This window comes from Salmo trutta, unplaced genomic scaffold (assembly GCF_901001165.1).
Source record: "Salmo trutta unplaced genomic scaffold, fSalTru1.1, whole genome shotgun sequence".
Classification (NCBI taxonomy): domain Eukaryota; kingdom Metazoa; phylum Chordata; class Actinopteri; order Salmoniformes; family Salmonidae; genus Salmo; species Salmo trutta.
Genome location: NW_021822911.1, coordinates 7,263,899 through 7,335,987, shown reverse-complemented (window position 1 = coordinate 7,335,987; position 72,089 = coordinate 7,263,899). Strand labels below are relative to the sequence as shown.

General features: G+C 41.8%; 1 long non-coding RNA gene across 1 annotated transcript; it reads right to left on the bottom strand.

Moving 5' to 3' along the window:
* Window positions 1-45,217: 45,217 nt before the first annotated feature.
* On the bottom strand, window positions 45,218-56,897 carry LOC115186377 (uncharacterized). The gene is made up of 2 exons (XR_003875729.1): window positions 56,856-56,897; window positions 45,218-45,440 (listed from the first exon to the last, which is right to left on the bottom strand). It is a non-coding gene; the product is annotated as an uncharacterized LOC115186377 (long non-coding RNA).
* Window positions 56,898-72,089: the final 15,192 nt, after the last annotated feature.

Sequence of the window (72,089 nt, the reverse complement as noted above, 5' to 3'; positions counted from 1 at the left end):
TATATAGGTGTGTGTGTTTTTCTTTGGGGTTGTGGGTGGTTGTTTTTTGCACTGCTTTTATAGCCTGCAGAACTGTCACTGGTGTCACCCTTTTGTGTTGTTCCTGTGGATGCTCTACTCCTTTTGTTGGGTAATAAAAAATGAGTATTCACATACCTGCTGCGCCTTGGTTCATTTCAGAAGACAGACGTTACAGAACCACCCACCAAACCAGGACCAAGCAGCAGAAGAGGAGGAAGCCACAGGAGAGAAAAAAGGAGGAATGGACATGGGAGGACGTCCTGGATGGCAAGGGAGCCTACACCTGGGAAGAGATCCTGGCCGGAAGGGATCGCCTCCCATGGGAACAGGTGGAGGCACTCAGGAGAGTGGAGGCAGCTGGACAGAGGAACCAACGGGAATGTTTTGCTGGAACACGGTTGGGTAGGAAACCCGAGAGGCAGCCCCAAGATTTTTTTGGGGGGGGGCACACGGGTAGCTTGGCCAGGCCAGGGAAGAGCCGTAAGCCAGCTACCCGTGATTACAAGGAGGTGCGTATGAGGTGGAGGGCGCCATGTTACGCTGTGGTACGCACCATCTCGCCTATACGGACGCACAGCCCAGTTCGCCCAGTACCAGCGCCCCGCAGGTGCCAGGGCAAGGGGAGCATCGAGCCGGAAGGGGTGATGCCAACCCTGCACTCAAGACCGCCAGTGCGCCCTTTCGGTCCGGTGTTTCCCGCTAGACGCACTAGCATGGAGGTGCGTGTCTCCAGGCTGGCAAGTCCAATACCAGCCCCACGCATCAGGAGTCTAGTGCGTCAGCCCAGCCTCGCCAGTCAACAGTCACCAGAGCTGCCCGCCAGTCAACAGTCACCAGAGCTGCCCGCCAGTCAACAGTCACCAGAGCTGCCCGCCAGTCAACAGTCAGAGCTGCCCGCCAGTCAACCATCACCAGAGCTGCCCGCCAGTCAACAGTCGTCAGAGCTGTCCGCCAGTCAACAGTCGTCAGAGCTGTCCGCCAGTCAACAGTCGTCAGAGCTGCCCGCCAGTCAACAGTCGTCAGAGCTGCCCGCCAGTCAACAGTCGTCAGAGCTGCCCGCCAGTCAACAGTCGCCAGAGAGGTCAGACTGCGCTGAACTGCCGGAGTGGCCAGACTGCGCTGAACTGCCGGAGTGGCCAGACTGCGCTGAACTGCCGGAGTGGCCAGACTGCCCTGTACTGCAGGAGTGGCCAGACTGCCCTGTACTGCCGGAGTGGCCAGACTGCCCTGTACTGCCGGAGTGGCCAGACTGCCCTATTCTGCCAGAGTGGCCAGACTGCCCTGTTCTGCCAGAGTGGCCAGACTGCCCTGTTCTGCCAGAGTGGCCAGACTGCCCTGTTCTGCCAGAGGTGCCCGCCTGCCCTGATCTGCCAGGGTGCCTGGCCTGTCAGGATCTGCCAGAGTGGCCCTCCTGCCCTCCGGTCCAGCCCGAGTGGCCCTCCTGCCCTCCGGTCCAGCCCGAGTGGCCCTTCTGCCCTCCGGTCCAGCCCGAGTGGCCCTCCTGCCTTCCGGCCCAGCCCGAGTGGCCCTCCTGCCCTCCGGTCCAGCCCGAGTGGCCCTCCTGCCCTCCGGTCCAGCCCGAGTGGCCCTCCTGCCCTCCGGCCCAGCCCGAGTGGCCCGCATGCCTTCCGGCCCAGCCCGAGTGGCCCGCATGCCTTCCGGCCCAGCCCGAGTGGCCCGCATGCCTTCCGGCCCAGCCCGAGTGGCCCGCATGCCTTCCGGCCCAGCCCGAGTGGCCCGCATGCCTTCCGGCCCAGCCCGAGTGGCCCGCATGCCTTCCGGCCCAGCCCGAGTGGCCCGCATGTCTTCCGACCCAGCCAGAGTGGTCCGTCTGCCAGGGTCAGCCCGAGTGGCCCGTCTGCCCGGCGCAGCTATTGGCGCCAACAAAGTGGGCGACGCCGAAGGTGGAGCGAGGTCCACGTCCTGCACCTGAGCCACCTCCAGGATAGGTGGGTTGGGGAGGGAGGGTGTAGCACACTGCCGTCGGTGACGGCAGCCACCCTCCCTTCCCTCCCTTATTGTTTAGGTGTTAAATTTTGTTGGGGATTTTCTTGTTTTCCTTTTTTAGGTGCATCCCGGCGTCTGCACCTTGAGGGGGGGGTACTGTCACGTCCTGACCAGTAGAGGGGGTAGTGGGGTCAGGACGTGACAGTTTTTGTGTATGTGAATGTTTGATTGTTGATTTGGGACTTCCAATTGAAGGCAGGTGTGTTGAGTTGCCTTTGATTGGACGTCCTATATAGGTGTGTGTGTTTTTCTTTGGGGTTGTGGGTGGTTGTTTTTTGCACTGCTTTTATAGCCTGCAGAACTGTCACTGGTGTCACCCTTTTGTGTTGTTCCTGTGGATGCTCTACTCCTTTTGTTGGGTAATAAAAAATGAGTATTCACATACCTGCTGCGCCTTGGTTCATTTCAGAAGACAGACGTTACAATATCATTAATGTATAAGTCCCAAAATGGATGTAACAACTGCAGATTGTCCCTTTAAGAGAACATATTGGGCTAATCTAATAGGAGATATTGAGGACTACAGTATTTCAGGCATTGTCATTGGATGCATTTGATCAATTGTTAACGTTTTGTTGATGGTCCACTCTTGATGTTCTACACGTTACAGTGTAGCTTCAGCCATTCCTACAGAACAACATTAAAGTGTAGAACCCCTTTACTGCATATTGGTTCAACGACTGCAGAGACGGTACTTACTGGTGTTAAACAGATCTCCAACATCCTCTTCTTCCTCCAATGTGACAGTCATCTCCTCCTCTTTCACTCCAAAAACTACATCCTCCTCTTTCTCTTCCTCCTCTTCTTTCACAGTAACATCCTCCTCCTCTTTCACTCTGAACGCATCTTCCTCTTCTTTCACTGAAACGTCTTTCTCTTCTTCTTTCACGGTAACAGCTTCACCCTTTACTTGTTTTTGTATTGTAACATCCTTCTCTTCCTCCTCCTCTTTGACTAGAGCTTCTTTCTCCGTCCAGCAGACCTCTTCTTCTTTAGCAGGAGGAGAGTAACTTAGTGAACTCATGGTCGGAGATGTTAGCTAGTTAGCGTTAGCGACTAGCCTAGTTCTAAGCTAACTTAGCAAACCAGCTAGCTGACAAACAACGTAAATATATAATTAAATGGGCCAACAGGTACATACGACAGAAGTGTGTTTAATATACAGCGACTAATATACACCAAAACAGTGTAAAGAGCGTGAATGTTGTAGCTATGTTTGCTAGAAAGCTACCGAGGTGTCTGACTAGCTGTTGTTGTTGAAGGAGCGTCCGTCCACTAGATTATACGTCACACTGGCAGCATCGCCTGAACCTAAAAGACGCACATCGCCATCTGCTGACTGGAGGGCAACGCAGTTGAGGAACCAAACGTTTATTTTTCATTTATTTCAGAAAAGTGTAATATTATATTAAGTCGTTCAAAGAGAAGCATGTGTTGATTGATTCGTTTTTAATGAGTGAGAATTTAAAACAAACTTTACACCCACTACATATTTGCATTGAACCATACTTCTGACATGGATCATTTTGACCCCAGAGGCATATCTTTTATCATAGCCAAAATGTGGTTTATTCAATTCTTCCAAATTTTCATGACTTTGTCAATCAACTTGTTCTTAATAAATCTAAATCATGGTTTAGTGTTTCTATAGCAATATGGACTTTTAACAAATTCAAATCCTTTGGAGTCATTTTGACTCCAGCCAAAAGCACCTTTGATAAATAGGACATTTATTTCAAATCAAAATCAAATCACATTGTATTGGTCACATACACGTGTTTAGCAGATGTTATTGCGGGTGTAGCAAAATGCTTCTGGTTCCGACAGTGCAGTAATATCTAACAAGTAATATTCTGCCAGAGGTAAAAAACTCTGGCAGAAGTATTAAGTATTCAGACCCCTTCACTTTTTCCCCATTTTGTTTCATTACAGCCTTATTCTAAAATTGAATAATTATTCCCCCTCATCAATCTACACACAATACCCCATAATGACAAACCAAAAACGTTTTTTTTTCTTCATTTGTACTTAAGTATTCAGACCCTTTGCTATGAGACTCGAAATTGAGCTCAGATGCATCCTGATTCCATTGATCATCCTTGAGATGTTTCTACAACTTGATTGGAGTCCACTTGTGGTAAATTCAATTGATTGGACATGATTTGGAGAGGCACACACCTGTCTATATAAGATCCCACAGTTTACAGTGCATGTCAGAGCAAAAACCAAGCCATGAGGTCAAAGGAATTGTCCATATTGCTCTGAGACAGGATTGTGTCGAGGCACAGATCTGGGGAAGGGTACCAAAAAATGTCTTCAGCATTGAAGGTCCCCAAGAACAAAGAGGCCTCCATCATTCTTAAATGGAAGAAGTTTGGAACCACCAAGACTCTTCCTAGAGCCGGCCGCCCGGCCAAACTGAGAAATCGTGGGAGAAGGGCCTTGGTCAGGGAGGTGAACAAGAACCTGATGTTCACTCTGACAAAGCTCCAGAGTTCCTCTGTGGAGATGGGAGAACCTTCCAGAAGGACCATCATCTCTGCAGCACTCCAGCAATCAGGCCTTAATGTAGCAATGATTAAATTGTCAAAATTTATTTCAATGGACAATTCAGTGAACTGTTCTGTGAAAGGTGTTGGCTAGAGATGACATGCAGGAGCTTGCAGGGATTTGTAGTCTTGCATGTCGTCTACTTTGATGTTAATTAGCATTTTAGAATCCAAGAGTAAAGAGACACAAAAATATTGATTCAAGTATTTGTATTTATTATGGATCCCCATTAGTTCCTGCCAAGGCAGCAGCTACTCTTCCTGGGGTTTATTATGGATCCCCATTAGTTCCTGCCAAGGCAGCAGCTACTCTTCCTGGGGTTTATTATGGATCCCCATTATTTCCTGTCAAGGCAGCAGCTACTCTTCCTGGGGTTTATTATGGATCCCCATTAGTTCCTGCCAAGGCAGCAGCTACTCTTTCTGGGGTCTATTATGGATCCCCATTAGTTCCTGTCAAGGCAGCAGCTACTCTTCCTGGGGTTTATTATGGGTGCCCATGAGTTCCTGCCAAGTAAGGTCAGGGAGCGTGCCAGCCAGCCTGAACCGCCACTGAATGAACAGGTATAAATGATGGTTTATGAATTAACAGGTATCAATGATGGGTTATGAATTAACAGGTATAAATGATGGGTTATGAATTAACAGGTATAAATGATGGGTTATGAACTAACAGGTATAAATGATGGGTTATGAATTAACAGGTATATATGATGGGTTATGAATTAACAGGCATAAATGATGGGTTATAAATTAACAGGTATAAATGATGGGTTATGAATTAACAGGTATATATGATGGGTTATGAATTAACAGGTATATATGATGGGTTATGAATTAACAGGCATAAATGATGGGTTATAAATTAACAGGTATAAATGATGGGTTATGAATTAACAGGTATAAATGATGGGTTATGAATTAACAGGTATAAATGATGGGTTATGAATTAACAGGTATAAATGATGGGTTATGAATTAACACATCCCCTGCGAGCCCAGGCATTTCAATACCTTCAGGACTTCTTACGGTCCATGTGCAATGTATATGGTTATCTCTGTCTCTCTCTCCATCTCTTCTTTAACAAGCAGCCATGTTGTTGTCATTCCGCTAGGGACCTGTTTTCAGCATTTTAAGTCTCCAGTCAACAACCACTGGAATTATCCCTCTACACCCTTTACACATGTACTGCACTGGGATTATCCCTCTAAACCATCTACACATGTACTGCTCTGGGATTATCCCTCTACACCCTTTACACATGTACTGCACTGGGATTATCCCTCTAAACCATCTACACATGTACTGTACTGAAATTATCCCTCTACACATGTACAGTACTGGAATTATCCTTCTACACATGTACAGTACTGGAATTATCACATTGGCTGGCAGAAACTTACTGTTTTTTTTATTGGGCCATCAAAGCTGTCTCTGTGAGAGACTAGTTGATTATGGACTAACAGTCTAACAGCTTGAAGGTCACAACTCACGTTATTCTGGTTAAACAGAGAGAGACCAGTTGATTAAGGAGTGGGGATTTTTTGACAATTATGAAATAATATGTCATGTTTTACTCGTACCTCAGCCAGCATTGTGAATGGTTAGGAAATAATATGTCATGTTTTACTCGTACCTCAGCCAGCATTGTGAATTGTTAGGAAATAATATGCCATGTTTTACTAGTACCTCAGCCAGCATTGTGAATGGTTCGGTAATAATATGTCATGTTTTACTCGTACCTCAGCCAGCATTGTGAATGGTTAGGAAATAATATGTCACGTTTTACTCGTACCTCAGCCAGCATTGTGAATGGTTAGGAAATAATATGTCATGTTTTACTCGTACCTCAGCCAGCATTGTGAATGGTTAGGAAATAATATGTCATGTTTTACTCGTACCCCAGCCAGCATTGTGAATGGTTAGGAAATAATATGTCATGTTTTACTCGTACCTCAGCCAGCATTGTGAATGGTTAGGAAATAACATGTCATGTTTTACTCGTATTCTTGGCTGAGTGTCTGAACATCATGGGTTCATTCTACACACCCAGAACAGTTAGAACATCATGGGTTCATTCTACACACCCAGAACAGTTAGAACATCATGGGTTCATTCTACACACCCAGAACAGTTAGAACATCATGGGTTCATTCTACACACCCAGAACAGTTAGAAAAGTGTGTTGATAGAGACCTGTTCTATGTTATAGGAGTTAGGTTCTTTAACAATCTCAAGCCCAATGCCTCAGCTTAAATAATTATATTTTACTGCACCAGCATTAGTAAGGTTTAATAGAAATTTCCCTCACAGTGCTAACGAGCTAGACGTGCTAAGGAGCTATACGTGCTAAAGTCCAACCTCAAAACATAAATGGAAAACCCAAAGCCTGTAACACCTTCCCCCTTAAGACAACAAATATATCCTATATTTTTGTTGGACAAGTTCTCACCACCAACAGAAAACAACATCCATTTCATATTAAACTCAACTAAAATGCTTCACCTCCTGTCAACAATTAAAAAAACAATAAAAAACACATTTCTAAATGATACAATTTTATTAGTTTTCTGCTTTTTCTTTCTAAAACTAATTTTGAAATAATAATAATCTACAATGCTTCACCTTCACCAATATAAATATGGTGTCTACTGGCTGTCAACAATTAAAAACAAAAAATATATATTTTCCCCCACTAGCTTCTAGAACTCTCGTCCCCTTGGAACGAGCCTAAACAAAATTAACCTCCAATACGGAAAAACATGCAGTCAAAATAAATAGTGATCCATGGCAACTCACTGGATAAACGCAAAACACAAAACGTTTTGACTGCCCACCCTTGAGACAATCAGAAACCAAATTGTCCTTGCCACGGACATGTCTGATTTCAAGAGGAAACTCCTGCAATATCCGTAGTAACTTTGCACCTCACTGCAGAGCTTCTCTCTCTTTTCAGGGTTCACTAGATTGGCAGGTTGTTGGATCTGGGCCCAGTCCCCAATGTCATGTTCTAGTACATTTGGGTTGGCACATCTGAGAATGAACCCTGATATTATAAAAGCAGGGCAACAATGTCAATATAACTGTACCCAAAAATTGTCAGTTGGTTGCATAAATAATTATGATTACTAAATGTTACATGAAATGTAAATATGAAATATTTGGTTGCATAGTCTTATTTTCAAAGTCTTTTCAATTACATTTTGCTAGGTGGGATAGCCCAATGTCAAAACACAGTTTTAACATGTCCAAATCAATAACCAATATGCAGAAACAGTTTGGGATAAATCAAAAACCTAAACATAAAATGTGCTATGTACACAAACATCTGCCATAATAATCATATTACTTGTATTTTTTTAAACAAGCACCTTATAAACTGCACAAGCAGCAATTGTAACGCCCTGGCCATAGAGAGGGGTTTTTTGTTCTTAATTTTGGTTAGGCCAGGGTGTTACATTGGGTGGGCGTTCTATGTTCCTTTTTCTATGTTTTGGTATTTCTTTGTTTTGGGCCGTGTGTGGCTCCCAATCAGGCACAGCTGAAGCTCGTTGCTGCTGATTGGGAGTCACACATAAGGAGCATGTTTTTCCTTTGGGTTTTGTGGGTAATTGTTTCTGTTTGAGTATTTGCCTAACAGGACTGTTTGCTGTCGTTTTGTTCATTTTGTAGTGTTCTCTTGTTTGTTTGAATTAAAATTCTAATGATGAGCACATCCTCTGCTGCACCTTGGTTCCCTCTTACAGACAGCCGTGACAGAATTACCCACCAACAACGGACCAAGCAGCAGAGGAAGGAGCAGCACAAGGAGAGGCACCAGGAGAAAAGCTATCTGGAGTCATGGACTTGGGAGGAAATCCTGGATGGGAAAGGACCATGGGCTCAAGCTGGGGAGTATCGCCGCCCGCAGTGGGAGATCGAGGCGGCGAGAGCTGAGAGGCGCTGGTACGAGGCAAGGGAGCTCAACGGACACGGGAGGCAGCCCCACAATTTTTTTGGGGGGGGGCACACGGGGAGATTGGCAGAGTCAGGTGGTAGACCTAAGCCAACTCCCCGTGCTTACCGGAAGCAGCGTGGTACTGGTAGGACACCGTGTTATGCTGTGGAGCGCACGGTGTCCCCAGTGCGCGTTCAAAGCCCGGTGCGCTACATACCAGCCCCCCGCAAGTGCCATGCGAGTGCAGGCATCGAGCCAGGGCGGATGGTGCCAGCTCAGCGCGTCTGGTCTCCAGTGCGCCTCCTCGGTCCAGGTTATCCTGCGCCGGCGTTGCGCACTGTGTCTCCAGAGCGCTGGGAGGGTCCAGTTCGCCCAATGCCTGCTCTCCGCCTGTGCCGGGCCAAAGTGGGCTTTCAGCCTGGAGTGTGGGTAAAGAGTGTCTGTACCAGAACTCCATGGCTCCCCCACAGCCCGGTTTATCCTGTGCCTCCTCCTCGGACCAGGCCTCCAGTGGGTCTCCCCATCCTGGTCCATCCTGTGCCACCTCCCAGGACCAGGCCTCCAGTAGGTCTCCCCATCCTGGTCCATCCTGTGCCACCTCCCAGGACTAAGCCTCCAGTGGGTCTCCCCATCCTGGTCCGTCCTGTGCCACCTCCCAGGACTAGGCCTCCAGTGGGTCTCAACTGTCCTGAACTGCCAGAGTGGCCAGGGACGCCCGCCAGCCCGGTGAGTCATGTGCCTACGCCTAGGGCCAGGCCTCTGTCATGTCTCCCCAGCCTGGTGAATCCTGGGTCAGTGCCGTCAGAGCAGCCAGGGTCGCCCGCCAGCCGGGCGCAACCATCGCCGCCCGCCAGCCGGGCGCAGCCAGGGTCGCCCGCCAGCCGGGCGCAGCCAGGGTCGCCCGCCAGCCGGGCGCAGCCAGGGTCGCCCGCCAGCCGGGCGCAACAAGGGTCGGCCGCCAGCCGGGCGCAACAAGGGTCGCCCGCCAGCCGGGCGCAACCATCGCCGGCCGCCAGCCGGGCGCAACAAGGGTCGCCCGCCAGCCGGGCGCAACCATTGCCGCCCGCCAGCCGGGCGCAGTCAGCGTCGCCCACCAGACCTTCGGCGCGGCCAGGTGCGCCACCTAAGAGGGCGACGTCAAGGGTGGAGCAGAGGCCACGTCCCGCACCTGAGCCGCCGCCGTAAGAAGGCCCACCCGGACCCTCCCCTTCAGAGTCAGGTTTTGCGGCCGGAGTCCGCACCTTTGGGGGGGGGTACTGTAACGCCCTGGCCATAGAGAGGGGTTTTTTGTTCTTAATTTTGGTTAGGCCAGGGTGTTACATTGGGTGGGCGTTCTATGTTCCTTTTTCTATGTTTTGGTATTTCTTTGTTTTGGGCCGTGTGTGGCTCCCAATCAGGCACAGCTGAAGCTCGTTGCTGCTGATTGGGAGTCACACATAAGGAGCATGTTTTTCCTTTGGGTTTTGTGGGTAATTGTTTCTGTTTGAGTATTTGCCTAACAGGACTGTTTGCTGTCGTTTTGTTCATTTTGTAGTGTTCTCTTGTTTGTTTGAATTAAAATTCTAATGATGAGCACATCCTCTGCTGCACCTTGGTTCCCTCTTACAGACAGCCGTGACAGCAATAAATCACTGATATCCATTAGGGGTTAAATCAGGTTGTACGTGCTGTTGAAACTAACAACTAAAAAAACACATGGAAATGGGAGATATATTTTACCTCACTGGTTAGAGGACAACCTGCAGAAGACAGTCAGCTACATCTTGGAGTGATGCATTTAAATGTAGGGGTCGCTAAACAAAGGAACACACCTTTAGTTGCTCCACCTTTTTGGTTTGTTTCCTGTCTTTAAGTTTGGTGTGGGTTTTTCTTTTTTTTTGTCTCTTCTTGGTCAGATTTAGTGGGTCTCATGGTGGGTGTCTTTTAGGTCCCAGTTGTTGTTACTAGTCAACTTTCAGTGGACACCCCCATAGTGTCTTTCAGAACCCCTCCTAAAACTCCACCTGTTTAGTTGTGGTTGTTGTTAGTTCCCTCTTCTGTTTGAGCAACATTTTAGATTTTTCTTGATGGGGAATGTAACAACAAACAATGTAGTAAAACAAGCTGATATTTTGGTTGGATGTTGCATCCAATTGTTAATATTTTAATCAATGGCATTTCCTTAGAATGATCACTAGTCTTTGAATTGTTAGTCTTCTGTTTTTTTATCATATATTTGTTTATTTTCATTTATTTGGTTTTTCCTGTGAAGCCATTGTGTTGCATCCATGTCTGAAATGTGCTGTATTAATAAAGCTTGATTTGATTTCAACATATTGTAAAACAAATGAACCCAATGACTGACAATCAACAGACTCTTGTCAAACCAATGAACAAATCTGTGCGAAAGCAACAAGTATCTTGGTCCATCTTAGTATAAATTCAGTATTTCTTCCACTATCTCAAAATAGTGCATGATATGTACGTTTAGTATCACTTTTCAACCAACCCAGTTAATTTGTTGAAAATGAAATGTTTACATCAAAGGATTCAACTACTGGAATCGGAAACAAAAAAATGGATCAACCAGATCAATCCAACTTTTCCAGCCTGCTGAAGGCGTGGTGGAGTGGTAAACACCACCCCCGGCTCTACCAGGGGCTTGAGGTGGTCTCCTACAGCTCTGCTTGTCATGTTCTGTGGCCTTGCTGTTCCATTTATTGACTGTCCCTGCAACACAGAAACACATTTAGTCATATTATATATAACACTCAAAGTAATGGATATGGAGCATCTATGGCCTCAGTTACACCTGGCACCAAAATGTGACTTCTGTCATCTGATCACTCCAAGCTGCATTAGGTTCAGATCTACCAGGATGGGCGTTTGACATCGTCTGGATGCAGCCAGGCCACCAAATATGCATCAGCAATGTAAAGAGATGGGGTGAATGAGTGGGGAAAGGTACATTTGACACAAATGACCTTCATAATATCAATGAACAAATGTGTGTGTCTGAGGGGAAATTAACTTTCATACAGCCAGAAGGGGTGAGAAATTACACCAATATCAGTGGACAATTTGCACTAATGTAGATAAACATAGATGGAACATATTCCCTTTTGCTGACGTGATGAACCGCTAAGGGGACATAAATATTTACCATCTAAACCATGTGTGACCTCTCACCTCTCTGGCTGTAGAAGTGTTCTTCCTAACCAGTCCCTCAACAGCTCTCTGACTGAGCTCCACCCTCACTGGGTCTTCAGAGGAGAGGAAGGCTGAGGAGGGATGGAAGGATGAATGGATCAGTCAGTCAATAAAGTGTAGAGCCGCTGTCTATGCTGTCTGACAAAATCACTATTTTAGTAGTTCATTAAAGTAAATAAGGCTTTATGACTGCTGAATACCAACTATCAATCACTTAGATCATGTATTTTCAGGTAGAGATACATCCTTGGGACGTCCCTAGCCGGTTGAAGTTGACATTTAAAATGGTTAAGGTAGGGGGTTAAGGTTAGGGGTTAAGGTAGGGATGTCCCAAGGGTCCCAGATGGCATTGACCATTGTGCATTCTTCTGTCTCTTTTAGATAGCAGGTGTAAAAGAAACACAGACAAGACAAGTAGGCATGCAGTGCATTATGGTCATTGTAGTTTAAAAAATAGCATCTAATTATGCCAATCTGTATGTGGGGTTGTTAGAGAAGAATGTGATTGTCAGTCCTAACAATCCATCTAGCACCTCATCAGGCTCTGAAAAAGTCTTCATTGATGACGTGTTCCTTCTATTCCAGGGGACAGCAGAGAAACTTCATCGATTCCACTCCTTCATCAATACAAGCAGTGAACATCTGAAATTCACCCTCACCTTTGATACGCATGAAGCAAGTTATCTGGACATTTTGATTAAGAGGGAGGGGGTGGTTTTAGCACAGACCTATACAGGAAGACGACGGACAGGAATTCCCTGTTACACGGAGACAGCTTCCACCCGACACCCCTAAAAAAACAATTGTAATACTTGAGTAAAGAAAACATTTAAAATGTAAATTTGTCATTTTAATTTAGTAAATTTAAAACAGAAACATAACTGTTTGTACTTATAGGGAACTAGATCGTGACTACAACTAAGTTACTAAGTCTTTAACCACACTGTGTTGATACACTGCTGAGTAAAAACTCATGCTTCCTACACATTTAACTTGTTGTCTGAAATAAAATATACATTTTACTGAACTGCGTCCAGTCAGCAGATGGACTAGATGCCTCTTAGGCCGCCCATTGTGACTCCGTCAAGAATTCAGCAGAGCAAGTTTGTATGAAGGTCTGGTTATTAAATGGGTACATAGTTCAATAGTAATATCCTCTAAAACGCTCTGGTGCAAACTTTACTGCCCTGTTTCCAGTTGTCCACATGGCTGGAATAACCTATTCAAGTAAGTAAATAATGTATTATTAGCTAACTAGCTACAGTGCAGGCTAACTCAAATGAGCTGCTAAATGAGCTATCTAGACAACTTCACATTCTGTATAGATAGATAGATAGCTAAGTGAATGAAACATCACCAGCTACCTAACTTCATATTAGCTAGCTATCTTGATGTATTTATCACTGTAAAAAACAAACTCCAAATACATTTGTAGGTAGCTAGCTAACAGCCATGGAGGAGGGTGAAAGGAAAGCAGCCCCAACTGTCAGTGAGAGAGGAGGCTATTCTGGATAGGTCAGGTACTTTTGTGTAGTTCCTGTCCCTAGAAGTGAGGACGGAGATAATAGTAACATAATATTCAGTGTGGTGTAATTTGACTATAATGAAGTCTGTTTCTTGTGCGGTTTTCTGTCCTCAGATAAAGCGCTCTATGAAAGCCAGTCTACATACGAAGAGGTCCCAATGAAGAGCAGTGGTTCTCAGTCCTGGGGACTCAAAGAGGGGCACATTTTTGTTTTTGCCTTCACACTGCACAGCTGAATCAAATAATCAACTCATTATCAAGCTTCAAGTGGTATTTATGTATTCATTTGTGATGCCATCCTTGATATGATCCTGTTATTGTCACATGCTACACATGTACATATGTGTGCCCATGCATCTATCGATCCAATGTTATCATGATTTGTAATCAGGGATATTATACTTTAGTAATCCACAATGACCTGGTCATGTAACAGTCTAATAATTACATTGTCTTACATATTCCTACAGAGACCCTGTAACTGGAGATTCCTTCAAAACGATTGCCTACAGTTACCGTGTTGGGCACTGCAAGGTTGGGTGACCAGGGTCATCTAGGACTGCCTCCTGGAGGAATTCAGGTGTGTGAAGGCTACCTGTGTCCTGCGTAACTTCATGAGGATGGACACGAGGACCAGGGGATCTGCAGCTCGCCGTCGTGTGCCAGAGGAGGAGTCTGCTGCTCTGCAGGATGTTTCAAGGATGGGGTCCAACAATGCAGCAAGAGAGGCAATCCGTGTGCAGGAGATCTTCACCTCCTACTTCTTCAAAGAGGGTGCTCTTCCCTGGCAACACCATAGACGTCACTATGCACAACAAAGGCTCTTTTAAGAGCCATTCACATTGCAATAAGTGTATTCTTCCATTTACTTAACTATGTCAACTGCAGTTATTCAATTCCCAGTTTCTCTCCCTTTGATTTCTACTTCTCAGGTGAGGGTGCTGTTTAGGTAAGGGTGTGATGTCTGTGCAAAAACAAAACAGGCTATTTTAAATCATCCATATTGAAAACATTTTTTACAATTAGACACCCTATGACCCACACCTACACACTCATGTATCAATCTGATTGATCGATTGTGTTGTGCAGTAAACAGGTTCAGGTGTATAACTGTGGCTCCTTCCACCTTCAAAGAACAGGCAAGAGGGCCAACCATGGAGAATAGTAAGACACTTCATTATTTCTATAACTATGCTGTATTGTTTGTCCTTGTGGGTCCGTTCATGTTTTTCAACATAAAGTACTCTGCAGCCACTTAGTGTGGTGTGGACACCAGGTGAGGCCACACACAGATTCCTGTTGAACACTGTCGCTTTAACTACCTTATTTTCTCAATAACAGTCTCTCTCCTTCACTTCATCCCTCTCTCCCCTTCTCCCTAAATCCTCTAGGTTATATCAGCTGTGTCAGTGAACCCCTCCTGCATCTGAACTGGCTACATAGAGGGCACAGCATGATCAGAGGTGAGAGGTCACTTGGTCAGGTCAACAGGAAGTATTATTTAAGAGATGCTTTACATTGAAATACAGATAGAGATGCAGTAGTCCCAGAGTTAATGATCCAAGGTCAGTTTTGCATTTCACCTCCTGATTGATGACTAACAAAGTTAAAATAAAAACACAAGGCTTAAACATGCTCTCTCTCTCCATCTGTCTCTCCTCTGCAGGTATGTTTTGATGTGAGAGGAGGCCATCCCGCAGTCCCATCATCGCCACCTCACCTGCTTTTAAGGTAACCTTTGGGCTGACGATGTTAGAATAAAAAATATAAACACAAGGCTTAAACATGCTCTCTCTCTCCATCTGTCTCTCGTCTGCAGATATGTTTTGATGTGAGAGGATGCCAACCCCCAGTCCCATCATCGCCACCTCACCTGCTTTTAAGAACCTTTGGGCCAACGAGAGACACTATTATGTAATTGTGATGAACTGAGAGAATATTTATGTAGCACTGTGATTCATTAATCATGTGCTGCCTTCCCTGCTCCTATGTGCTTACCTCTTTCCCTTTCTGTCTTTTACACCTCTCTCACCACCTCCTCTTTCTTCCTCTGTTTTTATAATGCACAACAGATGTGCATTGAAGTACAGATTAAACTTGTATTTATAACACTTGGATAATGAGCTTTTCAATAAAGCGTTTCACATTCGCTACCGGTTGAAATGAAGTGTAATGTGATGAAATACTCCACCTATCCTGTGTTTACCAGATCAATGCAGATGAAGGGCATCAGATGTTGAGATGAACCAGTGTTAGAGTATTTACATGATGCATAGGAAGTGTAGTGTTCTGTTTTTTAACATTATATTTCTGTATATATGAATTAACTAGTTAAATCCTGTTTCTAGTCTATTAGTTACAAAGTGTAACCATTGATGTCCCAGGACCAAGATTGGTAAACACTGTTGAAGTGTATAATTGTAATACATACATGCAGACACAGCGTCATTCAAAGACTGGAATTTGATACTCCTGGTATTGGATATGACTGAAAAATAATCTCAAAGACATTCATACCTAAACTGTCCCTTTATTTGCCAAGGTAGAGTACATGATCAGTGAATATATTAAATGTACAGGCTACAATGTGGGGATCTCATGCATGGTAATAACTACATGTATATACGACTTGAATCCTTGGTACAACATGATATTATATTCTACTCAATCCATAGGCTTCATTAATGTCATTCAGGCTGTTTTGAAGTTGATACAACTGGCTATGATAGCTGAGGTTCATAGGTTCTGAACTAATATGTATACCAAACGTTTGGGTCCATACACAGATCGGCTAGATAGCTAGCTACACATCCATAGGCATACAGGTATTTTAATCATCCACTGCACAATAAGCAAGAACATAGCTAGCTACGTTATTTCATCTATCTGCATGGCAAATATCAGCAAGGCAAGCTTACGAAATTGTACATTCAATTTACAGTAAATTCTTCAGCTAGCTAGATTCTATACATCCACTGTTTCACAAATTGACAGCCTGGTTTGCTGGTTGTTTCAGGTGTCCCTAAAACAACCAGAATGACAATTTCATACTCATGTCACAACACCCATAAAGCTAGTCAGCTAGCTGGCTAATGTTAGCTAGTCAGCTAGCTGGTTAATGTTAGCTAGTCAGCTAGCTGGTTAATGTTAGCTAGTCAGCTAGCTGGCTAATGTTAGCTAGTGAGCTAGCTGGCTAATGTTAGCTAGTCAGCTAGCTGGTTAATGTTAGCTAGTCAGCTAGCTGGCTAATGTTAGCTAGTCAGCTAGCTGGCTAATGTTAGTTAGTCAGCTAGTTGGTTAATGTTAGCTAGTCAGCTAGCTCGTTAATGTTAGCCAGTCAGCTAGCTGGCTAATGTTAGTCAGCTAGTTGGTTAATGTTAGCTAGTCAGCTAGTTGGTTAATCTTAGCTAGTCAGCTAGCTGGTTAATGTTAGCTAGTCAGCTAGCTGGCTAATATTAGCTAGTCAGCTAGTTGGTTAATGTTAGCTAGTCAGCTAGCTCGTTAATGTTAGCTAGTCAGCTAGCTTGTTGAATCGCGATTTTCGTAAATCAACTTCATGATAAAAAAATGCATAATCGTTTGTCTCTACATTAACTAACATTCCTGTCAACTGTACATGTTTCTGCATGATTCGTTATAATCCCTTACATTTGCTTCCATCCTAGTATTTCTGTCCGCCATCTTTGATCCAGTTCAGTTCTGTGTAGGGGTACCCCTCTCTCCTAGTATTTCTGTCCGCCATCTTTTATCCAGATCAGTTCTGTGTAGGGGTACCCCTCCCTCCTAGTATTTCTGTCCGCCATCTTTGATCCAGTTCAGTTCTGTGTAGGGTTACCCCTCTCTCCTAGTATTTCTGTCCGCCATCTTTTATCCAGATCAGTTCTGTGTAGGGGTACCCCTCTCTCCTAGTATTTCTGTCCTCCATCTTTGATCCAGTTCAGTTCTGTGTAGGGGTACCCCTCTCTCCTAGTATTTCTGTCCTCCATCTTTGATCCAGTTCAGTTCTGTGTAGGGGTACCCCTCTCTCCTAGTGTTTCTGTCAGCCATCTTTGATCCAGTTCAGTTCTGTGTAGGGGTACCCCTCTCTCCTAGTGTTTCTGTCCGCCATCTTTGATCCAGTTCAGTTCTGTGTTGGGGTACCACTCTCTCCTAGTATTTCTGTCCACCATCTTTGATCCAGTTCAGTTCTGTGTAGGGGTACCCGTCTCTCCTAGTGTTTCTGTCCGCCATCTTTGATCCAGATCAGTTCTGTGTTGGGGTACCCCTCTCTCCTAGTATTTCTGTCCGCCATCTTTGAACCAGTTCAGTTCTGTGTAGGGGTACCCCTCTCTCCTAGTATTTCTGTCCACCATCTTTGATCCAGATCAGTTCTGTGTAGGGGTATCCCTCTCTCCTAGTATTTCTGTCCGCCATCTTTGATCCAGTTCAGTTCTGTGTAGGGGTACCCCTCTCTCCTAGTATTTCTGTCCGCCATCTTTGATCCAGATCAGTTCTGTGTAGGGGTATCCCTCTCTCCTAGTATTTCTGTCCGCCATCTTTGATCCAGTTCAGTTCTGTGTAGGGGTATCCCTCTCTCCTAGTATTTCTGTCCGCCATCTTAGATCCAGTTCAGTTCTGTGTAGGGGTACCCCTCTCTCCTAGTATTGCTGAAGAAAGTCTAAAAGTCACTAGTGCAGCAGCAGCCTCCCCTGGTCCTGGTGCCGCCCAGTAAGAAGTTTAAGATGCGATGGAACGGTTGACGAAAAAAATAAATCACAGAAAATATATATTGACTGATATTGATTTATTTAGGGGGGGGGGGCTAATGAATATTTTAGGACCAGCGATGTCCCTTATTCCTACCCTTTAACTTTTTGTCTGACAAAATAAACATTTTACTCAACTGCGTTACCCACTCCAGTCAGCAGATGGCGGTCTGGGAATTTAACGCAATGCTGTTGGTGTGACGTATAATCTAGTGGACGGAACTCTTCTTTCAACAGTAGCAACAGTTAGTCAGCCACCTCGGTAGTTTGCTAGACAAAATAGCCGAACAAAGCTCTTTAGACGCGTTAGTGTATATTAGCCACTGTGTTTTAAACCCACTTCTGTCGTCTAGTTAGTTATCCGTTTTAATGTAATATTTACGGTGTTGTTGTTATTAGTCAGCTAGCGGGCTGGTTAAGTTAGCATTAGCATAGCTAGCTAGCATTCACAACCATGCGGTTACTGAGCTACTCTCCTCCTGCTAAAGAAGAGAACATCACAGTAAAACAAGAAGTAGAGGGTGAGGCCGTTACTGTGAAAGAAGAAAAAGACGCGTTCAGAGTGAAAGAAGATGAGGATGTCACAGTAAAAGGAGAGGCGGAAGAGCAAGAGGAGGATGTGAAAGAAGAAAAAGACGCGTTCAGAGTGAAAGAGGAGGAGGATGTTACAGTAAAAGAAGAGGAGGATGCAGTTTATGGAGTGAAAGAGGAAGAGGGGGAGATGGCTGTTAGATCGATAAAGGAGGAGGAAGAAGAGGAGGAAACTGGACATCTGGGCCCGGTTTCCCAAACGCATCTTAAGGCGTCCAATGGTTCTAACGGTGAACTTAGCCATAAGATGGTTTTCAGAAACCGTTCCCTGATTAACACTAGTAAGTACTGTCTTAAATACAGAGGCACAAACTCTGCAGTTGTTGAACTAATGTGTGGTGTTAAAGCGGAAATATGCAATAGCTACATCCATATTGTGACTTTTAAATTATTAATTTATAGCCATTGATTCTTGAAGAATATAACGCATGCCTCATGAGCTTAGTTCAACTGTTGTACCCCATCAGAACCCCAAATAAGCTTTTTTTTACTCCAATGTTTAGAAATGTAAACCAACACTGTATAGCCTCAACATGGTTAAAACTATAATGTTGATATCATGGATGGTCAGTCCTTGCATCCATAGGTCTGTCTATGCATTTGAAAGTAGTTACATTTCTCCAACCCCCTAATCATCTTATAACCAAAACAGTGGTGGAATGACTACTTTGTTATTGTATGAACTGCAGATTGCTGGGTTGTGTGGGTTTTTTCAACAGTAACAAAATGGCTGCCCAGAGGCTTGGTTTGGTAAACAACTGAGGGATGGGGGAAGGAGGAGTGTAACCACCAAAATGTATTCATCCATGATGTCATAATGATAGTTTAACCAGGTTTCTAGGATATATAGTATATTATAGAATTCATCCATGATGTCATAATGATAGTTTAACCAGGTTTCTAGGCTATATAGTATATTCTAGAATTCATCGATGATGTCATAATGATAGTTTAACCAGGTTTCTAGGATATATAATATATTCTAGAATTCATCCATGATGTCATAATGATAGTTTAACCAGGTTTCTAGGCTATATAGTATATTCTAGAATTCATCCGTGATGTCATAATGATAGTTTAACCAGGTTTCTAGGATATATAGTATATTCTAGAATTCATCAATGAGGTCATAATGATAGTTTAACCAGGTTTCTAGGCTATATAGTATATTCTAGAATTCATCCATGATGTCATAATGATAGTTTAACCAGGTTTCTAGGATTTATAGTATATTCTATAACTGCCAGTGTAGATTTCCTGTGGAGGCAAATTATTAGAGCTGTTGATAAGTCATTGTATAATATTCAGCCAATTGTTTTTCATGCCATTACATTAAAGGCAAGACATACCTAGATTGAATTACATTCATGAATTGGTTTGAAACCTTTGTTTTAAACCCGTCTCAAAATTGGTGCCTTGCCGGATTTGTAAAAAATGGTTTGTCATGAAACTATTTTTTAAATGTACTTAAATGTAACCTTTATTTAACTAGGCAAGTCAGTTAAGAATAAATTCTTATTTACAATGACTGCCTACCCCGGACAACGCTGGGCCAATTGTGCACCGCCCGATGGGACTCCAAATCACGGCCGGTTGTGATACAGCCTGGATTTGAACCAGGGTGTCTGTAGTGAAGCCTCAAGCGCTGAGATGCAGTGTCCGCTGCGCTACTCGGGAGCCCCAGAATCATGTCCTAGTTCTGTCCCCAACTAAAATACATCTTGGTCAACCAAGAGTCATCTGTTCTTTCTACAAATCGCCCCATGTGTTTTTATAAAATCAACTATATGTACTGAACTTGTCTGATGCTTTAAGCATGCTATTTGATTAAATAATTAAAACACACAAATGACTGGAGGGAGCCAGTCGTCAACATAACCTGACCGGAGGGAGCCGACCAGTTCTGAAAGCCTTTAGCCGTACCCTCATCCTACTCCTCTGGTGATGTAGACGTTATCCCAGGCCCTGTGTGTCCCCAGGCGCTCTCATTTGTTGACTTCTGTAACCGTAAAAGCCTTAGTTTCATGCATGTTAACATCAGAAGCCTCCTCCCTAAGTTTGTTTTACTCACTGCTTTAGCACACTCCGCCAACCTTGATGTCCTTGCCGTGTCTGAATCCTGGTTTAGGAAATTTCCATCCCCAACTACAACATGTTCCATCAAAATGAGAGGAGTTGCAATCTACTGCAGAGATGGCCTGCAAAGTTCTATCATACTTTCCAGGTCAAAAAAGTTTGAGCTTCTATTTTAGAAAATGAATCTCTCCAGAAATAAGTCTCTCACTGTTGCCGCCTGTTATAGACCCCCCTCAGCTCCCAGCTGTGCCCTGGACACCATATGTGAATTGATTTCCCCCCATCTATCTTCAGAGTTCGTTCTGTTAGGTGACCTAAACTGGGATATGCTTAACCTCTCTAGGGGGTGTGGGACGCTACCGTCCCACATGGCAAACATCCAGTGAAATTGCAGAGCGCCAAATTCAAAAACAGAAATACTCATTATAAGAATTCATAAAACATACAAGTGTTATACATCGGTTTAAAGATTAACCTCTTACATCTAGACATTCCGCTAGCGGAACACCTGCTCCAATATCCAATGATAGGCGTGGCGCGAAATACAAACTCCTCTAAAATCCGAAAACTTCCATTTTTCAAACATATGACTATTTTACACCATTTTATAGACAAGACTCTCCTTTATCTAACCACACTGTCCGATTTCAAAAAGGCTTTTCAGTGAAAGCAAAACATTAGATTATGTCAGCAGAGTACCCAGCCAGAAATAATCAGACACCCATTTTTCAAGCTAGCATATAATGTCACAAAAAACAAAACCACAGCTAAATGCAGCACTAACCTTTGATGATCTTCATCAGATGACAACCCTAGGACATTATGTTATACAATGCATGCATGTTTTGTTCAATCAAGTTCATATTTATATCAAAAACCAGCTTTTTTACATTAGCATGTGACGTTCAGAACTAGCATACTCACCAAAAACTTCCGGTGAATTTACTAAATTACTCACGATAAACGTTCACAAAAAACATAACAATTATTTTAAGAATTATAGATACAGAACTTCTTTATGCAATCGCCATGTCCGATTTTAAAATAGCTTTTCGGTGAAAGCACATTTTGCAATATTCTGAGTACATAGCCCGGCATCACAGGGCTAGCTATTTAGACACCCAGCAAGTTTAGCCTTCACCAAAATCAGATTTACTATTAGAAAAGTTTGATTACCTTTGGTGTTCTTCGTCAGGATGCGCTCCCAGGTCTTCTACTTCAATAACAAATGTTGGTTTGGTCCCAAATAATCCATCTTTATATCCAAACAGAGGCGTTTTGTTCGTGCGTTCTTGACACTATCCGAAATGGTAAATAAGGGTTACGAGCATGGCGCATAACGTGACAATTTGTTTTCTAAATATTCCATTACCGTACTTCAAAGCATGTCAACCGCTGTTTAAAATCAATATTTATGCCATTTTTCTCGTAAAAAAGCGATAACATTCCGACCGGGAAACACTGTTTACATAAAAAGAGATAGTAAGTCATAATGGCGTCCGGCCGCCCACGTCCGTGCACGCGCCTCCATTCTCAAAGTACACTGATCGACCACTTAGCACTTGAGCTCTTGTGTTTCAGCCTGGGGCTCCAAAGCCACGATTCAAATTTCTGGCGCCTTCTGAGGGCCTATGGGAGCGTTAGAAAATGTCACGTTACCGCAGAGATCCACAGGTTTTGTTAGAGATGTCAAAGAACTCCAATAAATGGTCAGAGAGGGCACTTCCTATAAAGGAATCTCTCAGGTTTTTGCCTGCCAAATGAGTTCTGTTATACTCAGACACCATTCAAACAGTTTTAGAAAATTTGGAGTGTTTTCTATCCAAAGCTAATAATTATATGCATATTCTAGTTTCTGGGCAGGAGTAATAATCAGATTAAATCGGGTACTTTTTTTATCCGGCTGTGAAAATACTGCCCCCTAGCCATAACAGGTTAACTTCTTGTTAATCAAACCACGGTGTCAGATTTCAAAAAGGCTTTACCGTGAAAGCATACCATGCGATTATCTGAGAACAGCGCCCAGCAGACAAATCATTACAAACAGTTACCAGCCAAGTAGAGGAGTTACACAAGTCAGAAATAGCGATAAAATGAATCACTTACTTTTGATGATCTTCATATCGTTGCACTCGCAAGACTCCCATTTACTCAATAAATGTTTTTTGTGTTCGGTAAAGTCTCTCTTTATATCCAAAAACCTCAGTTTTGTTCATGCGTTTTGTTCAGTAATCCACAGGCTCAAAGGCAATCACAACAGCCAGACGAAAAATCAGAAAAGTATCAGTAAAGTTCGTAGAAACATGTCAAACGATGTTGATAATCAATCCTCAGGTTGTTTTTAGCCTAAATAATAGATAACATTTCAACCGGACAATAACGTCTTCAATATAAAAGGTAAACAAGAAAGGCGCGCTCTCGGTCTCGCGCATGAAAAATCTCTGAGATACTGAATGGTCTACTCATTCAGAGTGGTCTTACACTCTCATTTTTCAGAATACAAGCCTGAACCAATTTCTAAAGACTGTTGACATCTAGTGGAAGCCATAGGAAATGCAATTTGAGACCGAAGTCAATGGAATCTGTATAGGCAGTCAATGGAAAACTACAAAAATAAAAAAATCCCACTTCCTGGATGGATTTTTCTCAGGTTTTTGCCTGTCATATCAGTTCTGTTATTTACATTTTAGTCATTTGGCAGACGCTCTTATCCAGAGCGACTTACAGTAGTGAATGCATACATTTCATTTCATGCATTTTTTTGTGCTGGCCCCCCGAGGGAATCAAACCCACAACGCTGGCGTTGCACACACCATGCTGGCGTTGCAAACACCATGCTCTACCAACTGAGCCACAGGGAAGGCCTGTTATACTCACAGACATTATTTAAACAGTTTTGGAAACTTTAGAGTGTTTTCTATCCAAATCTACCAAGTTTACTTTGGCACGCTTTTCATCCGGAGGTGAAAATAGTGCCCCCTACCCTAGTGAGGTTAACACCCCGGCTGTCCTACAATCCAAGCTAGATGCCCTCAATCTCACACAAATTATCAAGGAACCCACCAGGTACAACCCCTAAATCTGTAAACATGGGTACCCTCATAGATATTATCCTGACCAACTTGCCCTCCAAATACACCTCTGCTGTTTTCAATCAGGATCTCAGCGATTACTGCCTCATTGGCTGCATCCGTTATGGGTTTGCGGTCAAACGACCACCCCTCATCACTGTCAAACACTTCTGCGAGCAGGCCTTTCTAATCGACCTGGCCCGGGTATCCTGGAAGGATATTGACCTCATCCCGTCAGTAGGGGATGCCTGGTTGTTCTTTAATTGTAATTTCCTCACCACCTTAAATAAGCATGCCCCTTTCAAAAAATGTAGAACTAAGAACAGATATAGCCCTTGGTTCACTCCAGACCTGTCTGCCCTCGACCAGCACAAAAACATAGAATAGTCTCCGCGATATGCAACTTTTCAGAGAGTCAGGAACCAATACAGACAGTCAGTTAGGAATGCAAAGGCTAGCTTTTTCAAACAGAAATTTGCATCCTGTCGCTCTAACTCCAAAAAGTTTTGGGACACTGTAAAGTCCATGGAGAATAAGAGCACCTCATCCCAGCTGCCCACTGCACTGAGGCTAGGAAACACTGTCACCACCGATAACTCCACGATAATTGAGAATTTCAATAAGCAATTATCTACGGCTGGCCATGCTTTCCTCCTGGCTACCCCAACCCCGTTCAACAGCTCACCACCCCCCGCAGCTACTTGCCCAAACCTCTCCAGCTTCTCCTTCACCCAAATCCAGATAGCTGATGTTCTGAAAGAGTTGCAAAACCTGGACCCTCTCTTTCTAAAATTATCTGCCGCCATTGTGGCAACCCCTATTACTAGTTTGTTCAACCTCTCTTTCGTATCGTCCGAGATTCCTAAAGATTGGAACACTTCCGCGGTCATCCCCCTCTTCAAAGGAGGTGACACTCTAGACCCAAACTGTTACAGACCTATATCCATCCTGCCCTGCCTTTCTAAGTTAACAGATCACTGACCATTTTGAATCCCACCGTACCTTCACCGCTGTGCAATCCAGTTTCCGAGCTGGTCACGGGTGCACCTCAGCCACGCTCAAGGTACTAAACGATATCATAACCGCCATCGATAAAAGACAGTACAGCTGTCTTCATCAACCTGGTTAAGGCTTTCGACTTTGTCAATCACCGTATTCTTATCGGCAGACTCAACAGCCTTGGTTTCTCAAATGACTGACTCGCCTGGTTCACCAACTACTTCTCAGACAGAGTTCAGTGTGTCAAATCGGAGGGCCTGTTGTCCGGACCTCTGGCAGTCTCTATGGAGGTACCACAGGGTTCAATTCTCGTACCGACTCTTTTCTCTGTTCAACGATGTTGCTCTTGCTGCGGGTGATTCCTTGATCCACCTCTACGCAGACGACACCATTCTGAATACATCTGGCCTTTCTTTGGACACTGTTAACAATCCTCCAAACGAGCTTCAATGCCATACAACACTCCACCCGTGGCCTCCAACTGCTCTTAAACGCTAGTAAAACTAAATGTATGCTCTTTAACCGAACACTACCCGCCCGTCCAGCATCGCTACTCTGGACGTTTCTGACTTAGAATATGTGGACAACTATAAATACCTAGGTGTCTGGTTAGACTGCAAACTCTCCTTCCAGACTAATATTAAGCATTTCCAATCCAAAATTAAATCTAGAATCGGCTTCCTATTTCGCAACAAAGCCTCCTTCACTCACGCTGCCAAACATACCCTTGTAAAACTGACTATCCTACCGATCCTTGACTTCGGCGATTTCATTTTCAAAATGGCCTCCAACACTCCACTCAGCAAACTGGATGCAGTCTATCACAGTGCCACCTGTTTTGTCACCAAAGCCGCATATACCACCCACCACTGTGACCTGTATGCTCTCGTCGGCTGGCCCTCGCTACATATTCATTGCCAAACCCACTGGCTCCAGGTCATCTATAAGTCTTTGCTAGGCCGCCTTAACTCAGCTCACTGGTGACCATAGCAACACCCACCCATAGCACGCGCTCCAGGATGTATATCTCACTGGTCATCCCCAAAGCCAACAGCTACTTTGGCCACCTTTCCTTCCAGTTCTCTGCTGCCAATCACTGGAACGAATTGCAAAATCGCTGAAGTTGGAGACTTATATCTCCCTCACTAACTTTAAGCATCAGCTATCTGAGCAGCTTACCGATCGCTGCAGCTGTACACAGCCCATCTGTAAATAGCCCATCCAACTGCCTACCTCATCCCCATGTTTTTATATGCTTTTCTTGCTCACACCAGTATTTCTAACTATGTGTTGTTGTATGTGTCGCACTGCTTTGCTTTATCTTGGCCAGGTCGCAGTTGTAAATGAGAACTTGTTCTCAACTGGCCGCCTGGTTAAATAAAGGTGAATAATAGTCACATGTTCAACTATCATTTGCTGATCCAGGAAATCATTTTCTGAATGCCAGTCAAATGACAAACATCACGACATATGTGAGGTTTGGGTACTACAGTAGGTCTATGTTATTGTTAGGTGAAGTTATGGGCCAATTTGGCAAACACTTAGTGTACAAACCCTCATTGTCAGGCTGATGGAAAAGCCAAAGAGCATTTTACTGTTTGAGGTGTTTTTTAAGTATAAAGCGGTTGATTTGCGATGATGACACAACCATTATATTAAACAGAACATTCAAACGAGCCTTATAATTATAATCCAAAGTAGTGTGAAATGAACTCATAAGCAACCTGGAAATGGAAGTTACTCCCCTGAGTTTCCCCCCATTCACATTCAGAATACATTGTGAAAAACTAAAATCTTTGCTCACCATTTTTGCTCCAGGCAGATATAGTACATCCATAACTTTCGGTTTCCTCATTAGCAGGGAGGAGTTTCTGCAATCAAATTGCCCTCGTGCCGCAATTTTAGCAAACACAGAAAGGGGCCTATATTGGAGACCAGAAGTCGTCTGGCACACTGCTTAGAGTTTCAACAACATGAATAACTTATTTCTAGCCTACAATCATCGATGTTACTACTAATGTGAAAAGAAGTCATTTTAAGACAATTGTCAAATAATTTTAACATTCATTACAGACGTCAATTGTTGTCCAACATCATGGCTACGCTGTTGGCATCACCTTTTACAGTGGATTACCGCTGTTGTGGGCCTTTAATCATCTGTCTGACTTTGTTGTTCACACAGGAGAGATACTTACCTATCGTGGATCCTCTAGGGAGCCTCAACAACCTCGTGATGCTGAAGAGGCAGAGGAGAGTCTCTCCAGATCAGAACACCTCAATAAACACCTGCAGAGATCCACAGTGAAGAAATCTCACTGCTGCTCTGACTGTGGGAAGAGATTCACCTCCCCAGCAGGCATTAAAATTCATCAGAGAACGCACACAGGAGAGAAACCTTATATCTGTGGTCAATGTGGGAAGAGTTTTAGTCAATCTAGCTATCTGACAATGCACCAGAGAACGCACACAGGAGAGAAACCTTATAGCTGTGGTCAATGTGGGAGGAGTTTTACTCAGTCAGGCAGCCTGATATCACACCAGAGAACACACACAGGAGAGAAATCTTATAGCTGTGATCAATGTGGGAAGAGTTTTACTACATCTAGCTCTCTGACTCTACACCAGAGAATACACACAGGAGAGAAACCTTATAGCTGTGGTCAATGTGGGAAGAGTTTTGCTGCATCTGGCTCTCTGACTCTACACCAAAGAATACACACAGGAGAGAAACCTTATAGCTGTGGTCAATGTGGGAAGAGTTTTACTATGTCAAGCAACCTGATATCACACCAGAGAATACACACAGGAGAGAAACCTTATAGCTGTGGTCAATGTGGGAAGAGTTTTGCTGCATCTGGCTCTCTGACTCTACACCAAAGAATACACACAGGAGAGAAACCTTATAGCTGTGGTCAATGTGGGAAGAGTTTTACCACGTCAAGCACCCTGATATCACACCAGAGAATACACACAGGAGAGAAATCTTATAGCTGTGCTCAATGTGGGAACAGTTTTACTCAGCTAAGCAACCTGATATCACACCAGAGAACACACACAGGAGAGAAACCTTATAGCCTTATAGCTGTGAACATTCTCCGATAAGACATCTGATCAAACACCAGAAAATACATGAAGGGGTTGTTACATGATATCAATGATATGTCACAATGTAGAATGTTTTAACATTGTAGTAGGAATATTTTAATAGTGTCACAATGTAGAAGCCTAAACGTTTGCCCCCTGTTCTATTGATTTCAGCATGATATGGATATCAGCCTCATGGAAAAATACAAGCTCTGAATTGAAAGAGTACTATTTATGAGATTTAACAAAAAAGAGTTGTGTTACACGTTGGTGACGCACTTGAATCAAAATGCATCACTTCAAAATGTAGCGAGCTGTTTTCTACAAATTGTCCTCTAACCAATGATGTACACATTATTCCCAGATTCCGTGTGGTTTTTGAGCTGTTAGTTTTAACAGGACGTGCAACCTCATCTCCCTCCTCTCGCACAAATTATTTTAGCATGATATCGAAGAGTTATGACATAAGTGTTGCGTTCCTTTGTTTAGCGACCCCTAAATTTAAATGCATCACTCCGAAATGTAGCTGACTGACTTCCGTAGGTTGTCCTCTAACCAGTGAGGTAAAATATATCTCCATTTCCATGTGTTTTTTGTTTTGTTGTGTTAGTTTGAAGAGCAGATTCAACCTGGTTTCCCCCCAAATCGATATAAGATTTGTGTTTTGCGTTTAGCCAGTGCGTTGCCATGGATCTTTATTTATTTTGACTGCATGTTTTTCTGTATTGGAGATGAATTTTGTTTGTTCTCGTTCCAAGGGGACGAGAGTTCTAGAAGCTAGTGAGTTTTAGGAAGACTTGAGTTCTAGAAGCTAGTGAGTTTTAGGATTCTATAGAAAGAAAAAGGAGAAAAATAATACTATTGTATAATATCATTATTTAGAAATACGTGTTTTTTTCTTGTTTTTAATTGTTGATAGCCAGTGATTATATTGTAGAAGGTGAAGCATTGTAGTTGATTAAAATGTGAAATGGAAGTTGTTTTCTGTTGGTGGTGAGCAAACTTGTCCAACAAAAATATAGGATATGTTTGTCTTAAGGGGGAAGGTGTTAGAGGCTTTGGTTTTTCCATTTATGTTTTGAGGTTGGACTTTAGGTCTCGCCCGTTAGCATGTCTAGCTCGTTAGCACGTAGGACGCACTGATTGGTGTCACCTCGTTAGTCAGTATGTGTTACACCTGTGCTGGCTTGTCCATCTCGTTAGTGGGAAGGTGTTTCACCTGAGCTGGTCCAGGTTCTATTTAAGAGTGTCTGGCCCAGTGCTCCAGTTGTCTTCATACATGTGGAGAGTCAACACCTTTAGTTGCTCCACCTTTTTGGTTTGCTTCCTGTCTTTGAGTTTGGTGTGGGTTTTTCTTTTGTTTTCCTCTTCTTGGGCAGATTTAGTGGGTGTCATGGTGGGTGTCTTTTAGGTCCCAGTTGTTGTTACTCGTCAACTTTCAGTGGACACTGAGAGCAAAATTGCAAGATTATGTTATTACACTTTTATTGCATCAAATGGTTGTTTTATGCAACAGAATAGAGGGTTCTTAGAACTATTGTGTCTGTGTGTTCTACTGATGATGGGCCTCTGGGAGAAAACACTGACAGGAGATTTACAATGTCTTTTGGGTGATAAAACCTAAAGAGACCACATTCCAGAGCACGAGTTAATGTTTCTGTTCTATATGGTACCAGGGAGAGATGACCCCAGGGCCAGACCCTGGTCTCTACACAGAGTACTGTTTTTACAGCAGATACTGTCTGCTGAGAATTATAAGTATCTTTCATACAAATCTTAACCTTGTGACCCGTTCTATACATCTGTTGTTCGTCATGTAGGTTGAAAGGGGTATAAAAGACCTTTGTACTTTTGTCTCGTGGCTCTCAACGAATCATCTGGGGGTGATTCGTCGACCAGCCATCATTATCATAGAGCACTCAATTGATTCACTCTATATTTGTGCGTCGTCTTGACCTGCTCCATTATTAAGTGATTAAAGATTTAGTTTAAGAATAACTCTGACTTGTGTGATAAGTTTGTCTCATTTGATATTAAAGAAATTAACCACCACATTTGGCGATGGGGTTGTGAATCTTCTCTTGGTGACTGACGACCTGGGTAAACGGTGCACGATGGATTCCTCTAAATTGGGATCTCAGGGAAACCACACAGAAATGTGGAAATATTCCTGCAGGTTAAAATATTGTTGAAAAACAACTAATTGATTAGGTCTGTTTGGGAATAGCATTGTGTGACTGTGATATGAGAGTTGTGTGACTGAGTCTTAATCTGACGTTTGGATAGTAACGTATAGAAATATGCTTAATCAGATGATTGACATTTGGATAATAAGCTTTGATATAACGTTATCTTGGGGTTCCGTTCCTTCACTGCCCATCATAGAAGATCACGGGGTGGTATTGAGAGCGGGATGATATTTTAGAAAGCAGCAAAAGGTCTATAGTTCCTGGGAGGCTTGATTTTGCCGTGGTCTCTGGGAGGTTAGAGAACCATTGAGGATCCCATGGTCATTGTCCGGGAAACAAACGTTTATTTTTTGTTCTGCTGGGAGTATGTTTGGAGAGATGCTTCGTAGCTGTGGAGAGTCCTTGAAAAAGCAAATGGAATGGTTGTCGTGACTACCTGAGAATTTCTTACGTTTTATATGGATTCTGTGAATATATGAAAATATGATGAATTGTATGTGTGTATAATCGATTACCAGAGATTTGATAAAGTAATACTGGGAATATAATTAGATACCATTTAAACAACCCAAATGTAGATGAACGTAGGTTTTGAGTTGGTATCTTTAATGCATAATTTGATAAAGATGAAGTTTTAAGCATTATTAAACAGTCTACAAAGTCTGGCCAATTGTCTCAGAAGCTGATGCGAGTCTTACCCTAACGATGTAACTAAAAAACGCTTATTGGATTTTCTTCGTCCGGGTACTACATTTGAAATAACTTTGTAAATGTCTCTCGGACAAGGTGACTTTTATCAATATACACTCTAAAAAGTAAAGGTTCCTGGAGTATCCTTTAGGGGTTCTTCAATATGTAACTGTAGGGGAACCCCTAAAAGTTATTTGAAGAACCTTTTTTGGGAACCCCTATAAGTTCTTTGGAGAACCCCTTATCATGCTTCCTCAAATAACCTTTTGGGGTTCATTTTTTAAACTCCCTGTCCACCCTCCCTCCATTATAAAAACATATTTTTATAATAATAACAATATTGATTTAAATAATTAATTGTTTATTTAGTGAGAGCATCTGGTCAGCGAGGTGGTGGCACTGGAATCCTCATCTCTCCCAAGTGGACATTCTCTCTTTCTCCCCTGACCCATCTGTCTATCTCCTCCTTTGAATTCCATGCTGTCACAGTCACTAGCCCATTCAAGCTTAACATCCTTACCATTTATCGCCCTCCAGGTTCCCTTGGAGAGTTCATCAATGAGCTTGACGCCTTGATAAGTTCCTTTCCTGAGGATGGCTCACCCCTCACAGTTCTGGGTGACTTTAACCTCCCTACGTCTACCTTTGACTCATTTCTCTCTGCCTCCTCCTCTCCACTCCTCTCCTCTTTTGACCTCACCCTCTCACCGTCCCCCCCTACTCACAAGGCAGGCAATACGCTTGACCTCATCTTTACTAGATGCTGTTCTTCTACTAATCTCACTGCAACTCCCCTCCAAGTCTCCGATCACTACCTTGTATCCTTTTCCCTCTCGCTCTCCTCCAGCACTACTCACTCTGCCCCTACTCAGATGGTATTGCGCCGTCGCAACCTTCGCTCTCTCTCCTGCTACTCTCTCCTCTTCCATCCTATCATCTCTTCCCTCTGCTCAATCCTTCTCCAACCAATCTCCTGATTCTTCCTCCTCAACCCTCCTCTCCTCCCTTTCTGCATCCTTTGACTCTCTATGTCCCCTATCCTCCCGGCCGGCTCGGTCCTCCCCTCCTGCTCCGTGGCTTGACGACTCATTGCGAGCTCACAGAACAGGGCTCCGGGAAAACTAGCCTCCCTGCGGACCTGGCATATATTCACAGAAAACCATCGTCTTCGTTATTCATTATTAGTATGTTATATTATTATAATAAATTATTTTGAGACATATTCAGAGCCAAACATCAACCCAACTTAACCTTTTTAACTGTTGTCGCATCCAAACTTGTCACCATCGTTTTCAGTTGTAATTGCGAAGTTCCCGGAAGAAGTCCAGCAACAACGGAGGTTCCTCGATGAACCCACCTTCTAACAAGTTCTTTGAAGAACCTTTTGGGGCTGTTTTTCATTGACCAAGAACCCTACGGTTCTTAGGGTATCTGAGAACAACTCCAGTTGAACCCTTCATTTTTAGAGTGTAGTCGGCTCTATTTACTCTCAGATTCAAACATGATGATTAGCATCAACGATCAAGTCAGCTGCTGCTGCTCCAATACAGTATGAGGTGAGACGGTGAACTGATGTTGAACTGGGCAGTCAGCTGCTGCTGCTCCAATACAGTGTGAGGTGAGACGGTGAACTGATGTTGAACCGGGCAGTCAGCTGCTGCTGCTCCAATACAGTATGAGGTGAGACGGTGAACTGATGTTGAACCGGGCAGTCAGCTGCTGCTGCTCCAATACAGTATGAGGTGAGACGGTGAACTGATGTTGAACCGGGCAGTCAGCTGCTGCTGCTCCAATACAGTATGAGGTGAGACGGTGAACTGATGTTCTACTGGGCAGTCAGCTGCTGCTGCTCCAATACAGTATGAGGTGAGACGGTGAACTGACGTTGAACTGGGCAGTCAGTCATTCATTCTGTACTATGAGTCTGGTCTAACATTGTTACTGCACATTGTGGTGGAAATTCTAACCAATCAGGAGAGACTTTGTCATTTCTTCAAACAATCAACCTTTATTTGATAAGAATTGCAATAATGTAGCTGGTCAGCCCTACACTTTGAGGTGGAAGGCCGAGAGCTCGATGACACAAGGAGTTCAGAAGCCTTATATAGTCAAACTATCTTGTTCATATAGAAAACACATGATCTTGGTAGGTGTACGTGTGTGGAGAACGAGACACAGACTAACTGTGAATTGTTCGTCTCGTTCTGTAGCAACAGCTAGTTATTCTAGTTTTCTAGTGAGGTGTCAAAACAACAGGAAATCACTCTAGACACAGTTCCTCTGAAGTAGATCAACAGTTCCCTGAATTGGGCCAAGCTCCTTTGGCCTGTCTGCCCAGAGGGTGTGTGGTTGCAGACCCACACAAACATACACAAACTTCTCGACCTTAAAGAGATCCTTCAACACATTAGAAGTCATATCAACTTAAAGAGGTTAACATAGATTTTCCCTCACAAGAGATAAATCAGATCCAGACTGAACTGTGTGATGTAGTAGGGAGTTGTAGTTTCTCTAGAGATAAATCAGATACAGACTGAACTGTGTGATGGAGTAGGGAGTTGTAGTTTCTCTAGAGATAAATCAGACCCAGACTGAACTGTGTGATGTAGTAGGGAGTTGTAGTTTCTCTAGAGATAAATCAGATCCAGACTGAACTGTGTGATGTAGTAGGGAGTTGTAGTTTCTCTAGAGATAAATCAGATCCAGACTGAACTGTGTGATGTAGTAAGGAGTTGTAGTTTCCAACAGGACAATATTCTACATAGTTTAGCGCATAAAACAGAATTAACTACAATGACCATAATCCATTGCGTGCCTACTTGTCTTGTCTGTGTTTCTTTTACACCTGCTATGTAAAAGAGACAGAAGAATGCACAATGGTCAATGCTATCCAGGATCCTTGGGACATCCCTACCCTAAACCCTAACCTTAACCCCTACCTTAACCATTTTAAATGTCAACTTCAAAGGGCTAGGGATGTCCCAAGGATGTATCTCTACCTGGAAATACATGATCTAAGTGATTGATAGTTGGTATTCAGCAGTCATAAAGCCTTATTTACTTTAATGAACTACTAAAATAGTGATTAATTTGCAGCTTGGAGTGATCGGATGACAGAAGTCACATTCAGCTGCCAGGTGTAACTGAGGCCATAGATGCTCCATATCCATTACTTTGAGTGTTTTATATAATATGACTAAATGTGTTTCTTTCTGTGTTGCAGGGGCAGTCAGAAATGGAACGGCAAGGCCACAGAACATGACATAAGCAGAGCTGTGACAGACTGTTTCACTGTCCAGACAGCATCTGACAGGACTGAGACAGACTGTTTCACTGTCCAGACAGCATCAGACAGGACTGAGACAGACTGTTTCACTGACCGGACAGCATCAGACAGGACTGAGACAGACTGTTTCACTGACCGGACAGCATCAGACAGGACTGAGACAGACTGTTTCACTGTACAGACAGCATCAGACAGGACTGAGACAGACTGTTTCACTGACCGGACAGCATCAGACAGGACTGAGACAGACTGTTTCACTTATCAGACAGGACTGAGACAGACTGTTTCACTGACCAGACAGCATCAGACAGGACTGAGACTACCCCAAAGACAACGTGTGTTGAGTAAGAACTTCCTGTGACAACCGGAAGTTGTTAAAAACACCCAAGAGCTATTGCCATATGGCCACCTGCAGATAGTGAAAATCACGCAACTCAACCATGTGTCATTCAGTCAATTATTAAGGTAGAGACTTCTTATTCAGGATTCTGTTTATGTCTACCCCAAAAACAACGTGTGTTGAGTAAAAACTTCCTGTGACAACCGGAAGTGGTTAAAAACAGCCTAGAGCTATTGTCATATTTCAACATGATGGAGAGTAAAGTCAGTCAGGAGTCCCTGACCTTATCTTCTCTCAAGAAGATGTCTGGTAGGCCCATTTAAATACCTTTTTTGGACATTTCAAGATAGCAGATGTTTGAGTTGGGTCTATTAACACAGCTGTGAGTTGTTAATTTTTTCATTTTTGACAAAATGAGCAGTCCTGGAAGTGACAGATTTTGACTCATATTGAGTGATAAGACTGAGCTATTTAAAAACACTTTTTCAACATTTCAAGATAGCAGTTAGTTCAGTTTGATCTTATTAAAGACAGCTGTATATTATTTTTTTTGACCCAAAAATATTCTATGTTCACGCCCACTTTTTTGCACTATGTTTGAAGGCTGTCAACTTCTTCTCAGGAGGAGAATCACTTAGCCTTTCAACTAATTTTCAAATGATAGGATGCCTATTTAAAAACACTTTTTCAACATTTCAAGATAGCAGTTAGTTCAGTTTGATCTTATTAAAGACAGCTGTGTCATTTTTTTATTCATTTTGACATATTTTTTGGGACCACTTTTTTTGCACTGTTTGAAGGCTGTCAGCTTCTTCTCAGGAGGAGAATCACTTAGCCTTTCAACTCATTTTCAAATGATAGGATGCCTATTTAAAAACACTTTCTCTACATTTCAAGATAGCAGTTAGTTAATTTTGAGCATATCAAAGACAGCTGCAACCTTATTTTATTAATTTTCACAATGTTTTTTTTTTTACCCAAAATTATTCTAAGTCCACAGTCTCTGTCATTGAACTATGTTGATCCGTGTGCCTGGTGATTGAACAGGTTACCAGGTGTGTTTTTGAATATAGTTCTTAATGGCTTCAGTGGTGTGCTGGGGTCCATTGCTTGCTAAGGGGGAACCTCCCACCCGGGTTCAGCCAACAGGGGGCGCACCCAACCCCTCTAGTTAAACTGAATGTCTCTCTCTCTCTCTCTCTGGCTATGAAAAAAGCCCCACCTCCTCTCGCTCAGCCATTCTAACAGTGGAAGCCAGGATCTGTGAGAAACTATGATAATAAACTGTGAACAATAATGAAGCCATGTTTGTCTGTGTGAGTGAGGATTTATTATTGAATTGTGTAATAACTTTAAATCTGTGATAACTTTATGTAATACATCCTCTGTTTCCTACCTGAATAAACATTTTAAGATAGCAGTTGGTTCAGTCTGATCATCTCATGTACTGTTGGAACTTTATTTTAATCCTTTTTCACAATTTAATTTTTTTTTTTTTTTATGACAAATTCCAGAGCCTCTGTATACATTTTTACACATTTTTTCCCACTCTCCACTTTGTACAATGACAGAGAAAGTGGGACTCTGTCGTTTTTTCTGACAAGTTCTCTCATTGATCTCAGGTTCAGCCACCAAGGGGGTCACCCACCCTCCATGAAAACTTTCATAGGCTCTCTTTCACTCAGTAATCATGTAACAAGTGGACAGGCTCCCAGAGGCAGGGCAATCAAAGGCTCCAAGTCACTGAAGTGCCCATCAGCCCAGCCATTGTTATTATTCCTACCAGCCGTTCTACAGTCCCTGAAGCGGGTTGATTAGTAGGTTGGAAGCCCGTTACAACAGACACTTTACAATGACGCAACAATCAGCGTTTGAGCTGGACACACTCATTTAGAACGCTGTTTTAGAACACTCTTTTAGAACGCTCATTTAGAACACTCATTTAGTGTAAAACATGACATATTATTTCCTAACCGAAAATAATTACAAGGATCATATTTCACAATCATTCCCACTGCTGATATTCACAGAGAATAATTACAAGGATCATATTTCACAATCATTCCCACTGCTGATATACACAGAGAATAATTACAAGGTTCATATTTCACAATCATTCCCACTGCTGATATTCACAGAGAAGAATTACAAGGATCATATTTCTCAGCTGCATTGACCTGCAGACATCAGACACCACCTCTCCCTTATGCACATGTGACTGATATATAACCAATCACAAAAATCACTGAGCCAGCTTTGATGGCCCAATAAAAAAAACAGCAAGTTTCTGCCAGCCAATGGGATCATTCCAGTGCAGAACATGTGTAAAGGGTGTAGAGGGATAATTCCAGTACAGTACATGTGTAGAGGATACTGGAAATCAACCAATCCTCCATTGCTAATGCAATACAAAGGTCAAATGCTTTATTATCTAAAATTGTAAAGTTCTGGGCGACAGAGAGAAATAAGGTGTGATGTAGTTAATGGAGATGGAGGTGTGTTCTAGTGGGTCTGGGCAGGTGTGATGTAGTTAATGGAGATGGAGGTGTGTTCTAGTGGGTCTGGAAAGGTGTTGTGTAGTTAATGGAGATGGAGGTGTATTCTACTGGGCCTGGGCAGGTGTGATGTAGTTAATGGAGATGGAGGTGTGTTCTAGTGGGTCTGGACAGGTGTGATGTAGTTAATGGAGATGGGGGTGTGTTCTAGTGGGTCTGGACAGGGGTGATGTAGTTAATGGAGATGGAGGTGTGTTCTAGTGGACAGGTGTGATGTAGTTAATGGAGATGGAGATGTGTTCTAGTGGACAGGTGTGATGTAGTTAATGGAGATGGAGGTGTGTTCTCGTGGGTCTGGACAGGTGTGATGTAGTTAATGGAGATGGAGGTGTGTTCTAGTGGGTCTGGGCAGGTGTGATGTAGTTAATGGAGATGGAAGTGTGTTCTAGTGGACAGGTGTGATGTAGTTAATGGAGATGGAGGTGTGTTCTAGTGGGTCTGGGCAGGTGTGATGTAGTTAATGGAGATGGAGGTGTGTTCTAGCGGCATAGGCAAGATGCAGTAGATGGTATAGAGTACAGTATATACATATGAGATGAGTAATGTAGGGTATGAAAACATATAAAGAGGCATTGTTTGAAGTGTCTAGTGCTACATTACATCAAGATGGCAAGATGCAGTAGATGGTATAGAGTACAGTATATACATATGAGATGAGTAATGTAGGGTAAGTAAACATTATATAATATAAAGTGGCTAGTGATAAATAGATTACATCAATTTTTCCATTATTAAAGTGGCTGGAGTTGAGTCAGTATGTTGGCAGCAGCCACTCAATGTTAGTGATGGCTGTTTAACAGTCTGATGTCCTTGAGATAGAAGCTGTTTTTCAGTCTCTCGGTCCCAGCTTTGATGCACCTGTACTGACATCGCCTTCTGGATGATAGCGGGGTGAAAAGGCAGTGGCTCGGGTGGTTGTTGTCCTTGATGATCTTTTCGGCCTTCCTGTGACATCGGGTGGTGTAGGTGTCCTGGAGGGCAGGTAGTTTGCACCCGGTGATGCGTTGTGCAGACCTCACTACCCTCTGGAGAGCCTTCCGGTTATGGGCGGAGCAGCTGCCGTACCAGGCGGTGATAGAGCCCGACAGGATGCTCTCGATTGTGCATCTGTAAAAGTTTGTGAGTGTTTTTGGTAACAAGCCAAATTTCTTCAGCCTCCTAAGGTTGAAGAGGCGCTGCTGCACCTTCTTCACCACGCTGTCTGTGTGGGTGGACCATTTCAGTTTGAGCTGATCTGGGGATCTGGGGAAGGGTACCAAAAAATGTCTTCGGCATTGAAGGTCCCCAAGAACACAGAGGCCTCCATCATTCTTAAATGGAAGAAGTTTGGAACCACCAAGACTCTTCCTAGAGCTGGCCACCCGGCCACACTGAGTAATAGGGGGAGAAGGACCTTGGTCAGGGAGGTGAACAAGAACCCGATGTTCACTCTGACAGAGCTCCAGAGTTCCTCTGTGGAGATGGGAGAACCTTCCAGAAGGACATTTTCGAATCCAAGAGTAAAGCGAGACAAATATATTGATACAAGTATTTGTATTTATTATGGATTCCCATTAGTTCCTGCCAAGGCAACAGCTACTCTTCCTGGGGTTTATTATGGATCCCCATTAGTTCCTGCTGAGTAAGGTAGCGTGCCAGCCGACTTGAACCGCCCCTTTCAAGCAAAAGGTATAAATTATGGGTTATGAATTAACAGGTATAAATGATGGGTTATGAATTAACACATCCCCTGCGAGCCCAGGCATTTCAATACATTCAAGACTTCTTACGGTCCATGTGCAATGTATATGGTTCTCTCTCTCTCTCCATCTCTTCTTTAACAAGCAGCCATGTTGTTGTCATTCCGCTAGTGACCTGTTTTCAGCATTTTAAGTCTCCAGTCAATAACCGGTGCACTGGAATTATCCCTCTACACCCTTTACACATGTACTGCACTGGAATTATCCCTCTACACATGTACTGCACTAGAATTATCCCTCTACACATGTACTGCACTGGAATTATCCCTCTACACATGTACTGCACTAGAATTATCCCTCTACACATGTACTGCACTGGAATTATCCCTCAACACCCTTTACACATGTACTGCACTGGAATTATCCCTTTACATATGTACTGCACTGGAATTATCCCTTTACACATGTACTGCACTGGAATTATCCCTCTACACATGTACTGCACTGGAATTATCCCTCTACACATGTACTGCACTGGAATTATCCCTCTACACATGTACTGTACTGGAATTATCCCTCTACACATGTACTGTACTGGAATTATCTCTTTACACATGTACTGTACTGGAATTATCACATTGGCTGGCAGAAACTTACAGTTTTTTTATTGGGCCATCAAAGCTGTCTCAGTGAGAGACTAGTTGATTATGGACTAACAGTCTAACAGCTTGAAGGTCACAATTCACGTTATTCTGGTTAAACAGAGAGAGACCAGTTGATTAAGGAGTGGGGATTTTTTGACAATTAGGAAATAATGTCATGTTTTACTCGTACCTCAGCCAGCATTGTGAATGGTTAGGAAATAATATGTCATGTTTTACTCTTACCTCAGCCAGCATTGTGAATGGTTAGGAAATAATATGTCATGTTAGAACTGTACCTCAAAATCTAACATCTACCTGGCCCACCACTCTACCCTGGACTTGAACAGCCTTTATGACCAGGTCCACCTCTGCAAGGTAGCAATCCCAACGTTTGGAGGACCCTGAAGGACGTCACTCTCATCTGTAGCCCCAGCACCTCACACAGGACAAACAGAGCAACAGACACCCTGCCCAGACACGCAGACACTCTCCCAGACCTGCAAGACCCCCTCCCGAAGGACCTGCACCGAGAGAACCCACACCAAGAGGACCTACACCCAGACCCCCGCTTCTACAGACACACCCCAACCAGCTGAGACCACCCCAAATAAACCTTGGCCACACCCTATATAGGCCCCCCAGATAAGACCTATGCCCCTTCTGCCCTCCCCCCCGCCCCTGCAGCAAGGACCTCAACATGACAGCCGCACATAGGCCCAGGCAGTGAGCAGAGCAACAGGCCCAACCCCTACTAATGCACCCCCCCCAAAACTACTCTACTAAATTAGTCAAACCACAAACATTTTATATCTGGCTGGAAATTAATATGGAAATGATCTCAATAGAGAAAACGTCATGTTAGTAGAAGATATACTGAATTTATACTGTTTTTCATACTAAGATGGACCAAGATACATGTTGCTTTTGCACATTATGTTCATTGGTTTTGCAAGAGTCTGTTGATTGGTTGGTCATTGGGTTCATTTGTTTTACAATATGTTCAAATCAAATCAAGCTTTATTCATACAGCACATTTCAGACATGGATGCAACGCAATGGCTTCACAGGAAAAAACAAATAAAAAACAAATAAAAATAAACAGAAATATTTACTACTCAGCAAACATAAGAGGATACAAAACAGAATAATAACTGAAAGACTAATGAGCATTCTAAGGAAAATTCATTGATTAAAATTTTAACAATTGGATGCAATATTCAACCATAACAAGATGGACAAGCCAGCACAGGTGTAACACATACTGACTAACGAGGTGACACCAATCAGTGCGTCCTAAGTGCTAACGAGCTAGACGTGCTAGACGTGCTAACGAGCTAGACGTGCTAACGGGCTAGACGTGCTAACGAGCTAGACGTGCTAACGGGCTAGACGTGCTAACGAGCTAGACGTGCTAACGGGCTAGACGGGCTAGACGTGCTAACGAGCTAGACGTGCTAACGGGCTAGACGTGCTAACGAGCTAGACGTGCTAACGGGCTAGACGTGCTAACGGGCTAGACGTGCTAACGGGCTAGACGTGCTAACGGGCTAGACGTGCTAACGGGCTAGACGTGCTAACGGGCTAGACGTGCTGTGGTGGGAATTCTACCCTTAATCAATAATGAGGAGAGGCTAAATTAATAATCAAGGTTTTACTTTTATTAAAAGGCTTGTTATAACAAGGAGGCTTCTGGGTTATATACTATCTCAGGATAGGTGCAACTTCAGAGACGACATACAATGGTTCCAAACACCAACACATCCTGTGCCAGACCTTGGGCTCCAAATACAATCTCCCCCTAGGAGGAGGTGACTGACGCACAGACACTGTGGAGACAAGTGATTGGTTCCCCATTACTCAGGCCATCCCTTCACATGGTTTGTAATAAACACACAGTTCACATGGAAACAATGTTTCCTTCTGATCTCCTTTGCCTCCCTGCTGATATTCTGCCTAGCAACAGGGACATGTGATAGATGCTGATATTCTGCCTAGCAACAGGGACATGTGATAGATGCTGATATTCTGCATAGCAACAGGGACATGTGATCGATAAGCCTGACTTCTCCCCTCTCTGGACCCAAGGTGACTGAAGCCCATTTGAGGGAGGAAGTGCAGCTGCCAACACCAGATTTAGAAAGGAGACATTCTAATAGCAAGAGGTCAATAGTTCATATCAGCATATTCTGCAGATAAGACATCTTAATTATCCATGTTACTTAGCTAATTCTGATTTCTCCACCACAATCTTACCCCAGAAACAGGCTCCTGAACAATAGCTGTGTTACTGGTGTGCAGGATATAACCTTTACTCTGTGGAGGATCAAGAGGAACCAGTCAGTTTCTGTCATATTCTTGGCTGACAGTCCGAACATCATGGGTTCATTCTACACCCAGAACAGTTAGAACATCATGGGTTCATTCTACACACCCAGAACAGTTAGAACATCATGGGTTCATTCTACACACCCAGAACAGTTAGAACATCGTGGGTTCATTCTACACACACAGAACAGTTAGAACATCATGGGTTCATTCTACACATCCAGAACAGTTAGAACATTGTGGGTTCATTCTACACACCCAGAACAGTTAGAACATCATGGGTTCATTCTACACACCCAGAACAGTTAGAACATCATGGGTTCATTCTACACACCCAGAACAGTTAGAACATCGTGGGTTCATTCTACACACACAGAACAGTTAGAACATCGTGGGTTCATTCTACACACACAGAACAGTTAGAACATCATGGGTTCATTCTACACACCCAGAACAGTTAGAACATCATGGGTTCATTCTACACACCCAGAACAGTCTGAACATCATGGGTTCATTCTACACAACCAGAACAGTTAGAACAGGCCTCTATCAACACACTTTTCTATGTTATAGGAGTTAGATTCTTTACCAATCTCAAGCCCAATGCCTCGGCTTAAACAATTATATTTTACTACACAAGCATTAGTAAGGTTAAATAGAAATTTCCCTCACAGTGCTAACGAGCTATACGTGCTAACGAGCTATACGTGCTAAAGTCCAACCTCAAAACATAAATGGAAAAACCAAAGCCTGTAACACCTTCCCCCTTAAGACAACAAATATATCCTATATTTTTGTGAGACAAGTTTGCTCACCACCAACAGAAAACAACTTCCATTTCATATTAAAATCAACTAAAATGCTTCACCTCCTGTCAACAATTAAAAACAAGAAAAACCCACTTATTTTCTCCTTTTTCTCTTCTTACTATAGAATCCTAAAACTCACTAGCTTCTATAACTCTCCTCTTCCTAAAACTCACTAGCTTCTAGAACTCTCGTCTTCCTAAAACTCACTAGCTTCTAGAACTCTCGTCTTCCTAAAACTCACTAGCTTCTAGAACTCTCGTCTTCCTAAAACTCACTAGCTTCTAGAACTCTCGTCTTCCTAAAACTCACTAGCTTCTAGAACTCTCGTGTTCCAAAAACTCACCAGCTTCTAGAACTCTCGTCTTCCTAAAACTCACTAGCTTCTAGAACTCTCGTCTTCCTAAAACTCACTAGCTTCTAGAACTCTCGTGTTCCAAAAACTCACCAGCTTCTAGAACTCTCGTCTTCCTAAAACTCACTAGCTTCTAGAATTCTTGTCCCCTTGGAACGAGCCCAAACAAAACTCATCTCCAAAACGTGCAGTCAAAATAAATTGTGATCCATGGCAACGCACTGGCTAAACACAAAACACATATTTTTGACTGCCCAGCCTTGAGACAATCAGCAGCCAAGTTGTCCTTACCTCAGACATGTCTGATTTCAAGAGGAAACTCCTACAATTTCCGTAGTAACTTTCCACCTCACTGCAGAGCTTCTCTCTCTTTTCAGGGTTCACTAGATAGGTATGTTGTTGGATCGGGGCCCAGTCCCCAATGTCATGCTCTAGTACATTTGGGTTGGCACATCTGAGAATGTACCCTGATATTCTAAAAGCAGGGCAACAATGTCAATATAATTGTACCCAAAAAATGTCATTTGGTTACATAAATAATTATCATTACTAAATGTTACATGAAATGTAAATATTAAATATTTGGTTGCATAGTCTTATTTTCAACAGCTTTTCAATTACATTTTGCTAGGTGGGATAGCCCCAACGTCAAAACACAGTTTTAACGTGTCCAAATCAATAACCAATATGCAGAAACAGTTTGGGATAAATTGAAAACCTAAACATAACATGTGCTATATACATCTGCCACAATAATCATATTACTTAGATTTTTTTTAAACAAGCACCGTATAAACTGCACAAGCACCAAAAACGCTGTTGTTTTGACAAGTAGCAATAAATCACTGATATCAATTAGGGGGAAAAAATCTGGTTGTTTGTGCTGTTGAAACCAACAACAACAACAACAAAAAACACATGGAAATGGGAGATATCTTTTATCTCAATGGTTAGAGGACAACCTGCAGGAGACAGTCAGCTACATTTTGGAGTGATGCATTTAAATTTAATGGTCACTAAACAAAGGAACGCAACACTTATTTGTCATCACTCATCGGTATCATGTTGAAATCAGTTGTGCGACAGGAGGGAGATGTGGTTGCACGTCCTGTTAAAACTAACAGCTCAAAAACCACACAGAATCTGGGAATAATGTGTACATCACTGGTTAGAGGACAATTTGTAGAAAACAGCTCGCTACATTTTTGAAGTGTTGCATTTTGATTCCAGTGGGTCACCAACGTGGTAAGTGTAACACAACTCTTTTTTTGTTAGTCACTTTTTGTTAAATCACATAAATAGTAACTCTTCCATTTCAGAGCCTGGATTTTCCCCCTGAGGCTAATATCCATATCATGTTGAAATCAATAGAACAGGGGACAAACGTTTAGGGTTCTACATTGTGACATTATTAAAATACTCCTACTACAATGTCAAAACATTCTACACTGTGAAATTATTAAAACAATTCCTTCATTTATGTATTTTCTGATGTTTGATCAGAGATCTTTTAACAGAGTATCTCTTGTCACATTGATGACAGCTATGAGATTTCTCTAATGTGTGTGTTCTCTGGTGTGCTATCAGGCCACTTGACTGAGTAAAACTCTTCCCACATTGAGTACAGCTATAAGGCTTCTCTCCTGTGTGTGTTCTCTGGTGTGATATCAAGGAGCATGACTGATTAAAACTCTTTCCACATTGAGTACAGCTATATGGTGGGTTCTCTCCTGTGTGTATTCTCTGGTGCACGATTAGGGAGCTTGACTGAATAAAACGCTTCCCACATTGAGTACAGCTATATGGTGTTTTCTCTCCTGTGTGTGTTCTCTGGTGTGATTTTAAATTACTTAAGCTAATAAAACTCTTTCTGCAGTCAGCGCAATGGTAAGTTTTCTCTCCTGTGTGTGTTCTCAGGTGTACTTTCAGGCAGCTTGCCTGAATAAAACTCTTCCCACATTGAGTACAACTACACGGTTTCTCTCCTGTGTGTGTCCGCTTGTGTAATATCAGTCCATTTGGCTGAGTAAAACTCTTCCCACATTGATTACAGCTATATGGTTTCTCTCCTGTGTGTATTCTCTGGTGCATAACCAAGGAGCTTGACCGAGTAAAACTCTTTCCACATTGAGTACAGCTACATGGTTTATCTCCTGTGTGTGTTCTCTTGTGTACCTTCAGAGAGCTAGATGTCGTAAAACTCTTCCCACATTGAGTACAGCTAAATGGTTTCTCTCCTGTGTGTGTTCTCTGGTGTACTGTCAGAGAGCTAGATGTAACATAACTCCTCCCACATTGATCACAGCTATAAGATTTATCTCCTGTGTGTGTTCTCTTGTGTAAAGTCAGATAGCTAGATGTAACATAACTCTTCCCACATTGATCACAGCTATAAGGTTTCTCTGTTGTGTGTGTTTTCTGATGTTTAGTCAGATTGGAAGATGTAGTAAAACTCTTCCCACATTGAGTACAGCTATAAGATTTCTCTCCTGTGTGAATTAGCAGGTGTGTTTTCAATGAATATGATCTAGAGAAACTCATTCCACAATGAGAGCAGTGGTACGGCTTTTCTCCTGTGTGGATTCTCCGGTGTATTTCAAGTTCTGATTTAGATTTGCAGTTCTTCTCACAGTCAGAGCAGCAGTAAGGATTATTCAATGTGGGTCTCTGCTGGTGTTTCTTGAGGTGTTCTGATCTGGAGAGACTCTTCTCTGCCCTGTCAGCATCATGATCTTGTTGAGACTCCCCAGAGGACCCAGGATAGTCACATCTCTCTCCTGTGTGAACGACAAAATTAAACAGATGGTTAAAGTCCCACAACAGCAGAAATCCACTCTTTATTTGAGGTCAAAGGTGATGCCCAGAGTGTACCCATGAAGTTGTACAACAATTGACATCTGTTAAATTATTTGACAATTGTCTTAATACAGTCAAGTGAGCAGCAATAGTCATATTTTGTCTTGTTTTCACATTAGTAGTAACATTACATTTTTTTTTTACATTTTAGTCATTTAGCAGACGCTCTTATCCAGAGCGACTTACAGTTGTGAATGCATACATTTCATGCCTTTCCCCCCCCCCCCGTGGGAATCGAACCCACAACCCTGGCGTTGCACACACCATGCTCTACCAACTGAGCCACATGGAAGGCCATCAATAACTACTGGAAGATCCTAACAGTAACACACACGTACTGTAGGACCGATAACTTCACCTAACAACATAGACCTACTGTAGGACCCATAACTTCACCTAACAATAACATAGACCTACTGTAGGACCCATAACTTCACCTAACAACAGCATAGACGTACTGTAGGACCCATAACTTCACCTAACAACAACATAGACGTACTGTAGGACCCATAACTTCACCTAACAACAACATAGACCTACTGTAGGACCCATAACTTCACCTAACAACAACATAGACCTACTGTAGGACCCATAACTTCACCTAACAACATAGACCTACTGTAGGACCCATAACTTCACCTAACAATAACATAGACCTACTGTAGGACCCATAACTTCCCCTAACAACAGCATAGACCTACTGTAGGACCCATAACTTCACCTAACAACATATACCTACTGTAGGACCCATAACATCACCTAACAACAACATAGACCTACTGTAGGACCCATAACATCACCTAACAACAACATAGACCTACTGTAGGACCCATAACTTCACCTAACAACAGCATAGACCTACTGTAGGACCCATAACTTCACCTAACAACAACATAGACCTAATAACAGACTCTAAAGGAGAGAAAAAACGATTTGACAGAGGAGAAGGGGTACAAAAATCAAGAAATTATCTCTTTCAAGGACAGTCTCACAAAAACCAAGCATTCTTGCATTCTTACTAAACTCTGATTTACCTCCCCAAAATATCTCTGCACAACGTCTATTTACACCTCTTCTGGATGGAAACTACAAATGTAATGGCTGCGCTCAATGCAATGGCACTTATAAATGTAGATCCTTCAAACACCCCCAAACAGGGAAACAGATCCCAATCAAAGGTGTTATCACGTGCACCACTAAGGCAGTTATTTATCTTAGAACTTGTCCTTGTTCTAAAATCTATATGACGTATCCAGTTGCGACCCACTTTTTGGAAGCGAACCCCTTGATTTCGTCCCTACATTATATCGGCATCGAACACGTCACCCTCCCTAGGAGAGGGGGTGACCTCGACAATTTATTGTTAAAAACAAGAGGCTGCCTGGATCTTAAATTTAAAGAGCCTTGCTCCCGTCGGTCTCAACGTAGCCATTATTGTAATATTGCTATTCATTGTAAATGTTTGTAGGTCTATGTATCCATTATTGTAATATTGCTATTCATTGTAAATGTTTGGAGGTCTATGTATCCATTATTGTAATATTGCTATTCATTGTAAATGTTTGGAGGTCTATGTATCCATTATTGTAATATTGCTATTCTTTGTAAATGTTTGGAGGTCTATGTATCCATTATTGTAATATTGCTATTCATTGTAAATGTTTGGAGGTCTATGTATCCATTATTGTAATATTGCTATTCATTGTAAATGTTTGGAGGTCTATGTATCCATTATTGTAATATTGCTATTCTTTGTAAATGTTTGGAGGTCTATGTATCCATTATTGTAATATTGCTATTCATTGTAAATGTTTGTAGGTCTATGTATCCATTATTGTAATATTGCTATTCATTGTAAATGTTTGGAGGTCTATGTATCCATTATTGTAATATTGCTATTCATTGTAAATGTTTGGAGGTCTATGTATCCATTATTGTAATATTGCTATTCTTTGTAAATGTTTGGAGGTCTATGTATCCATTATTGTAATATTGCTATTCATTGTAAATGTTTGTAGGTCTATGTATCCATTATTGTAATATTGCTATTCATTGTAAATGTTTGTAGGTCTATGTAGCCATTATTGTAATATTGCTATTCATTGTAAATGTTTGGAGGACTATGTATCCATTATTGTAATATTACTATTCATTGTAAATGTTTGTAGGTCTATGTATCCATTATTGTAATATTGCTATTCATTGTAAATGTTTGGAGGTCTATGTATCCATTATTGTAATATTGCTATTCATTGTAGATGTTTGGAGGTCTATGTATCCATTATTGTAATATTGCTATTCATTGTAAATGTTTGGAGGTCTATGTATCCATTATTGTAATATTGCTATTCATTGTAAATGTTTGGAGGTCTATGTATCCATTATTGTAATATTGCTATTCATTGTAAATGTTTGGAGGTCTATGTATCCATTATTGTAATATTGCTATTCATTGTAAATGTTTGGAGGTCTATGTATCCATTATTGTAATATTGCTATTCATTGTAAATGTTTGGAGGTCTATGTATCCATTATTGTAATATTGCTATTCATTGTAAATGTTTGGAGGTCTATGTATCCATTATTGTAATATTGCTATTCATTGTAGATGTTTGGAGGTCTATGTACCCATTATTGTAATATTGCTATTCATTGTAAATGTTTGTAGGTCTATGTATCCATTATTGTAATATTGCTATTCATTGTAAATGTTTGGAGGTCTATGTATCCATTATTGTAATATTGCTATTCATTGTAAATGTTTGTAGGTCTATGTATCCATTATTGTAATATTGCTATTCATTGTAAATGTTTGGAGGACTATGTATCCATTATTGTAATATTGCTATTCATTGTAAATGTTTGTAGGTCTATGGAGCCAAATTGTATCTATGATCGTATGCTATCCATTTATGTTTTATATGTTCTATTTATATCTGTAAATTAACCAATGATATCAGGCCACACTCAGACATGATTACAGACACCTGTGTGTGTCCTTTGACACAATATAAACCAGTTACCTGCAGTGTTTGTCATTATACCCTGATGAAGACAGCTTGTCTGTGGAAACGTTGGTTATTAGGTTATTAAATTATTGCATCTGAGCTCCTAGAGTGTGAGGTTCTCCTTTTCTTTTTCAGGCCACCGGGGTCTGACAACGTGAATGGAAAATGACTGAGGATAATAGCGGACGACATTGCCACTCCTATTAACCATATGCTCAATATAAGCCTACTAGAAAGTGAGAAAACCCTACCTTGTCACAACACAACTGATTGGCTCAAATGCATTAAGGAAAGAAATTTCACAAATTAACTTTTAATTATTCATTTTTCTGTGACAAATGGTGAATTAGTTATTGATTTATACCACTTTTAAATGGAATTTTATAGATGATGTATTTCTATAAAATCAAAACTGGAATTTTTATTCAAAACAAAGGTTGTAAAAGTATGCTAGACATTTATATAATAAATCATACCTAGTTTAATGTTTCTGTGACAATCAATGAATTAGTTATTGATTTTTACAATTTTAATTATTTTGGCCAATGTCTGAATTTAAATCCAACTTTACTTTCATTGTCTAGGTCTTTCATTTGTCTAGGTCTCATTGTCTAGGTCTCATTTTTAGCCATCTTACTCATTGTTAAAGCCAGGACATTGTGATTAGGAAACTATGAGAACCACACAAAGTCCAGGGGGTGATCACGCTCTACCACTAAGTGTCAGTTTAGTTGGCCCACGTAAGACAGTCTCGTGTTACAATTGTATGTTTTAGTAGCATGAATTGTTCCTGTTCACACCGAGGTGAAGAGCGGAATAATTCAAGGAATGAATCCCAGCCTGACGCTCATCATCTGTGGAAGGTGGGACTTCCAGTCAGGCGCGGATTTCATTGGCCTTTTCAGGTGTGATTTTAGATCCTTCAACCGAAGTCGCGACTCCCCACAGTATGTTGTACCAAAGTTGACTGACCCTTAAGGGAACTACACTGCCATAAATACAAGGAAAGTCAAGTAGTGTTTCATTTAAAAAATATATATACACAAATCCGGCAAGGCACCAACTCTGAGAAGGGTTTAAAACAAAGGTTTCAAACAATTCATAAATGTTATGGAACGTAGGTATGTTTCGCCTTTAATGTAATGGCATTGAAAACAATGAAAAAAGGCGAATAGCTGTGTTTGAATACCCATACTAACATACTGTATACTACATACATAATGAGTATATACTACATACTATTAGTTAATTGTAGTATACTGTAACTACATACTTAATGAGTATATACTACATACTATTAGATAATTGTAGTATACTGTAACTACATACTTAATGAGTATATACTACATACTATTAGTTAATTGTAGTATACTGTAGCTACATACTTAATGAGTATATACTACATACTATTAGATAATTGTAGTAAACTGTAGCTACATACTTAATGAGTATATACTACATACTATTAGATAATTGTAGTATACTGTAACTACATACTTAATGAGTATATACTACATACTATTAGTTAATTGTAGTATACTGTAACTACATACTTAATGAGTATATACTACATACTATTAGTTAATTGTAGTAAACTGTAACTGAACCGTTTCCTTTCAGTTGAGGCTCTTCTCCTGTCTACCGGATGTTTATGCTGTTGCTATGCAACCTCTTGCTAGCTAGTTAGCATAACACATCACTAGTTACACATTTTACGACTTCAGGTGTGTTTTTTAATTAAATCTTGAATACCAGAATACTTCAAAAATTCAGACCGTTGTCAGGTTGTCCGTTTGTAAATTCAGCCCGTTTCGATCTCGGAGCCACTGGCCGCTCCGGCCGAGGAGTTGGGTTGATTTGACCGTTCTGACCTTAGCTTGCTAGCTACTTCCAGACACAAATGAGACTCTGACCATTTTACTCCCCTAGCAGAGCTGGTTAGGCAGTTTTCATGTTATCCAGAGTGACTGTAACTGTGCTGCTGGTAAACATTTAATTACAATTTTTGCCTACGTTTGCTGACACCTGGACATATTCAACGGGTGTTGAGTGCTAGTAAATTCATTATTCTGCTCTCTGGTACTCAGACGAGAGTGCTCTGAAATCTGAGTAGATAGCCAGAGCGAATTTATGAAAGCACCCAAATGTCCATTGAGAACGCACCCGACTATACCATTTAGCTAAGCTAAGGATGACAGGTATGTCATGACGTTGCCCTCTTTGAGTACAGGGAGGACAGTTGACACCCTCCCCCTTGCACCATCCCCCAACCTACCTCCCCCACCCAGGCCCTGTGTGAAGGGGTGGTAAAATTCTAGAGGAGAATCTCTTGCCACATGGCCCAGTTGAGACACAGAGGGGTTTCATAGAGAGACACAGGAAATTCTTCCAACTCACAGAATTGGGGAACCGAACGACATTTATGTTCTGGAGAAGGTATAAAAGATTGGTGAAGAATCCAGCTACGAACTGGTCCGCTTGGTACAATTTTGTGATACTCAGAAGAGACAATATTACCATAATACTGTTTATATAATAGCCTCAGCTATGGGACTTGCATCTAAATGGTTGTATAAAATGTATTAATAAGGATAAAGCTATTTGTAATACATTGAGATGCCATGTACTGATGTTAATGTGATAGAATGTATTTCTGTACCAGATTAAATCAGTCATCGGCACGCCCCCAGGGACACAGACAGGACCAGGCGTCATGTGACAAGCCTGTTCTATGTTCACGTATAAAACCCCACCCTGATTTACTTTCTTTAGACCAGCTTACCTCAGAAGAGAGAGCCAAGGTTTGACCCCCAATTCCTCTACTGAAAGTTAACTATACCACATGGTTAAACTTTTAGACTATCGAGACCGACAGAATAAGAACAAGTCTTTGATATTAATTATTAGTCTGCAGCTAAGTAAAATATATAATTGAACGCGAAGACCAACGAAACATCCATTCTATAACGACATTAATGAATGTCGCTTTGAAAGATCCATTCTAACCGTGAGAGAGAACTCTCCAACAGAACGACTCTCCAACAAGGATCCCGACGACACACTGAGCGTAAATATATATTGATTGCAATTCTTCCCGAATGAGTGAGCGTTCATGTGCAAAGGATTAGCATATCAATTGTTAATATTAATTAACTCTGTGTGCCTCCTCAGCTGCCCTTTTATGACCCTTTGTTTAACAAGACACCAGCCATGCCTGTTTAGCCCACAAGGGCACATTACTCTACCAATTCTTTGTGACGATAATTACTGTTTGTATGCTTTCTGTGAATTACTTAGTTTAGTAAATAAATGATTTTAAGACAATTGATGTATGGATGACTTTAGTAAAGGCTGGATTCGTGCAGATACAACAATTTACGACGTTTGGAATGAGACTGACGCGAGGTAAAATAGACCATTTAAACCAGAAGATAATCGGCCTATACTATAATATAATATATCAAATCAAATGTATTTATATAGCCCTTCGTACATCAGCTGATATCTCAAAGTGCTGTACAGAAACCCAGCCTAAAACCCCAAACAGCAAGCAATGCATGTGAAAGAAGCACGGTGGCTAGGAAAAACTCCCTAGGAAAAACTCCCTAGAAAGTATATAATGTTATAATATAGGAAAGTTATATTAGGAAAATTATAACTTTGTAATCTGAATATTTTCCTTGGTGCCCCGATCTCCTAGTTAATTACAATTAAACGATTAATCAGTTTAATCACGTGATAATAATTACAGGGAGTTATTGGACAAACATGTCTTCGGTTTAATTGTACCCCAAAGACACGACAGGTACAATCAAGTCAATAAACGTTGGGTAGTTAGTTAGATAGAATATAGTTAATATACTGGCAAGTTTGATGTATAAGTAGCCAACTAACGTCAGGTAGCTAGTTAAAACCTCACTGGGGTAGGGGGCAGTATTTTTACGTCCGGATGACAAGCGTGCCCGTAGTAAACTGCCTGCTACTCAGGCCCAGAAGGTAGGATATGCATATTATTAGTAGATTTTCTAAAACTGTTTGAATGATGTCTGTGAGTATAATGGGGGACCAGTACGGGGGGAAAAAATGTATGAAATGAAATGTATGCATTCACTACTGTAAGTCGCTCTGGATAAGAGCGTCTGCTAAATGACTAAAATGTAAATGTAAAATGTATAACAGAACATATGGCAGGCAAAAACCAGAGAAAAAATCCAACAAGGAAGTGTGGAAATCTGAGGTTTGTAGTTTTTCAAGTGATTGCCTATCATACAGTGTCTGTGGGGTCATTTTGCACTTCCTAAGGCTTCCACTAGATGTCAACAGTCTTTAGAATGTTGTTTCATGCTTCTACTGTGAATGGGGAGAGAATAAGAGGTCTTGGAATCAGATGACTGAGAAAATGACATGAGCTCAGTGGCACGCTCCAGTGAGAGTTAGCTGTGTTCCTTTTCCTTTATGAAGACAAAGGAATCGTCCGGTTGGAATATTATTGAAGATTTATGATAAAAACATCCTAAAGATTGATTCTATACATCGTTTGACATGTTTCTACGAACTGTAATATAACTTTTTTGACTTTTCGTCTGAACTTACTGCGCAAGCACAGTGCATTTGGATTACTCGACTGAACGTGCGAACAAAAAGGAGGTATTTGGACATAAAAATGGACTTTATCGAAACAAATTAACATTTATTGTGGAACTGGGATTCCTGGGAGTGCATTCCGATGAAGATCATCAATGCTATTTCTGAGTTTTGTTGACTCCACAAAATGGCAGGTTTGGTTTGGTGACTGTGCGCTGTACTCAGATTATTGCAAAGTGTGCTTTCGCTGTGAAGCTTTTTTGAAATCTGACACAGCGGTTGCATTAAGGAGAAGTGTATCTATAATTCTTTGAATAACAGTTGTATATTTTATCAACGTTTATGATGAGTATTTCTGTAAATTGATGTGCTCATTCACTGGAAGCTTTGGGAGGCAAAACATTTCTGAACATTACACGCCAATGTAAAATGGGGGTTTTGGATATAAATGTGAACTTTATCGAGCAAAACATACATGTATTGTGTAACATGAAGTCCTATGAGTGCCATCTGATGAAGATCATCAAAGGTTAGTGATTCAGTTTAGCTGTATTTCTGGTTTTTGTGACGCCTCCCTTTGCTTGGAAAATGGCTGTGTAGTTTTTCTTGTTTAGGTGCTGTCCTAACATAATCTAATGCTATGCTTTCGCCGTAAAGCCTTTTTGAAATCGGACACTGTGGTTGGATTAATGAGAAGTTTATCTTTAAAATGGTGTATAATACATGTATGCTTGAGAAATTTGAATTATGAGATTTTTGTTGTTTTGAATTTGGCGCCCTGCTATTTCAATGGCTGTTGGCGAGGTGAGACGGTAGCGTCCCACCTACCCCAGAGAGGTTAACATGTCGGTACATACTGCTGTAATAACATGCAAGCAAATTGTCAGCCAAAACATCGTGTACGGTAACTTACTTGAAAAGTAATTACTTTATTACATTGCTTAACATGTTCTTAACATTTGTCATAATTAGTTAAAGCAATTAATTTGTTTGGGCTCTCGGACTTTGACTGCATTTTTTCCGCCATTTTCTTCAAGTCTGAAAATGATGTGAAGCCACGCCCATTTCCTGAAGAATTGCATTATGGGCCCTAAAGTACTGCGTGTATACGTCATATTTTGGCGAATTTAGTACGACATCCGGGAACTTTTGGCATACTAACTACATCAACGACATCATCGATAAGAGACATTACTGTGCAGCCGTATTCATCGACCTGGCCAAGGCTTTCGACTCTGTCAATCACCACATTCTTATTATAGCAGAATCAACAGCCTTGGTTTCTCAAATGATTGCCTCGCCTGGTTTACCAACTACTTCACTGATAGAGTTCAGTGTGTCAAATCTGAGGGCCTGTTGTCCAGACCTCTGGCAGTCTCTATGGGGGTGCCACAGGGTTCAATTCTCGGGCCGACTCTCTTCTCTGTATACATCAATGATGTTGCTCTTGCTGCTGGTGATTCTCTGATCCACCTCTACGCAAACGACACCATTCTGTATACTTCTGGCCCCTCTTTGGACACTGTGTTAACTAACCTCCAAACGAGCTTCAATGCCATACAACTCTCCTTCCGTGGCCTCCAACTGCTCTTAAACGCAGGTAAAACTAAATGCATGCTATTCAATCGATCACTGCCCGCACCTGCTCGCCAGTCCAGCATCACTACTCTGAACGGCTCTGACTTAGAATAGGTGGACCACTACAAATACCTGGGTGTCTGGTTAGACTGTAAACTCTCCTTCCAGACTCACATTAAGCATCTCCAATCCAAAATTAAATCTAGAATCGGCTTCCTATATCGCAACAAAGCATTCTTCACTCATGCTGCCAAACACACCCTCGTAAAACTGACCATCCTACCGATCCTCGACTTTGGTGATGTCATCTCTAAAATAGCCTCCAACACTCTACTCAACAAACTGGATGCAGTCTATCACAGTGCCATCCGTTTTGTCACCAAAGTCCCATACACTACCCACCATTGCGACCTGTACGCTCTCGTTGGTTGGCCCTCGCTTCATACTCGTCGCCAAACCCACTGGCTACAGGTTATCTACAAGTCTCTGCTAGATAAAGCCCCGCCTTATCTCAGCTCACTGGTCACCATAGCAGCACCCACTCGTAGCATGCGCTCCAGCAGGTATATCTCACTGGTCACCCCCAAAGCCAATTCCTCCTTTGGTCGTCTTTCCTTCCAGTTCTCTGCTGCCAATGACTGGAACGAATTGCAAAAACCTCTGAAGCTGGAGACTCACATCTCCCTGCCTAGCTTTAAGCACCAGCTGTCAGAGCAGCTCACAGATCACTGCACCTGTACATAGCCCATCTGTAAACAGCCCATCTATCTACCTACCTCATCCCCATACTGTTTATTTATTTATCTTGCTCCTTTGCACCCCAGTATCTCTACTTGCACATTCATCTTCTGCACATCTACCATTCCAGTGTTTAATTGCTATATTGTAATTACTTCACCACCATGGCCTATTTATTGTCTTAACTTACCTCATTTGCACTGACTGTATATAGACTTTTTGTTTTCTTTTGTTCTACTGTATTATTGACTGTATCTTTTGTATATTCCATGTGTTGTTGTATGTGTCGAATTGCTACGCTTTATCTTGGTCAGGTCGCAGTTGCAAATGAGAACTTGTTCTCAACTAGCCTACCTGGTTAAATAAAGGTGAAATAAAAATCATACTCTGACCAATAAGCATACTATATACTCAATTCACGTCACAAATAGTATGGTTAGTATGAGTATTCTAACACAGCTAATGACTTATCAACAGCTCTAACAATTTGACCCCCACAGGAAATCTACACTGGCAGTTATAGAAAGACCCATTTACTATATAACCATTGATTCTTGAAGAATATAACTTATAAACACCTCAAATATTTCAACTGTATTACCCCATCAGAAACCAAAACATAAGCTCATAAAACGCCACTGTTTGTCAACAAGCACTGTATAGCCTTGAAATCTTGTTTAAAACTATCATTTTGACCTTATGGATGGCCAGTGCTTGTATTTATAGTGTAGTCAATTCAGGGGGTTGCCCTGAGCTGGACTCAAACCTGGGTCCAGCAACTGTCAAGCCAACACCTTATAACTGTTACACCAAGACGCCTGAACTTCTTGACGAGGTCATTAGGTTTTGGGTTACGGTTGCTACAATAGCTTTCTCTATGCATTTGAGTGGTTACATTTCTCCTTCCCCCATCCCTCAGCTGTTTACCAAACCAAGTCTCTGGGCTGACAATTTTTTGCTATTTAAATCCTAGGTTACCCCTATAAAATAGCCGCACATCTATCAACCAATCTGCAGTTCAAACAATAACAAAGCTGTCATTCCACCACTAGTTTGGTTATAAGATGACGATGGGGCTGGAGAAATGTAACTACTCTCAAATTCATAGACAGACCTACGGATGCAAGCACTGACCATCCATGATATCAACATTATAGTTTTAACCATGTTGAGGCTATACAGTGTTTGTTTATCATTTACATTGTTTCTAAACATTGGAGTAAAAAAAGCTTATTTGTAGTTCTGATGGGGTAAACAATTGAACTAAGCTCATGAGGCATGTGTTATATTTTTCAAGAATCAATGGCTATAAATAAATTATTTAAAAAGTCTAAATATGGATGTAGCTATTGCATATTTCCCCTTTAACACCACACATCAGTTCAACAACTGCAGAGTTTGTGCCTCTGTATTTAAGACAGTACTTACTAGTGTTAATCAGGGCCCGGTCATCGTTAGAACCATTGGACGCCTTAACATGCCTTTGGGAAACCGAGCCCAGATATCCCGTTTCATCCTCTTCATCCTCTTCTTCCTCCAATGTGACAGCAATCTCCTCCTCCTCCTCTTTCACTCCATAAACAGCATCCTCCTCTTCTTTTACTGTAACATCCTCCTCCTCTTTCACTCTGAACGCGTCTTCCTCTTCTTTCACTGTAACGTCTTTCTCTTCTTCTTTCACTGTAACAGCATCACCCTCTACTTGTTTTTGTATTGTGACATCCTCTTCCTCCTCTTTCACGACAACGTTCAGCCACAGACCCTCTTTCTCCGTCCAGCAGGCCTCTTCTTTAGCAGGAGGAGAGTAGCTCAGTGAGCTCATGTTCGGGAATGCTAGCTAGCTATGCTATGCTAATGCTAACTTAACCAGCCCGCTGGATGAATAATAACAACAACACCGTAAATATGATATTAAAACGGATAACTAACTAGACGACAGAAGTGGTTTTAAAACCCAGTGGCTAATATACACTAAAGCGTCTAAAGAGCTTTATTGGTTCGGCTATTTTGTCTAGCAAGATACGGAGGTGGCTGACGAACTGTTGTTGCTGTTGAAAGAAGCGTTCCGTCCACTACATTACACGTCACACTAACAGCATCGCCTTAAAGCCCCACATGATGTATTGTTACACCATGTAGGAGCAGTATAGACCTAGTCTGTTCATTATATACATCTACATGATGTATTGTTACACCATGTAGGAGCAGTATAGACCTAGTCTGTTCATTATATACATCTACATGATGTATTGTTACACCATGTAGGAGCAGTATAGACCTAGTCTGTTCATTATATACATCTACATGATGTATTGTTACACCATGTAGGAGCAGTATAGACCTAGTCTGTTCATTATATACATCTACATGATGTATTGTTACACCATGTAGGAGCAGTATAGACCTAGTCTGTTCATTATATATATCTACATGATGTATTGTTACACCATGTAGGAGCAGTATAGACCTACAGTAGCTGGCTACTTATTTATGTTGTTTGACTGAATGAAACTGCCTTAAATGTGCTGTAGTAAACATGTTTTTTTCTCACTAATCGATCACCACATTCCTGTCTTTGTATGTCTCAATATAATAATATTATTTAATTAAATCCATGTAAAATAATCTTAGTCTGAAAATAAAATGTGATCCTCAACTGCGTTTCCCTCCAGTCAGCAGACGGCGATGTGCGTCTTTCAGGCGATGCTGCAGCGTGACGTATAATCTAGTGGACGGTTCTTCATAAACAGCTCGTCAACCACCTCGGTAGCTTGCTAGCCAACATAGCCGAAAGATTCAACCTATTTATACGCTTTCGGTCTGTATTAGCTACTGTGTTTCAGACACACTTCTGTCGTATCTACTTGTTAACCTATTTAATTTAATATTACGTTATTTTGTATTAGTCAGCTATAGTAGCTGGCTGGTTAAGTTAGCATTAGCCTAGTCGCTAATGATAGCTAGCTAGCTAACATCCCCGAACATGAGCTCCCTAAACTACTCCCCTCCTGTTAAAGAAGAGGAGGTCTGCTGGACGGAGAAAGAAGCTCTGGGGCTGAACATTGTCGTGAAAGAGGAGAAGGAAGAGGAGGATGTTACAGTAAAACAAGAAGTAGAGGGTGAGGCTGTTACAGTGAAAGATGAAGAGAAAGACGTTTCAGTTAAACAAGAGGAAGAAGAGGATGATGCTGTTTTTGGAGTGAAGAAGGAAGGAGAGATTACTGTCACATTGGAAGATGAAGAGGAGGAGACAGGAGATCTGATTAACACCAGTAAGTACCGCCTTCAATTAGTTTTTATCTTTGGATATTCGGAGTTGGCTCGTCAATACCTCTTCAACGGAGGGTCCTGGGATGATGACTGATATGTCTAGAATCAGACGACGTAGAGAACAAGCTACCCCTTGTTTTCTCCGTTCCGTTTCCAAAAAGTGACTTAACATATATATTTGAGAAGGGTCTATCTGCTGACTGCAGACTGGGGGCCACGGCATGTAGTGATTTTAATGTAGTGATGTTTTACTACACACCGTGACCCCCAATAGAGCCATGTGAGAGTTGGGTTGGCTTCACCAAAGATTATGGATATACTGACAAGATGTCTCTCTGTCCTAACAAGGGGAGTCGTTGTCCACAAAGCTGTACTGTGGGTTGTCTCGCTCCCACCTATCCTGTCTTTGGATTGGTGGATACATTTTATTATTGTAATCTATTGTTTATATTCTATGAGGGTTGTTGTCGTCAACCACCTGTATTCAATGGAGAGAGATGCTAAGCTACTAGCATGAATATGCATAGCGATCTGGAGACAACTCCTATTGTGTTTTTATCAAAGTTGTCGGTATGTCACGTGTCCACGTAACAACTTAATCATTATGAAACTTCTGTTAGATCAAGTAAACCTCACGTAGCAAATAAGCCATTCATTTTGTTGTTGACCAAATTCAACACTTTCCACATTGGGTTGATAATTGTTTCCACTTGGATACAACCAACTGTAGCCTACTGGCATGACCTAGATTTACAACCTACTGTAACCTACTGGCATGACCTAGAGAGATACAACCTACTGTAACCTACTGGCATGACCTAGAGAGATACAACCTACTGTAGCCTACTGGCATGACCTAGAGAGGTACAACCTACTGTAACCTACTGGCATGACCTAGAGAGTTACAACCTACTGTAACCTACTGGCATGACCTAGAGAGTTACAACCTACTGTAACCTACTGGCATGACCCAGAGAGATACAACCTACTGTAGCCTACTGGCATGACCTAGAGAGTTACAACCTACTGTAACCTACTGGCATGACCTAGAGAGTTACAACCTACTGTAGCCTACTGGCATGACCTAGAGAGATACAACCTACTGTATCCTACTGGCATGACCTAGAGAGATACAACCTACTGTAACCTACTGGCATGACCTAGAGAGTTACAACCTACTGTAACCTACAGGCATGACCTAGAGAGTTACAACCTACTGTAACCTACTGGCATGACCTAGAGAGATACAACCTACTGTAACCTACTGGCATGACCTAGAGAGATACAACCTACTGTAACCTACTGGCATGACCTAGAGAGTTACAACCTACTGTAACCTACTGGCATGACCTAGAGAGTTACAACCTACTGTAACCTACTGGCATGACCTAGAGAGATACAACCTACTGTAACCTACTGGCATGACCTACAGAGATACAACCTACTGTAACCTACTGGCATGACCTAGAGAGTTACAACCTACTGTAACCTACTGGCATGACCTAGAGAGATACAACCTACTGTAGCCTACTGGCATGACCTAGAGAGTTACAACATACTGGCATGACCTAGAGAGATACAACCTACTGTAGCCTACTGGTATGACCTAGAGTTACAACCTACTGTAACCTACTGGCATGACCTAGAGAGTTACAACCTACTGTAACCTACTGGCATGACCCAGAGAGATACAACCTACTGTAGCCTACTGGCATGACCTAGAGAGTTACAACCTACTGTAACCTACTGGCATGACCTAGAGAGTTACAACCTACTGTAGCCTACTGGCATGACCTAGAGAGATACAACCTACTGTATCCTACTGGCATGACCTAGAGAGATACAACCTACTGTAACCTACTGGCATGACCTAGAGAGTTACAACCTACTGTAACCTACAGGCATGACCTAGAGAGTTACAACCTACTGTAACCTACTGGCATGACCTAGAGAGATACAACCTACTGTAACCTACTGGCATGACCTAGAGAGATACAACCTACTGTAACCTACTGGCATGACCTAGAGAGTTACAACCTACTGTAACCTACTGGCATGACCTAGAGAGTTACAACCTACTGTAACCTACTGGCATGACCTAGAGAGATACAACCTACTGTAACCTACTGGCATGACCTACAGAGATACAACCTACTGTAACCTACTGGCATGACCTAGAGAGTTACAACCTACTGTAACCTACTGGCATGACCTAGAGAGATACAACCTACTGTAGCCTACTGGCATGACCTAGAGAGTTACAACATACTGGCATGACCTAGAGAGATACAACCTACTGTAGCCTACTGGTATGACCTAGAGTTACAACCTACTGTAACCTACTGGCATGACCTAGAGATTTACAACCTACTGTAACATACTGGCATGACCTAGAGAGATACAACCTACTGTAACCTACTGGCATGACCTAGAGAGTTACAACCTACTGTAACCTACTGGCATGACCTAGAGTTACAACCTACTGTAACCTACTGGCATAACCTAGAGAGTTACAACCTACTGTAACCTACTGGCATGACCTAGAGAGATACAACCTACTGTAACCTACTGGCATGACCTAGAGAGATACAACCTACTGTAGCCTACTGGCATGACCTAGAGAGTTACAACCTACTGTAACCTACTGGCATGACCTAGAGAGTTACAACCTACTGGCATGACCTAGAGAGTTACAACCTACTGTAGCCTACTAGCATGACCAAGAGAGATATAACCTACTGTAGCCTACTGGCATGACCTAGATATATGTATATGTGTGTGTGTATATATATATATATATATATCACAGGTGATGAGCGTATATATACAAGCATTTCTAAAAAAAAATTCTCACTTTTATGGGGTATTGTGATGTCTTTATGAGGTATTGTCTGAAAATTGATAATTGAAAAAAAAAAATCAATTTTATAATAACCAAATGTGTAAAAAGGGAAGGGGTCTGAATGCATGTATGTTGTATGTTCTAGGGCAGATTTTTTAAAAAAATAGTATTTTCTTTCTACCAATTGATTGGTTGAAATGTTATGACGTGTATTTGTTCATATAGACACACCCCGTGTGTTTAATAAAATCAACTGTATGTGCAGAACTTGAACTGAACTGATGCTTCAAGCGTTTGATTAAATAATTAACACACACAAATGACTTGAGGAAGCCAGAGGTCAATATAACCAGAAGAAAATAACCAATTCCCCACCTGCTGCTGGCCTTTGTTAATTCTGACGTTATGCTCCTGGAGTTTCCGGTAAAATAGGCAAACTCTTTCCATTTCCGTTTGAAGTGCCAATTTATCTTACCATTTCTACCGATCTGCATGCCAGTTACGAACGAGGTACAACACCTGTTTGGCTCCGCCACTTCCTGGGTCGGTGAAGTGAGGTATTAAATTTAAGGATTAAATCATTTAAGGAATATATCCGAGTCTCATGCTCATCACCTGTGGAATGCGGGGCTTCCAGCGAGGTGTGGATTTAATAGTATGTTGTACCTAGTTTCCCTCCTTCAGGGAACAGTAGTTATAGTCATAACATGTGGATTTAATAGTATGTTGTACCTAGTTTCCCTCCTTCAGGGAACAGTAGTTATAGTCATAACGTTAAGCTTGTCATATGATGAACTTTAACTTAAATACTGGATCTTGCTGTCGGACAGTTTTTTTGTATTCAGATCTCAGAAATGCTCTCTACCTACGTAACATTTATTGTCTCCTTATGTTACGCTGGGAAAACAGTTTTCATGGGCACAGAAATCCTAAATCATTTCATAGTTTGTTAAATCCAATGGTTCTAACCGAGAGTCACCTTAACTTTATTGACAACTCCCAAATGGATACTGTCATTAACGCGGTTCTTAAATAATTACACATAATACTTAATACTGTAGCTGTTTAGTTACAGTCACATGTTCAACTATCATCAGCTGATCCAGGAAATCATTTTCTGCATGCCAGTCAAATGTAGTTCTTCATTCATTACACCGGTAAAGACAGTTATGCCGTGCTCCACGTTGGATCCAACATCCCAAACAAATCGATATTTATAATGTGTTATTGTCTACTTGATTTACAGTAGGTTTCCGTTAGTCCGTTTGGAAACGGAGATACTTAGCTCATAATGTGTAGAGAACTGTTCCTTGGTGGATAGGCTATTGTACAACACACAGAGCTATTTTCCTTTATTCAGGACATTTAGAATGACAACACATTACAGAGTAGGCTAGTGGGATTATTCACAAAATTATCTGGTGATCAGGTTATGAATTGTCATGACAAAGACATTTTAGTCTCCTTGTTTCACCCAAAATATTAAATGATTTATAGTCCTAGGTCTATGTTGTTGTTAGGTGAAGTTATGGGTCCTACAGTAGGTCTATGTTATTGTTAGGTGAGATTATAGACCATTTTGGCATGCACTTAGTGGACAAAACCTCATTGTTAGGCTGATGTCAGGCTGATGGAAACCTAGCCAATGATCATTTTACTGGTTGAAGTCGTTTTTAAATATAAAGTAGTACATTTTCGACAATAACACAAACATTATATTAAATCAGGACATTCAAACGAGCCTTACAATTATAATCCAAAGTAGTGTCAATAGATAATAATAATCATAATCAACCTGGAAATGGAGGCTTTATTTGCTGTCAGCCTATGAGAACTCCCCTGAGTTTCCCCCATGGTGGTGAATTAGTGAATAGACACAGAGCTTAATGTGAGTTTCCTTGAGTAGCACTCCTGATCTTGTGCTGTAATATTCAGAATACATTGTGAAAACTAATCTTTGCTCACCATTTTTTAAATATATATATTTTTTTCACCCCTTTTTTCTCCCCAATTGGTACTTACAGTCTTGTCTCATTGCTGCAACTCCCATACGGACTCTGGAGAGGTGAAGGTCGAGAGCCATGCGTCCTCCGAAACACAACCCAACTCAGAATCTCTAATGGCACAGCTTAGGCCACTTGCTCACCATTTTTGCTCCAGGCAGATATACTACATCCATAACTAGCGGTTTCTGCATTAGCAGGGAGGTGTTTCTGCAATCAAATTGTGTGCGCATCGCCCTTGTCGCAATTTTAGCAAACACAGAAAGGTGCCTATATTTGAGAACAAAAGTGGCCTGGCACACTGCTTAGGAGTTCAACACCTTTTACTTATTTCTAGTTACTACTAATGTGAAAACAAGACTAAATATGACTATTGTTGCTCACTTGACTGTCTTAAGACAATTGTCAAGTAATTTTAACATTCATTACAGACGTCAATTGTTGTACAGTATCATGGCTACGCTGTTGGCATCACCTTTTTCAGTGGATTTCTGCTGTTGTGAGCCTTTAACTATCTGTCTGACTTGTTCACACAGGAGAGAGACGTGACTATCGTGGATCCTCTGGGGAGCCTCAACATCATGATGCTAACGAGTCAGAGAAGAGTCTGTCCAGATTCTATCACCTCAAGAAACACCAGCAGAGACCCACAGGGAAGAAATCTATCTGCTGCTCTGACTGTGGAAAACATTGCAAATCTTCATCAGAACTTAAAATACACCAGCGAACACACACAGGAGAGAAACCTTACAGCTGTGATCAATGTGGGAGGAGTTTTACTACATCTTTCTCTCTGACTCTACACCAGAGAATCCACACAGGAGAGAAACCTTTTAGCTGTACTCAATGTGGGAAGAGTTTTACTTCATCTAGACATCTGACTCTACACCAGAGAAGACACACAGGAGAGAAACCTTGTAGCTGTGATCAATGTGGGAAGAGTTTTGCTGTATCTGGCTCTCTGACTCGACACCAGAGAACACACACAGGAGAGAAACCTTATAGCTGTGATCAGTGTGACAAGAGATTCTCCGGTAAAAGACATCTGATCAAACATCAGAAAATACATGAATGAGTTGTTTCATGATATCAATGAATTAATGTCACAATGTAGAATGTTTTAACATTGTAGAAGGAGTATTTTAATGATGTCACAATGTAGAACCCTAAACGTTTGTCCCCTGTTCTATTGATTTCAACATGATATGGATATTAGCCTCAGGGGGAAAATCCAGGCTCTGAAATGGAAGAGTTACTATTTATGTGATTTAACAAAAAGTGACTAACAAAAAAAGAGTTGTGTTACACTTACCGCATTGACGACCCACTTTAATCAAAATGTATCTGGCTGTTTTCTACAAATTGTCCTCTAACCAGTGATGTACACATTATTCCCAGATTCCGTGTAGTTTTTGAGCTTTTAGTTTTAACAGGACGTGCAACCTCATCTCCCTCCTCTCGGCACAATTGATTTCAATATGATATCGATGAGTTATGACAAATAAGTGTTGTGTTCCTTTGTTTAGCGACCCCTACATTTAAATGCATCACTCCAAAATGTAGCTGACTGTCTTCTGCAGGTTGTCCTCTAACCAGTGAGGTAAAAGATATCTCCATTTCCAAGTGTTTTTTGTTTTGTTGTGTTAGTTTGTAGAGCAGATTCAACCTGATTTCCCCCCAAATGGATATAAGATTTGTGTTTTTCGTTTAGCCAGTGCGTTGCCATGGATCTTTATTTATTTTGACTGCATGTTTTTCCGTATCGGAGATGAGTTTTGTTTGGGCTCGTTCCAAGGAGACGAGAGTTCTAGAAGCTAGTGAGTTTTAGGAAGACGAGTGTTCTAGAATCTAGTGAGTTTTAGGAAGACGAGTGTTCTAGAATCTAGTGAGTTTTAGGAAGACGAGTGTTCTAGAAGCTAGTGAGTTTTAGGAAGACGAGTGTTCTAGAAGCTAGTGGGATTTAGGATTCTATAGAAAGAAAAAGGAGAAACAAATAATCCTATTGTATATTAATATTTAGAAATACGTGTTTTTTTCTTGTTTTTAATAATTATTGTTGACAGCCAGTAGACACCATGTTTATATTCTAGAAGGTGAAGCATTGTAGTTGATTATAATGTGAAATGGAAGTTGTTTTCTGTTGGTGGTGAGCAAACTTTTCCAACAAAAATATAGGATATATTTGTTGTCTTAAGGGGGAAGGTGTTACAGGCTTTGGTATTTCGATTTATGTTATGAGGTTGGACTTTAGCGCGTTAGCACGTCTAGCTCGTTAGCACGTCTAGCTCGTTAGCACGTCTAGCTCGTTAGCACGTATAGCTCGTTAGCACATTTAGCACGTATAGCTCGTTAGCATTTTTTTCCTGTGAAACCATTGTGTTGCATCCATGTCTGAAATGTGCTGTATAAATAAAGCTTGATTTGATTTCAACAAATTAACCCAATGACTGACCAATCAACAGACTCCTGGTCCCTCTTAGTATGAAACCAGTATCAATCCCACTTTTCCAGCCTGCTGAAGGCGTGGTGGAGTGGTAAACACCACCCCCGGCTCTACCAGGGGCTTGAGGTGGTCTCCCACAGCTCTGCTTATGTCATGTTCTGTGGCCTTGCTGTTCCATTTCTTGACTGTCCCTGCAACACAGAAACACATTTAGTTATATTATATATAACACTCAAAGTAATGGATATGGAGCATCTATGGCCTCAGTTACACCTGGCACTTAAATGTGACTTCTGTCATCCGATCACTCCAAGCTGCATTAGGTTCAGATCTACCAGGATGGGCCTTTGACATCGTCTGGATGCAGTCAGGCCACCAAATATGCATCAGCAATGTAAAGAGATGGGGTGAATGAGTGGGGAAAGGTACATTTGACACAAATTACCTTCATAATATCAAAGAACATATGTGTGTGCCTGAGGGGAAATTAACTTTCATACAGCCAAAAGGGGTGAGAAATTACACCAATATCAGTGGACAATTTGCACTAATGTAAATAAACATAGATGATGGAACATATTCCCTTTTGCTGACGTGATGAACCGCTAAGGGGACATAAATATTTACCATCTAAACCATGTGTGACCTCTCACCTCTCTGGCTGTAGAAGTGTTCTTCCTAACCAGTCCCTCAACAGCTCTCTGACTGAGCTCCACCCTCACTGGGTCTTCAGAGGAGAGGAAGGCTGAGGAGGGATGGAAGGATGAATGGATCAGTCAGTCAAAGTGTAGTCCTGCTGTCTATGCTGTCTGACAAAATCACTATTTTAGTAGTTCATTAAAGTAAATAAGGCTTTATGACTGCAGAATACCAACTATCAATCACTTAGATCATGTATTTTCAGGTGGAGATAAATCCTTGGGATGTCCCTAGCCCGTTGAATTTGACATTTAAAATGGTTAAGGTTAGGGTTTAGGGTAGGGATGTCCCAAAGATCCCAGATAGCATTGACCTTCGTGCATTCTTCTGTCTCTTTTACATAGCAGGTGTAAAATAAACAGACAAGACAAGTAGGCACGCAATGGATTATGGTCATTGTGGTTAATTATATTTTATGCGCTAAACTATGTAGAATATTGGCCTGTTGGAAACTACAACTCCCTACTACATCACACAGTTCAGGCTGGGTTTGATTTATCTCTAGAGAAACTACATCTCCCTACTACATCACACAGTTCAGGCTGGGTCTGATTTATCTCTAGAGAAACTACAACTCCCTACTACATCACACAGTTCAGGCTGGGTTTGATTTATCTCTAGAGAAACTACAACTCCCTACTACATCACACAGTTCAGGCTGGGTCTGATTTATCTCTAGAGAAACTACAACTCCCTACTACATCACACAGTTCAGGCTGGGTTTGATTTATCTCTAGAGAAACTACAACTCCCTACTACATCACACAGTTCAGGCTGGGTCTGATTTATCTCTGTGCAATGTTGTGAGGAAAAAGCTATGTTAACCTCTTTAAGTTTATGACTTCTAATGTGTTGAAGGATCTCTTTAAGGTTGAGAAGTTTATGTGTATGTTTGTGTGGTGTCTGCAACCACACACCCTCTGGGCAGACAGACCACAGGCGCTTGGCCCAATCCAGGGAACCGTTGATCTACTTCAGAGGAACTGTGTGTAGAGTGATTTCCTGTTGTTTTGACACCTCACTAGAAGACTAGAATAACTAGCTGTTGCTACAGAACGAGACGACCAATTCACAGTTAGTCTGTGTCTCGTTCTCCACACACGGACACATACCAAGATCACGTGTTTTCTATATGCACAAGATAGTTTGACTATATAAGGCTTCTGAACTCCTTGTGTCATCGAGCTCTTGGCCTTCCACCTCAGAGTGTAGGGCTGACCAGCTACTTTATTGCAATTCTTATCAAATAAAGGTTGATTGTTTGAAGAAATGGCAAATTCTTATTGGTTAGAATTTCCACCACAATTTGCAGTAGGCTTTTTCAATACCAACAATGATAGACTAGATCCATTCTGTTGTTGATTTACTTCTGTGGTTTGAGTCGTTGTCCTGTTGCATCACCCAACTTCTGTTGAGCTTCAATTGGCAGACAGATAGTCTAACATTCTCCTGCAAAATGTCTTGATATACTTGGGAATTCATTTTTCCGTCATTGATAGCAAGCTGTCCAGGCCCTGAGGCAGCAAAGCAGCCCCAAACCATGATGTTCCCTCCAGCATACTTTACAGTTGGGATGAGGTTTTGATGTTGGTGTGCTGTGCCTTTTGTTCTCCACACATAGTGTTGTGTGTTCATACTGTATTGGAGCAGCAGCAGCTGACTGCCCAGTTCAACATCAGTTCACCGTCTCACCTCATACTGTATTGGAGCAGCAGCAGCTGACTGCCCGGTTCAACATCAGTTCACCGTCTCACCTCATACTGTATTGGAGCAGCAGCAGCTGACTGCCCGGTTCAACATCAGTTCACCGTCTCACCTCATACTGTATTGGAGCAGCAGCAGCTGACTGCCCGGTTCAACATCAGTTCACCGTCTCACCTCATACTGTATTGGAGCAGCAGCAGCTGACTCCCCGGTTCAACATCAGTTCACCGTCTCACCTCATACTGTATTGGAGCAGCAGCAGCTGACTGCCCGGTTCAACATCAGTTCACCGTCTCACCTCATACTGTATTGGAGCAGCAGCAGCTGACTGCCCGGTTCAACATCAGTTCACCGTCTCACCTCATACTGTATTGGAGCAGCAGCAGCTGACTTGATCGTTGATACTAATCATCATGTTTGAATCTGAGAGTAAATAGAGCCGACTACACTCTAAAAATGAAGGGTTCAACTGGAGTTGTTCTCAGATCCCCTAAGAACCGTAGGGTTCTTGGTCAATGAAAAACAGCCCCAAAAGGTTCTTCAAAGAACTTGTTAGAAGGTGGGTTCATCGAGGAACCTCCGTTGTTGCTGGACTTCTTCCGGGAACTTCGCAATTACAACTGAAAACGATGGTGACAAGTTTGGATGCGACAACAGTTAAAAAGGTTAAGTTGGGTTGATGTTTGGCTCTGAATATGTCTCGAAATCATTTATTATAATAATATAACATACTAATAATGAATAACGAAGACAATTCTGGTTTTCTGTGAATATCTTCCATAACGTTACTATAGTTAATGAACGTAAATATTAGAAAGCCGGGTTTGACCGTCGGCGTTGTATGAGCTACAGTACAGTACCGTTAGCTAGCTAGCTAACGTTATGTCCTAACTAGGCACAACTAGGTTTGGATTATTTCCTCAATATATTCTTTACCATATATTGTATATCGTTTCCATAAAGCCAACAACAGCTCTTATTCCTTCCCTTTCTCTAATGTATTTTGTAATAAAATTAGCAAGTGTAGTAAGATCATTGCTTTACTTTACTAGGACTGGAGACCACAGCAGCGATTCTGCTCTTGCCCTACCTCTTCAATGAGGACCCGAGTGGCCTTTATGTCCGTGACAAGGTATGTCTATACACCAATCATCTGTTTCTTCATAAACATAGGTGTGCATGCTTATATAAAACTACAGCTGAACATTTGTTATGTTCTTTGTTGATTGTTTGTGTATTAATCTTTTCTTACTTTTGTTGACACAGATTTCACCGCTCTTCACTCCTTTACTGCACATCGGTGGAAATCCATTTCACCATGAGAGTGAAATCCCTCTGGCCTTTGATGGGGAGAACATCCAGGCCCTCGAGGACGTCACCATGAGAGTGAAATCCCGCTGGCCTTTGATGGGGAGAACATCCAGGCCCTCGAGGATGTCACCATGAGAGTGAAATCACGCTGGCCTTTGATGGGGAGAACATCCAGTCCCTCGAGGACGTCCCCATGGGTCTTGGGGCTCTGCTACGGCTGGATATTTATTTTCCCTTAATTTCCCAAAAATGTCAGAAAAACCCTTATGTTGTTAAGTTACTGTGTTCTGGGGATCAGAGAAGTTGGGGTGAAGTTACCAGGGCCGGTCATAAAGATGGCAAACTTCCTAACATAACTAAGTGGATACGATATACACACTAAAGCTGAAAAATCTGTATTTAGCATCAAGTCTACAATGTTGTTAGTTTACCTGTGATTCACTCCAGTTTCTGAGACAACTGCCCAGACTTTATAGACAGTTTAATAATGCTTAAAACTCATCTTTATCAAATGATCCATTAAAGATACCAACTCAAAGCCTACGTTCGTCTATATATGGGTTGTTTAAATTGTATCTAATTATATTCCCAGTATTACTTCATCAAATCTCTACTAATCATTATACACACATACAATTCATCATATTTTCATATATTCACAGAATCCATAGAAAACATAAGACATTCTTAGGTACTCACGACAACCATTCCATTTGCTTTTTCAAGGACTCTCCACAGCTACGAAGCAGCTCTCCAAACACACTCACAACGGAACCAAAAAATATACGTTTGTTTCCCGGACAATGACCATGGGATCCTCAACGGTTCTCTAACCTCCCAGAGACCACGGCAAAATCAAGCCTCCCAGGAACTATAGACCTTCCGCTGCTTTCTAAAATATCATCCCCCTCTCAATACCACCCCGTGATCTTCTATGATGGGCAGTGAAGGAACGGAACCCCAAGATAACGTTATATCAAAGCTTATTATCCACATGCCAATCATCTGATTAAGCATATTTCTATATGAGGAACTATAGATCTCTAGGAGGAACTATAGATCTCTAGGAGGAACTATAGATCTCTAGGAGGAACTATAGACCTCTAGGAGGAACTATAGATCTCTTGGTGGAACTATAGATCTCTAGGAGGAACTATAGATCTCTAGGAGGAACTATAGATCTCTATGAGGAACTGTAGATCTCTAGGAGGAACTATAGATCTCTAGGAGGAACTATAGATCTATTTCTATGAGGAACTATAGATCTCTAGGAGGAACTATAGATCTCTATGAGGAACTATAGATCTCTAGGAGGAACTATAGATCTCTATGAGGAACTATAGATCTATCTCTATGAGGAACTATAGATCTCTAGGAGGAACTATAGATCTCTGTGAGGAACTACAGATCTCTAAAGGAACTATAGATCTCTAGGAGGAACTATAGATCTCTAGGAGGAACTATAGATCTCTAGGAGGAACTATAGATCTCTAGGAGGAACTATAGATCTCTATGAGGAACTATAGATCTCTAGGAGGAACTATTGATCTCTAGGAGGAACTATAGATCTCTGTGAGGAACTATAGATCTCTAGGAGGAACTATAGATCTCTAGGAGGAACTATAGATCTCTAGGAGGAACTATAGATCTCTAGGAGGAACTATAGATATCTAGGAGGAACTATAGATCTCTAGGAGGAACTATAGATCTCTAGGAGGAACTATAGATCTCTAGGAGGAACTATAGATCTCTAGGAGGAACTATAGATCTCTAGGAGGAACTATAGATCTCTATGAGGAACTATTGATCTCTAGGAGGAACTATAGATCTCTGTGAGGAACTATAGATCTCTAGGAGGAACTATAGATCTCTAGGAGGAACTATAGATCTCTAGGAGGAACTATAGATCTCTAGGAGGAACTATAGATCTCTAGGAGGAACTATAGATCTCTAGTGAGGAACTATAGATCTCTAGGAGGAACTATAGATCTCTAGGAGGAACTATAGATCTCTAGGAGGAACTATAGATCTCTAGGAGGAACTATAGATCTCTAGGAGGAACTATAGATCTCTAGGAGGAACTATAGATCTCTAGGAGGAACTATAGATCTCTAGGAAGAACTATAGATCTCTATGAGGAACTATAGATCTCTAGGAGGAACTATAGATCTCTATGAGGAACTATAGATCTCTAGGAGGAACTATAGATCTCTATGAGGAACTATAGATCTCTAAAGGAACTATAGATCTCTAGAAGGAACTATAGATCTCTAGGAGGAACTATAGATCTCTAGGAGGAACTATAGATCTCTAGGAGGAACTATAGATCTCTAGGAGGAACTATAGATCTCTAGGAGGAACTATAGATCTCTAGGAGGAACTATAGATCT